Raw genomic sequence first — 72,089 nt, 5'->3', positions numbered from 1 at the left:
CCACTGCTGAGTTTTCCAAATTTGCTAGCATATTCAGTGCAGCACTTTCACAGTATCATCTTTTAGGATTTGAAATAGCTCAACTGGAATTGCATCACCTCTGCTAGCTTTGTTTGTAGTGATGCTTCCTAAGGCCCACTTGACTCCACATTCCAGGATGTCTGGCTCTAGGTGAGTGATCACACTATTGTGGTTATTTGGGCCATGAAGATCTTTTTTGTACAGTTCTTCTGTGTACTCTTGCCACCTCTTCTTAAAGTCCTCTGCTTCTGTTAGATCCATACCATTTCTGTCCTTTATTGAGCTCATCTATGCATGAAATGTTCCCTTTGTATGTCTAATTTTCTTGAAGAGATCTCTAGTCTTTCCCATTCTATTGTTTTCCTCTATTTCTTTGCACTGATCACTAAGGAAGGTTTTCTTTTTTTTTTTTCCATTTATTTTTATTAGTTGGAGGCTAATTACTTTACAATATTGTACTGGGTTTTGCCATACATAGACGTGAATCAGCCATGGATTTACATGTATTCCCCATCCCGATCCCCCCTCCCACCTCCCTCCCCACCCCATTGCTCTGGGTCTTCCCAGTGCACCAGGCCCGAGCACTTGTCTCATGCATCCACCCTGGGCTGGTGATCTGTTTCACCCTTGATAATATACATGTTTCGATGCTGTTCTCTCAAAACATCCCACCCTTGCCTTCTCCCACAGAGTCCAAAAGTCTGTTCTGTACATCTGTGTCTCTTTTTCTGTTTTGCATATAGGGTTATCATTACCGTCTTTCTAAATTCCATATATATGCGTTAGTATGCTGTATTGGTCTGTATCTTTCTGGCTTACTTCACTCTGTATAATGGGCTCCAGTTTCATCCATCTCATTAGAACTGATTCAAATGAATTCTTTTTAATGGCTGAGTAATATTCCATGGTGTATATGTACCACAGCTTCCTTATCCATTCGTCTGCTGATGGGCATCTAGGTTGCTTCCATGTCCTGGCTATTATAAACAGTGCTGCGATGAACATTGGGGTACACGTGTCTCTTTCAGATCTGGTTTTGAGGAAGGCTTTCTTATCTGTCCTTGCTATTCTTTGGAACTCTGCATTCAAATGGATATATCTTTCCTTTTCTCCTTTGCTTTTCACTTCCCTTCTTCTCACAGCTATTTGTAAGGCCTCCTCAGACAGCCATTTTGCCTTTTTGCATTTCTTGTTCTGGGGGATGATTTTAATCCCTGTCTCCTGTATAATGTCATGAACCTCCGTCCATAGTTCATCAGGCACTCTGTCTATCAGATCTAGTCCCTTAAATCTATTTCTCACTTCCACTGTATAGTCATAAGGGATTTGATTTAGGTCATACCTGAATGGTCTAGTGGTTTTCCCCACTCTCTTCAATTTAAGTCTGAATTTGGCAATAAGGAGTTCATGACCTGAGCCACAGTCAGCTCCCAATCTTGTTTTTGCTGACTGTATAAAACTTCTCCATCTTTGGCTGCAAAGAATATAATCAATCTGATTTCAGTGTTGGTCATCTGGTGATGTACATGTGTAGAGTCTTCTCTTGTGTTCTTGGAAGAGGGTGTTTGCTATGACCAGTGCGTTCTCTTGGCAGAACTCTATTAGCCTTTGCCCTGCTTCATTATGTACTCCAAGGCCTAATTTGCCTGTTACCCTGGGTGTTTTATTTTCTTCCTACTTTTGCGTTCAAGTCCCCTATAATGAAAAGGACATCTTTTTTGGGTGTTAGTTCTAAACGATCTTGTAGGTCTTCATAGAACCATTCACCTTCAGCTTCTTCAGCATTATAGTCAGGACGTAGACTTGGATTACCGTGATATTGAATGGTTTGCCTTGGAAACGAACAGAGATCATTCTGTCTTTTTTGAGATTGCATCCAAGAACTGCATTTCAGACTCTTTTGCTGACAATGATGGCTACTCCATTTCTTCTAAGGGATTCTTGCCCACAGTAGTAGATATAATGGTCATTTGAGTTAAATTCACCCATTCCAGTCCATTTTAGTTCACTGATTCCTAAACTGTCAATGTTCACTCTTGCCATCTCCTGTTTGACCACTTCCAATTCATGGACCTAACATTCCAGGTTCCTATGCAATACTGCTCTTTACAGCATTGGACCTTGCTTCTATCACCAGTCACATCCACAACAAGGTGTTATTTTTGCTTTGGCTCCATCCCTTCATTCTTTCTGGAGTTATTTCTCCACTGATCTGCAGTAGCATACTGGACACCTACCAACCTGGGCAGCTCATCTTTCAGTGTCCTATCTTTTTGCCTTTTCATACTGTTCATGGGATTCTCAAGGCAAGAATACTGAAGTGGTTTGTCATTCCCTTCTCCAGTGAACCACATTTTGTCAGAACTCTCCACCATGACCCGTCTGTCTTGGGTGGCCCAACACGGCATGGCTTAGTTTCATTGAGTTAGACAAGGCTGTGGTCCATGTGATTAGATTGGTTAGTTTTCTGTGATTGTGGTTTCAGTCTGTCTGCCCTCTGATCCCCTCTCTTAGCGCCTACCATCTTCCTGGGGTTTCTCTTACCTTGGACATGGGGTGTCTCCTCTCGGCCGCTCACTGCTCCAGCACTATCGCCACTTGCTGCTCATAGATACCTTATATAATAAGGCATGGTATTCAGATCCTGCCTTCCTCACTGGCCTTGCCTTCCATTCTCCAGTCTTTGCTCAGTGCCCAAGCTCCTGGGATCTAGCTCTCCATCATAGAATGTACCAGGCTTCTCTCCCTGCTTTGTGCTTGCTGCATGCATTCCCTGATGCATGCACTTGGGATGCTCTTTGCAAGCTATTTAGCCTGAACAAGTATTACACGTCCATTAGGTCTCAGCCTAGATCCTCTCTCCCCTGTGATGCTTACCTAATTCCTTCATGGATATCGTACAGCCTCTTCCCTTGGGCAACCACCAAACTTTCTCCATATGCTATGACTAGTGCATATGAAGTATGAGTTACAGAGCTAAAAGAATGTGTTATGGGGTCAGACTGCCTGAGCTTGGCTCTCAGCTCCATATCTAACTGGAAAAGTCACTAAAATAATGGGAGCCTCAGTTTGTTGTTGTTAAGTTGCTAAGTCATATCTGACTCTTTGTGACCCCATGGACTGGAGCATGTGAGGCTCTTCTGTCCTACACTATGTACTGGAGTTTGCTCAAAGTCATATCGCGATACCTTACCATCTCATCCTCTGCTGCCCCCTTCTCCTTTTGCCTTCAATTTTCCCCAGCATTGGAGTCTTTCCCAGTGAGGTGGCTCTTTGCAAAAGGTGGCCAAAGAATTGGAGCTATAGCTTTAGCATCAGTCCTTCCAATGAATATTCAGGGTTGATTTCCTTTAGGATTGATTGGTTGGATCTCCTTGCAGTCCAAGGGACTCTCAAGAGTCTTCTCCAACACCAGAGTTCAAAAGCATCAGTTCTTTGATGCTTAGTGTTTTTAATGGACCAACTCTCACATCCATACCTGACTACTGGAAAAACTATAGCTTTGACTAGATGGACCTTTGCCAGCAAAGTGATGTCTCTTTTTAATACCTGTCTAGGTTTGTCATAGCTTTTCTTCCAAGTGGCAAGAATCTTTTAATTTCATGGCTGCGGTCACCATCCACAGTGATTTTGGAGCCCAAGAAAATAAAGTCTGTCACTGCTTCTACTTTTTCCCTTCTCAGGGCTCAGTTTACTCATCTGTAAAATGGTATTATTAATAATATCTACCTCATTGGCTGTGGGAAAGATTACAAACTACAGAGAAGGCACTTGGCACAGTGCCTGGACTATGTTGTAATGATTGACTTGCATGGCTAGCCACTGAATTAAGGGACTATAACTTTTCATCTTTACATACTCTGCACCACTGTAGAACTTGGCATCGCATCCTTGAAAGTTTATTGACTAAATGAATGGATAAATGAATGCTTTAGAGAGTAAATTCTGTTACCTTTTTATAATTATCATTTTTCAGGATAGTAGTTCCAAGAATGGGCCTCAAAGTCATGCAAAAAGCCAATAAGCATTATTAATTCAAGGAGCCAATATTTTTCTTATTAAAATAAAGAGTCACTTCCTGACTATATTAATTGTATTATCAGCCCTGAGAAAGATTAATCTAAAAGCTATGAGGTCTCTCAGCAATGCAGGACCTTGTCTGTTTCCTATAAGATTTCTCACCATCATAGAGATGACAGTACTTCTGATCTACAGAGATTGAGGACTAATGGGATAATGCATTTCATGAAGGATTCCTAACCACAATATGAGTGGGAGCAACATTAAAGCACGTTTTTATTATCTTGTGAAATATTATCTTGTGAATTCATGTTTTCTATTTGACTGCTTTTCTCCCCCTCGACAGAATTGTGGTTCCACTCAAGCCCAGGCACATGCGATGCCTTTGGAGTTGTGTGGTGCTGACTCGTGTCCTCGGGGACTGTAAGTACTAAGGGTGATGCTGTTCTGTGCATCACCCCGGAACCAAGACTCCACCATCAGAATGAGACGATGCCTTACTCCACCTGCAAGAGAATGGGATTCTATTGGCATTTTGCAAGTCTGAGTCCAAGCCAGACACTCTGGCAGTTATTTGGGAGAATAATATTTGTCCTGCTTATCTGCAAAGGCTGCTGGAAGACTCTAGTGAGCGATTTTATAGAGTACAAAGTGATCTACAAATACAAGCATTTTTATTATGATTGAAAACACATCTCATCTTCTACTGGAACCTCTAGATAAAGGAATGTTGGTATGATAAAGAGCTAGAGCTAAAGGGGGAAAAGTGCTAAAAACCTAATTACCAAATATGGCATTAAGAGAGTAATTACTTGATTAATTAATGATAGGGGCCCTATGTTTAAAGTCTTTCAGTTATACTGACATCAACCATCTTTGCCTATCAGGATTGGCTTATTTCTGCTGACGAAAAACTACCAAACCACTGAGGCCTAACTGACATGTGATTAATATGGACTCTGTAATTGTATGGTTGAGTTTTATGCATGAAGCTGTATCCCTGATTTTTCTCCCTTAATTTCCTTCTGTTTAACTGTTGGTTGTAAAACAGTTTTAAATATATCTGCTGAGCATGAGTGCAAGTTTTGCAACTTGAAAAGTGCCTGAGTCAGTTTGGGCATTTCATGTAGTAAAATAGACTTGGGGGAACTCATAGTCTGAGAGATGGATTGCCACTTGGCTTCTACTCCCAACCCTCCTGGCTCTTTCCTGCAGCTGCTCACTGGCACTGAATCTCATCTGTTATCATTAAGCACATGCATAGCATCAGTAGTGGCAAAAGGCTTAATCACTTTCTTTTTGCCAGCCCATCTGATGGCCCTCTTCAACCTCTTTCTGGACAGATGAAGATGATGACAGCTGCCAGTCTGGTCTTCTCAGCAATCATTTACCCTTTCTGTTAGTGGCACCTGATTTCCTTTTGGGACCCTACCCTTCCTCCTACACTTTGCCTGCTCATATTCTCTGTGGTTCAAGTAGAGCTGATCTCATTTCCCTTGCTCCAGGGCAGGTCTTACACAAATAGAATCTCAATGATTGGTTTAAGGATGGGCATGTGACCCAAGCTGAGCCAGTGAGAGGCACCCCTGGGACCCAGGTGGCACTAGTGGTGAAGAACCCCCCTGCCAAAGCAGGAGATGCGAGACACAGGCCGCAGGTTCTGTCCGTGGGTTGGACAGATCCCCTGGAGGAGGGAATGGCAGCCCACTCCAGTGTTCTTGCCTGGAAGATCCCACAGACAGAGGAGCCTGGCGGGCCATAGTCCACTGGGTCACAAAAAGTCGGGCACGACTGAGGCGGCTTAACACACACACACGTGGGGAAAGAACAGCTCTCTCTTTCCATTAAGCCTAGAGTTTCTGGTCTCTTTGTCACAAACAAAGGAGAGTTCAGCCAAGAATGCAGACAGAGGAAAGGAGAGCGAAGAGATGGAGAGAGATAAACTCTGTGGGCCTTGTTTGAATATGTGGGTTTGGTCATACCTGAAGACAAACCTGATCCTGTGCTTTGCCATTATATGAACCAGTTTGAATAGATTTTTGTCACTTGTAACATAGAGTCTTGACTCAAATGATGCTGCAGATCACCATACCTTCTGCCTCAGCATTTATGTTCAGATCCTTAAGAAAAATGAGAACGAGACAGAAAGAAGTCAGTCTGCAGGAAATAAGATTCAGTGTTTTAGAAATACTTATACTTTTTTTTTTTTTTTGTCAAGCTGCGAGGCATGTGAGATCTTAGTTCTCCATCCAGAGATTGAAACTGTGCCCCCCTGCAGTGGGGGGCAGAGTCCTGACCACTGCACCACCACAACAGTCCCAGAGATACATATACATTAAAAAATATATATTTCCTCCCCTAGAAAAAGTGATTGGGTCCATCAGACACTTTCCCTTATTTTATTGGAGTGATCTGATTAAAGTGATTCTGTGACATCTTGCTGGTTGGAGAATGGCTTCATTCACTGGAGGAGACCCTGCAGTTCATTCATTCATTCAATGATGGGTGTCTACTTGTGTGAGGCGATAAAGATGTGTCAGGTAAACAAGATCTCTGTTTACCTAGCAGAGATTACAATCTAATAGATTTTAGTGAATCAAGAATCCAGGATACATAGACATAGAGAAAAATTAACAGATTTTCATAATACCCTTTATTGATGGGTAGGACCACCTGAGGATAGATCCTATGACTTTGAAGGTATGTTCATAATATTATTACAGAAATATTCATGCTTCGATATTTGTTTTACTCTATAATGACCCTCAGGTCTTTTAGTTTTTATTCTTAAAAAGGAAAAATTTTATTTAAAAGGAAATTGAGGCAGCTCAACAATAAGAAGATTAGAAGGACTGAAAAATATGCCCCCCACCCCCCAAGCCCCACTAATCCTATTACTATAAAACAACTGACTTTCTTTGGGGCTACTAAGATTTTTGCAGATTTTGGGCACCTTTACTCCAGTGAGCTACAAACACTTTATATGGTTGAGTGCATTTTATTTTCCCCAGCTCTGCTGATTGTATCAGAGGCCAGAGTTATATTTCCCAATTCACAGAGGGGATAACCAATGGAGAGAAGGCTAGAGTTGTCTGAGGTATCACAGTTGGAGGTTGAGACAGATACTGATCTACTCTGGTCCTTATGAGGTCTTTCAGTGACCCTCTCTCCACTCTCAATCTTGATTCACCATTCCCCAAATATGGAATCCCCAAAGGCATTCCATGCCTTTATCACCACTGTTCTTTATCCTGGACTGTTTGTACCTCTGTGTCCCTTCCTCTCCTGAATTTTCACCTCTAGTTGTCCTTCCAGACCTCAAGAAAAAGCCTTCTCTTTTCATAAAGCTCTCTGAGATCTTTCCTAGATAGAAGCAATTTCCTTATATTCTCTTCTCATTATATTTGATTTATTCCTGCAGCTTTTTTTCAAACTTAGTCTAATATTTATTTACATACCTCTCTCTCCTGATGGCATGTAAACTCATTTAGACAAGGAAAGCTGCCTGGCTCCTCCTTGTGACTCTGATTGGGTGTGCTGTTTTGAAAGAGAATTAAATAAGTATTTGCTGAATGAATGATGTGTGGGTTCTTTCACAGATTAAAAACGAGGCTAAATACCTCCTGCTCTCTCTCCACTGAGTCTTGCAGTGGCTGTTCCCTCTCTGGGATGTGTGCTTCCATCCCCTCACTTCTGCCACTGGCTAGTTTACAGCCCGCACTAAGAAACACATCTTATAGTTAACTCATTATAAACATATCATGAAATATTAACCTTTGCTACCTGAAATATGTTCTGATCAATACTCTATTACTCTATTCTGTTTCCTTCTATCCTTTTCTCTTCTACTGTGCTATTGTCCAGTCTATTATTTCATTTCAAAAGACATTGGTTGTGGCACACTATTTAATTTCCTTAACCTAATTAGAGTTTACAAGAAGCATTGGCCTAGTTGATTCCTACTTATCTTTCAGATCTCTGTTCACAAGTTGCTTCTTCAGGAAAGTCTCCTGACCTCCAAGGCTAGATTGAGCCTCTGCTAGAGCCCCCTCTTCTTCAGAGAATTTAACCATGTCTTCTTGTGTAATTGTTTGGCTATCTTTTTTCCCCATTAAACTCCAAGCTTCATGAGGGTGGGGCTTCTTTATTTTTTAATCATCATATTCTCAGTGCCTAGTACAGTGCCTGGGACCCACCTATGCACATTAAAACTTTGTTGAATAAATTACCTGGGTATTTTTAAATTGATGGATGAGAGGCTGTCATAGTCACATTTGCGCTTTAAGTAGATCTCCTAGGCTACATGCATTTCATTGTTCAAAGGACAGATGAAGTTGGGGAGGTGCTGAAGGGTGGAAGGCCTCAATGCCAAGAGGCAGGGAGATCAGTTTGGGAGCCAATATAGAGGGGATCTGGACTAAGGGACCATCAGTGGTGTTGAAGAACTAAGGACAGGTCCCTGAGATTGTTTGAAGGGAAAACTGAGGGAACATAATGATCTGTTTTGGGGGTGAATCCAGTTCTTGTGAATTCTTTTCCATCATGGTCAGACAGCAGGAAGTCACCCTTCTGGCTCTGGGTGCCTCCCAAGCTGAAGGTCTTCCTCATCCTGGGGTTTTGCCCCTGGAGGGATGCAATAAAGGTATCACAGCCTGTGTTGGGTCTACTGCCTCATAGCACCATTCCAGGGGCTAATTATACCCTGGCTCTCTTTGTTTTCTCCATTGATGTTAGTTTTAAACCAATTAAGATGGGGAGGGATTTCAAGTAAGATTGTGTCTTTATTGATCAGTTTTACACTAACGTCTTAGTTCTTAATTAAGGGAGTCCAATGCTCTTGTCTACAGACACAAAGCCTCCTGAGCTGACCTAACCCACAGCAGAGGAAAGGCAGGCTCCCATGGCACTCAGTTTAGAGATGCAATGGCAGCACGATCCCTCAGCTCCCAGCACCAGCTCTGGACTGGACTGTGTTTTCTGGCAATAGCTCTGGAACCCAGGGCTGTGTCTATGCAGTGTGACTGAGACTTCTCTCGGTACTAGATTTGGTATCTGTGCTCGTCATGAGGGCACATTGCCCAGCTATGGTTCAGACTGTCTGTGATTATTCTAATTTGGTTATTCAAACAGCCAAAATAATGACTAATGCAACTGACAAAAATATTTTTGGTGCACAGTGACATCAACCACTTGACCACTGACCTCTGTTAGAGTTGGAAATCTTAAATCAAGCACAAAAGGAGCAGTCCATAGGATGAGGAGATATTTATCAGAGGCCATCCCATCTCCTTTTCCTAGGGTCATGCTATATAGAACAGGGGCCCTCTGGCTGTATTTCTGCCAGTGCCCTTTCCTCTGTTCATTATCTCTACCTCTCTGAGATACACCCTTTCCCCCTTCTGGGTTGACTATGCATTGAACTGTTTCTTCTTAGATAAACTATTTTTCTCCCAAGATAAATCTCATTTTATTATGTGCTGTCCATATTTCTAATCCACTAAGTCCATTTATATTATCACTTGGCCTTGCCCGATGCTTGGCCTACTTCTCATTTCAGTGTTGCCATGACTCCAGAGTTGCCACAGAACAAGCAAGGAGCACACTTCCTTCCACTACAGAAAAAGGAGGGGAGAAGAGGAAGAAAAACCAATGAGGAGAAAAATGGTCCTCTGTTTACTTTCTGTACAGGACCAGCTGTGGTTTCATACAAAATGTGTGGAAAGAACCAGCCATATAGAGAGTAATGATAACAAGTACCATTTGACTGTTTTATATATATTAACTTTCTCAGTTCTTACAGCCACTCTCTGGAGAATGTGCTGTGATCATCTCCTTTCAGCTGAGGAAACTGAGGCACAGAGAGTTTACACATAATATGCCCCAAATAAGTGTGCTAATGTAACTACTAAGTGATTGAGTGAAGCTAACATATAAATTATACAGATTCTAAATTTTAGTAGCTTTCAAATTTTCCCTTTTTAAAAAATATTTATTATTTATTTATTTGGGTTTCCCAGGTGTCTCACTCATAAAAAATCTGCCTGCCAAAGCAGGACAGATCCCATGGACAGAGAAGCGTGGCAGGCTACAGCCCGTGGAGTCACAAAGAGCCGGACGTGACTGAGCATGCGCTCACACTCACGCTGTATTTTGTTTATTTGGCTGTGCCGGCTGTTAGTGGCAACAGGCAAACTCTTAGTTGCAGCATGTGGGATCTAGTTCCCTGACCAGGTATCAAACCTGCCCCCATGCCGCACCCCCACCCCCTGCAATGGGGGCACAGTCTTAATTCCTGGACCATGGGAAAAGTCCCTAAAATTCTCAGTTTTTAAGCTCAGGTGTCAGACATAAGTGATCTCAACTGTTACACAGTCATTATTTAAAAATGGGCGAGAGAGCGTGACCACACCATCTTGGCTCATTTGCTCTCTCCCCACAAATAGACTCACAGATATAGAGAACAAACTTGTGGTTACCAATAGGGAGGGAGGTGGGATGGATTGGAAGTTTGGATGCAAGCTATTATATACGGAATGGGTAAGCAACAAGATCCTACTATGTAGCACAGGGAACTATATTCAATATCCTATGCTAAACCATAATGGAAAAGAAATTTTAAAAGAATATATATATACATATATATGTATAACTGAATCATTTTTCTGTAAAGCAGAAATTCACACAACATGGTAAATCAGTTATCCTTCAATAAAATAAATCTTTTAAAAGCAAAATAATTATGATGCACATGAATTTGAGTCCCTGTTTTCAATTCTGCTTCTCTAGAGAAAAACCTGACTAATATATATCATATATATATATACTATATTAATCAAGAAGGTATTTCTAATTTCTAAAAGTTAAGATTTTCTTTTGATTACTTTTAAATTATTCATTTCTTTTTCATTGGCTGAAAAACTTTCTTTTTTTAATTGACTATTAATTTAACCCTTAATTTTTTCCAAATAATATATTCTTTGTGGACAAATGCATAGCTGGTTTTCATAAATATTCCAGGGACATAAGAAAAAAACAAGTAGTTCTTGTTTGGTGGATTTAGGATTGAAATATACCTATAATTTTATTATTCACTTCCTCAATCTCCAATGAGACAGTTAATTTAGGTAGGTTGATAAGGAGTCCAGAGTCCTCAAGGAGGAAGTAGTCCAGGCCCTCGAGAAGGAGAAAAGTGTCCTGGGCTCTCAAGGAGGAGAAAGGGACAAACATTTTTTTCCTACATTTTTTTCCTACATTCCTTGTCTTAGTCACATAAAACGCTTTTTCTTTAAGACCAGAACTAATGTCTCAAGGCTATGTTTTCCCTTAAACTCTGTACCAATGACAATATAAAAACAATGTATCCTGCTTGAGGACTTGTTTCTCCTTCTTAAGAACCTTCTGACTAATCCTGTCATCTTAAAATGTATGATGTGGGAGTGGGTCTGGTAAGACCTTTCTATTGTCAGTTCTCAGTTCAGTTCAGTTCAGTCTCTCAGTCATGTCCAACTCTTTGTGACCCCAGGGACTGCAACACACCAGGCTTCCCTGTCCTTTACCAACTCCCGGAGTTTGCTCAAACTCATGTCCATCGAGTCAGTGATGCCATCTAACCATCTAATCCTTTGTGGTCCCCTTCTCCTGCCTTCAATCTTTCCCAGTATCAGGGTCTTTTCAAATGAGTCACTTCTTCGCATCAGGTGGCCAAAGTTTTGGAGTTTCAGCTTCAACATCAGTCCTTCCAATGAATATGCAGGACTGATTCCTTTAGGATGGACTGGTTGGATCTGCTTGCAGTCCAAGCAAGGGACTCTCAAGAGTCTCCTCCAACACCACAGTTCAAAAACATCAGTTCTTTGGTGCTCAGCTTTCTTTATGGTCCAACTCTCACATCCATACCTGATTACTGGAAAAACCATAGCTTTGACTAGATGGAACTTTGTTGGCAATGTCTCTGCTTTTTAATATGCTGTCTAGGTTGGTCATAGCTTTTCTTCCAAGGAGCAAGTGTCTTTTAATTTCGTGGCTGCAGTCACCATCTGCAGCGATTTTGGAGCTCCCCAAAATAAAATCTACCTTTAAAATAATGAATTGAAAAGTGTTCTTTTTGTATTCTGGATACATGTCATTTATCATGAATTGTGGATACTTTCTTCCTTTTTATGGGTTTTCTTTTTATTTTCTTGATGGTGTCATTTTAACCACAAACATTTTAAATTTCAAAGAGTCCAATATTTCTAATATTTTTATCTGTTGCTTGTGATTTCAGTGACATTGCTTAGAAATCATTGCTTTACCCAAAGTCATGCAGCTCTACTCCTATGTTTTCTTCTAGGAGTTTTAGGTATTATATTTATGTCTATGTTCCACTTTTCTTAAGTAGGAATCCCACTTTGTTGTTTTGCATATGAATATCCTCCCTAGATTCTTTTCCTAAGGTGTTGATACACTCTCCGACTTCCAGCATGTTCCTATGCATTTTCCATTCATTCTAATAAGGGAATAATCTTGGCTGGGAGTAGAATCTTGGTTGCAATCTCACAGTGTCTGTGGCTGCTATTTTACTGTTTTTCAGCTTCTATGGTGGCAGTAAAGAAATCTGATGCCATTCTGATTATTTTTCCCTTACAGAGCTTGTGTTCTTTTATTTTAGTTTTTTTAATTTATTTTTAATTGAAGGATAATTGCTTTACAATATTGTGTTAGTTCCTGCCATATAGCAGCATGGATCAGCCATAGGTATAAGCATGTCCCCTTCCTCTTGAACCTCTCTCCCACCTCACACCCCACCCCTCTAGGTTGTCAGAGCACATGATTTGAGTCCCCTGCACCATACAGGAAACTCCCACTGGCTATTTAATTCTACATATGGTAATGTTTCAATGCTATTCTCTCAATTTGTCCCACCCTCTCCTTCCTGCATTGTCTCTGCAAGTCTGAGCTTACATTCTTTTTATTTGAATGCTTTTCTTTTCACCCAAAGTTTGGAATATTACCAAGATGTTTCTTCATGTATCTCTTTACTCTATAGTCCTGACAAAACTCAAAGAGTCTTATGTGTTACAACTCTTCTTTGCTTCTCCTGGAGCACCCATGTTTCACATACTGGGCCTTCTGGATATATTCTCCACGGCTCTTAAGTTTTCCTTCATGATTTCCATCTCCTCACATTTTTCCTTTGTGTTTTGAAATATTTCTTATAATTTGATCTTCCAGGCCATTAATTTGGATCTCAACAAAGACCACGCTCTATTTTGATTTCTTTCCTGAATCTCTTAGTTGAGATTTTTTGACTCCAGTAAGGCTATCTTGCTGTTGTGTGTTTTGTACGTGAGTCTCCATAAGTACTTGTTATTTTTTATTTTATTTTATTTTTAATTTATCTTTTCAGATCATGCTTTGCAGCATGTGGGATCTTATTTCCCCAACCAGGGATCAAGCTCATGTCCCCTGCTTTGGGAGAATGGAGTGTTAACCAGTGGACCACCAGGGAAGTCCCCAAGTACTCATTATTTTTATTTAAAAAAATTATTAATTTAATTTAATTTAATAAATTAAATTAGAAATTTATTTTAAAAGTGTTGACATTCTTCTTCAGCAGCTCTATTTCACTGTACATGCATTCTGTGTCTTCTTATGGATATTTCCATATCAGCAGAAACTCACATTACCCACATCTTCACTAGAGCCTGCTGTCCAAAGACCCCAGAAGCCCTTAGAAGTGGGAGAGGTAGAGAGATTGAATGCATGCCTGAGAGAGTGAGGGAGTTTGGATCATTATCTTCCAAGGATGCTTGCAACAGGTTACACCACTTCAGTTTCAGTTTCTGATCTAATTCTCTGCCTCTTCAAGCAGAATGTGTTCTCTTAGGCCTGGGCCTGAATCCTATTTGTTTTTGCACATTAACACTTGGTCTAGGGCGTGGGACATAAAGGACTTTCACCAGCTATACTTGGAACGCATGAATGCAAATGTGAAACTCCAATGAATAATTTGATCAGGACTCAGGAAATTCATCTAGAATCTTGCATTGCCCACAGAGTCTTTGACTCTGGTAATTTAAACAAAGGAGATTTTATTGGAATGATTTTGAGATAGTCCAAGGATTGAGAAAGTAGAGAACTAGGCCTGGAAATGGGCAGGAGGCAAGGCAGCCCTTGAGGGCCAGGAAACTAGAAGTCAGGACTAACCAAGCAGTAGAAACACTATGATCAGTGTTACATTACTGAGGGAATGTCCCCCAGTCTTTTTAAAAAAATTGCTCACTCAATATTTAAAGCCCTGGAGAGACTCTATCAGCTATACAACAACCATGGCAGGAAGGATTTGATCTATTGGCTTCTGGAGTGGGAGTCAGGCATCTGGATTTCCCACCTCAAAAAGACAAACCCACAAAGAAAGGTAACTCCTCCTAAGGGCAGGGTGTGTTAGGGAGGGGGGCATGGTGCCGGGCGACCACAAAACAGCATGTTTCCAAAAAAGGAGGCTTTTAGAAAAGAGGTGTCTGATTTCCAAAGTAGTGCAAATGTTCCCTCTCTGAAGCCTACCTTTTCTCCCTGCTGTTGGAGCCCCTAAGAGTACTGCCAATGCTGGAGTGAGGGAGGGGAGAGGAAAGGGTAAATGAAATGCTATCAGACTCATACCGGCCCCCTCCATCTTCCAAGCCCTGCTCTTCTGAAGTGGGACCTGTTCTCTTGGGAGCCAGGGGAATTCTCAAAACTGGTTTTATGGAGAGGCAGGTGGGCTCCTGGGGTCCTACAATCAACCCATCTCTCATAAAAGCAGTGTAGGTATGACATTTAGGTTCTTAGATTAAACAGACTTTTGTGGGTTGGATTGAGATGTTAGTCACTGAACAGTGTTACTAATTTCCAAACAACCTTCCTTTCCCCCTCTCTTCTTTTCTCTGCAAATGTTTATTGAATGTCAGTCATTGAAAACCAAAACAGCCCCTTTTTAAGCTCCAGTACTTTGACCACCTGATGCGAAGAATCATTGGAAAAGACCTTAATGCTGGGAAAGATTGAAGGCAAAAGGAGAAGGTGGTGGCAGAGGATGAGATGGTTAGATAGCATCACTGATTCAATAGACATGAATTTGAGCAAATCTTGGAAGATAGTGGAGGACAGGGGAGCCTGGCATGCTGCAGTACATGGGGTCAAAAAGAGTCAGACGTGGCTTAACGACTGAACAGCAACAACATGGAACTTCCAGTCTAGTGGGAGAAAACAGATATGAAACAAAAAAACCACACAACTGAGCACGTATTTGTAAACTGGTTCTGTACTATATGCAATAAGTAGTGTCATGACAGAGACCTACTTCAGATGGGGGAGATATGAAAAGGTCTCTGAGGAAATGACACATTGACTGAAGACTTGAATGCCTTAGGCAAATTGCTTCATTCCTCGATTTCCATCTCATCACAAAAAGTTCTGTCTTGCAGTTCTCAACCCTGGGTAGTGTTCAGGCGTGTCATTTTGCTGCTGTTGTTGTCATCACAATGATTCAGGGGGTATAACTGAAAGTCTGTGTACAGAAGTGTGAATACTAAAGGCTAACAAGGGTTCTGCATAATAAAGAAGAATCCTGCTTGAAATGCTAACAACATCATCTGAGAAGCCCTATAGGCAGCCAGCCTCATCAGGAGAGCTGCTCCTCAGCGTTTGTTGCTCTGGAAGTGATGGGATGGAATCAGATTGGCACAGCTTGAGTCCCCTGTCCACTCCTGAGCCAAGCACAGTGACTCAGAGTGGGAAGGGGTGAAACTGCCAAGGCAGATAGTGGTGCTGAATTTCTGCTGGGCTGGTGGAGAAGCTGATGGCCATTACGTGGGTGAGAAGGGCAGTTGTGCAAGATGAGGCTGGATAGGGAGGCAGGGCTGATCACTCGGGGCCTTGTCAAAGATTCTGGATTCCTCCTGAGTGCCCTGGGAGACCACAGACAGGTTTCAAGCAGGGGAAGAGGATGGCATAATTTGTGCCAAGCTTCAGAGAGTGTACACTAAATTTTAGTGGGGACATGACTGAGTGACTGAGCACATATGGGCTTCTTGCCTAGACCTTCCTCCGTGGAAGAAAGACTGTATCTCCTCTGCTTCTTTTACCTTCTCCTTTCTTCTGTCTTTTTAATGAATAGATTCCATTGTCTTCTACCTAGAGATAAAGGACAAAGGCAGAATTGTGCTCTGGGAAAGCACTATTCTTTCATAGGCCTTTATCAAGTGTGGTTTTCTGATCTGCATCACATGACAAAATCTGCTTTCTGCTCTGGAGATGAGAGTTGGAAATGAGCAAGTGTTCTTATCCTAGGAAGTCATTCTTTTAATCCAATTAATTACCTAGTGGAAAATATCTCCATCCCAGCAATGCTTATGCTGTGATGGCCAAGTCCAGGGCATCGCCAACATATCTTTGCAAATTTCATTAGCAGTGGCTATTTCCGTTTTCTTCTAGGTCATTAATGAGTTTGTTAAATGAGGTCAGTTCCAGCACCAGCCTCTGACATGCCCTAGTGGACCTTTTGCTTCCAACCAGATGTACTTCCCATTTATCCCTGATTACATAGTATTTTCACCCTGCCAGCAATCCATTTAGATGAGAGCATTCAAAAACAGGCCGATTTAATTTGAAGCACAACTTTTACGGAAGTAGTTGTCAAATGCGTTTCTGATGCCCACATAACGTTACTGTACTCTTGTCACCTGCTCACTCTTCTGTTCTCTTTTATACTTCTTCCTATTGCTTTTTGCCAAACAAGTTTTTTTCAATTGTAATAGAATGCACATAACATAAAATTTACTACCTTAGCCATTTTAAGTGTACAGTTCAGTAATGTTAAGTATATCCATACTGTGGTGCAAGTAATCCCCAGGACAATTTTATCTTGCAAAATTAAACTCTATACCCATTGAACAACCATTCTCATTTTCTCTTCCTCTAAGCCCCTGGAACCTACCACTCTACTTTCTGCTTTTACAAATTTGGTTACTCTAGATACCCTGTGTGAGTAGAATCATAGAGTATTTATCTTTTTGTGACTTACTTATTTCACTTAGCATAATGCCCTCAAGGTTCATTCACATCGAAGCATGTGCCAGAATTTCTTTCCCTTTAAGACTAAATGATATTCCATTATATATATATATATATATATATATATATATATATATATATATTCCATCATATATATATTCCATCATATATATATATTCCATCATATACATATATTCCATTATATGTATCTACATATGTCTACACTAAATTTTGATTGTCCATACATCTGTTAATGGACACTTGGGTTGCTTCTCCCTTTCAGTTAATGTGGATATTGCTGCTACGAACATGGGTGTACATTTCTTTCAATTCTTTTATTTATAGACCCAGAAGTGAAATTGCAGAATCATATGGAAATTCTATTTCTAATAGAATTTTTTAGAGACTGTTATACTATTTTCCACAGGGGGTCACCATTTAACATTCCTACTAACAGTGCGCCAAATTTTCAGTTTCTCTATACCTTTCCCAGCATTTGTTATTCCTGTCTTTTTGACTGTACCCAACCTAATGGGTATAAAGTGACATTTCATGGTGGTTTTGGTCTTCCCAGTGGCTCAGATGGTGAAGAATCTGCCTGCAGTGCAGGAGACCTGGGCTCGATGCTAGGTTGGGCAGGTCTCCTGCAGGACGGCGTGGCAGCCCACTCCAGTATTCTTGCCTGGAGAGTCCCCATGGACAGGGGAGCCTGGTGGGATGCAGTCCTTGGGGTCGCAGTCAGACGCGACTGAGTGACTAAGCACACAGCATGGTCCCTGGTGGTGCATCTCTACAATGACTAGTGATGCTGAGCACCTCTTCATAGCTTGTTAACCACTTGAATATCTTGTTTGGGGAAATATCTAAGTTCTTTGCTCATTTTTTAGTTAGGTTTTTTGTGTTGTCATAGGAGTTCTTTATATATTCTAGATATTAATCTTTTTATCAGATATATGACTTGCATTTCCCTTATTCCATAAGCCACTTTTTCATTCTGTTGATTGTGTTTTTTGATGTATAGAAGTTTTAAATTCTGGCTTAATCTCCTAATGAGTTTTATGATTTTAGAAATTATCATTTTTCTTGTAGAAATTACCATTCTGTGTATTTGCCACACTTTTTTTCTCTATTATCCAATTCTGATACTTCACCTTCTTTAGGGTTAGCATTTCTGAATCATAACTGTTGGCATCAATTTCCACAATATGAAAGGAATCTTAGTAATGGCTTGAAATTAGAAAAATAAGAAGGTGGGATAGGTAGTTTGTTGCTTCATTTGGAAAAATTAAGAAGTGACTGGGGTGAGTGAACATTAACTCTAATAATGATCTTTAACACTGCATAACATTCTATGGCCAATCTTGTCTTTTCTCCAATGATCCTGCATAGAAGAAATTGTAATTCCCACTTACAGGTGAGAAAACTGAGATTAAAGAGAGGTATCTTGTTCAGTTTCACAAACATTACAAACATTCTTCTGTTCTGTGCAACACCTCCAAAGAGATGTTTGGAAACCCTTCTGAAAACAAGTGAATAACCTCTTACCTCATTCCTCTCGTTTGAGCCCGCCCTGTGCTACAAAATTGAGACTTGCTTACCTGTCAGAGCAGGCATTGCGCTGTGAACTTCACATGCCTTAGTTCATTGATCCACCTCACTGTGCAAGGCAGTCTGAGGCTCAGAGAAGTTAAAGAATTTTGCCCAAGATCACACTTCCAAAAAGTGGTAGAGCAAGAATTTGTACCCAAGCCAGCCTGATTCCAAAGCTGCTTCATCCCAAGTTTAGATCACAAAAGAGACCTTGAGTCAGAACATACTCTGCTTGCTGCTGCTGCTAAGTCTCTTCAGTCGTGTCCGACTCTGTGCAACCCCATAGACGGAAGCCCACCAGGCTCCCCAGTCCCCGGGATTCTCCAGGCAAGAACAGTGGAGTGGGTTGCCATTTCCTTCTCCAATGCATGAAAGTGAAAATGAGAGAAGCCGCTCAGTCGTGTGCGACTCTTAGCGACCCTATGGACTACAGCCTACCAGGCTCCTCCTTCCATGGGATTTTCCAGGCAAGAGTACTGGAGTGGGGTGCCATTGCCTTCTCCGATACTCTGCTTAAACTATCCTTATTATAAAGTACCTCAAAAGACCCTTTGTTGATCAAATTATTTTGCTTAGACTTTCAGTCCCCTTTCATTTGTTGTTTGTTTTAGAAAGGAGTTATAGTCTCAGATCTCTGCTCTGCAGTGAACTAGCTGTAAAACTGTAGATAAGTAGCAAACTCCTCTTGGCCTTAATTTTTTCATCTGAAAACTATCCATTATATCACGTACTTCATGTGGTTGACTTGAGTAGTAAATGAAATAATATATGCACAAATGCTTAGCAGATAGCCTAGCCCATGGTAAGCACTCATTAAATTTTAGCTATTTTATTAATTTATCAAATTTAAAATACATTTTATAAACAAATTTGACCCATATAGTATATAGCATATACTATATGTCCTTCTCTGAGTCCTTCATGATTTTTCCTTGTTAAACAGAGTACATAAAAGGAGACTCACAGTGAAATCTTTTGCTGGAAAAGTTAACTACAGGTAGGTTCTGCATCAGGACTTGATATTGCTGTAAATTATTAAAAAGCCTAAGCAATGTTATAGACACACAGTACTTATTCTCTCACATAAAAAAATCCAGAGATAGGAAATTCAGAGCTGGTATGGCAACACCATGAAGTCTTTCAGACACAGGTTCTATCTCTTTGGTTTCACTAGCGCTAGAGCATAGTCTTTAACTTCAAAGTGACCTAACGGTTCAGCGTGGTTGCAGAAGCTCAGCCATCATGCCCATATTTGAGAAAGCAGAAAGGAGCTCTACAGAAAGACCAAAGAGGGTAGGAGGGACAAAGCTTTGAATCACTGCTTTCTAACACCAAATGGGGCCAACAGGACAGAGAACATCACAAATCTAGGCAGGTGTGAGGTACAGTGGCTGAGAATTGCCTGCTCCCTCTGCGTGCCCTTTCTTGCCTCCAAAGTCCAATCAAGTGATCCTGGGAAAGAAATCTGCCTGGGTTGAGGAGGGTGGTTCTGAAAGAAAAAGCTACCAGGACATGAAAGCAGGGTGAAGGGTAGGCAGGATGAAAGTAACTAAGTAACCAGACTCAGAACTCTCAAAAGCTTCTAGCAGCTTGATGACAATTACAGGATTTATTTCAGCCAGGATAATGTCTGTGGTACATCATTTGAAGACAATATTACTTCATGTTCTTAAAAACTGTATGCATAGTATGTATGTGTTGTGGGTGTATATAAATAATTTATATATATGGGAGATTTAGTGACTTTTGATACGGGCTTGGTGCAGGTGAATTTATTACTGAGCCAAATGAGGCACATACCAAGTCAGTAGTTTGAGCCCAAGGCATTCACTACTTTTTCTGATTTCCACATATGTGTATTGCCTGTCCCATGAGGTATTGTCGATGTCATGTCAAATCCAGAACTCATAAAGCAATGCCAGTGGTATTTTATTTGTAGACAATCAACTCAAATCTATAAATTATTACTGGTAGACGATTATAATATTGAATCTCTTAACACTAACAAAAGGAAATCCAGAGCATCTTGATAAAAAGTTTTTTGTTTTGTTCCTGGAAGTCAGTAGAACAGCAGTTGTATGTGGTTATGTTAGTTTCAAGGTACTTAATTTGCTGACACTATTTCAGATAAAAAATCTGTATGTATTATATTTGTGGGAGGCTAAAATAATGGTTTGAGATTTTTATCAAATATGGAGAGTAACTATTTATGAAAAACAAAGAAATGCCTGTTTTTGTTTCTTTGTTCCCAATTAATATAGATAAATTTTAAAGTGCATTAAAGCAATGGTAAAGTAAGTAAAAAGATGCTACACAAGTATTTTTCTCCTCATGCTTTTTACAAAGAGACACACTGCTTTCTAAGTGATTCCCTGGAGTAGGAAATGGCAAATCACTCCAGTATTCTTGCCTGAAAAATTCCAAGGACAGAGGAGCCTGGTGGGCTACAGTTCACGGCATCTCACAGAGTTGGACATGAATGAGCATGCGTTGGCTGAAGGCGCTATGTGGATTCTAACTTAATTATCAGATTTTTCAGATATGAGTGGCAACCTTTTTATTGATAATGAAATTAAGCAAACTCCAATCACAGAAGCAGAACTAATGAAAACATGTTTTACTTGAATATACTTCTTAGGTTTCTCCTGCCAATCCTGTGATTGTTTTATGATTCACTGGAAGAAGGGAAATACACAAGAACAGAGGCACTGCCTGACATTGTATTGTTTCGTCAGCTCTGTCTAGACTGCTGAAGCAATTTGGATGGAAGCGGTGCTGTTCTGTGTGTCTGCTTGGCAGTCATGAACTCCCCAAACTTGATCATTCAATTTACAACTTGGTATGAAGGCCTCCCAGGTGGCTGAGACGGTAAATTATGTTCCTGCAATGCTGGAGACCTGGGTTCAATCCCTGGGTCTGGAAGATCCCCTGGAGAAGGAAATGGCAACCTAGAGAATTCCATGGGCAGAGGAGCCTGGCGGGCTATAGTCCATGGGGTCACAAAGAGTTGGACATGACTGAGCAACTAACACCTTCACTTTCATTAAGGTCTAAACACCAGTCAGGAGCCCAGATAAGGAGATATATATTCTCCCTCTATATTTGCGGAGAACTGGTTCCAGGAACTTTCCCTCCTGCAAATACCAAAATCCACAGATGCTCAAGTCCTTTATGTAAAATGGTGCAATATTTCCATATAACCTACACACAGTCCTTCCGTCTTCCCCCTGCATCCTCCCATATACTTTAAATCATGTCTAGATTACTTCTAATGTCTAATACAAATCCCCAGTAAGGAGTTGTTTTAAGTATAATGCAAATGGTTGGTGGTATGCAGCAAATTAAAGTTTTGTTTTTCGGAACTTTCTTAAATTTTTTCCCCAAGTATTTCCAACCCATGGTGATTGAATCCACTGATCAGAACCTGTGGATACAGAGGACCTATTGTAAGTTGATTTAAAGTTGCCGCTTCCCTGACAATATGGACAGATGCTTAGCAAACCTGAGAGAATGTAGTGTCAAAGTAAGATGAGCATTGTTAGATTGGTACACATTAGGGCATTTGAGAGAATAGAAAACACAGCAGCTGAGCTGGATCCTGGTAGAAGAGCCACTGTGCCTTCCCCATACAGGTCTCCATCGTTGACACATCTTCCTGATGCTTTCTCATTGCTTATTCCCCACCAGTAGAAAAGGGGCCTGTTAGACTTGGGTGGCTAGAGAAGTAGGTCATAATGCATTTTTAGTGGTTTAGTTGCACAGCTCTTTAATTGGTCACATCCGACAGAAGGAGAGGCAGTCTAATTGTTCTATGCATAGATCTGGGAGCTAGACTGACTAGGGACTCAAATTCCAGCTCCATCAATCATGGGCTGCTTGATCCTAGACAGATTGTTTAACCTTTTAGTACTCTCATCTTAGTACTTTCTCATCTGTGAAAGGGCGATAATGATAGTATTTATATTTTAGAGTTGAGAGGACCTGAAGGATTAAACCAGGTTAAGGTAAGTATCAATAAAATGAGGAGGAAGCAGCCATTCAGGCATGGGATGGGAGAGAATTGAAAGACTAGTTTTCAAGTTTGTGTCTGTTTAAGAATCATTGGGGGTTCCTATTAGAAATGTCGATTTCCTGGCTTCGCTCCAGGAACTGAGATTCCTTTAGTCTAGGGTCCAGGAAGTGGTTCTTTTTGTTTTGTTTGCTTGTTTAAACTTTTAGAATTATTTTAGGTTTACACAGAAGTTGCAAAAATATATACATCTTGCCCTAATATTAACATATTATCATAGCACTTTTGTTAAACTGAAGTCAAGATTATCATATTACTATTAACTCCAGACTTCATTTGGATCTCACCAGATTTTCTACTAATGTTTCTTTATCTGTTCCAGGATTCCACTCATTTCTTACAGGTTTTCAGCCCATGAGAGGCAAGATGGTCTACGGGCCACATCTTGTGAAATACTGGGACACGTAAAGGACCAAGCAAGGTCAAACTGCCCTATCCTCATGTTGGGAAGATGAATGCAATTTTGAAGCAGAAGGGAATAAACTGGTGAGGCTCTGGAGGGGATGGGGGTGGATATAGCAGTTTGATTTTAAGCCTTGGGATGGAATTGCCTCCGTTGGATGAGAGGGGTTACCTTAAGAGTGAGGCATCTGTTCCTAACGCCAGGTGAAACAAGTTGTGGAGTCTGGAACGTGGGGTTGCTGCTTAGCCTGAGGTGATATGTCTAGAATTGTGGGCAGGTCAGGGGACTGAGTGCAGCAGATGGGGAACAAGCACCTTGAGGAGGGCCCAAGTAGTTGATTAAAGGGGATCACAGGGACCAGTTAGCCTGTGAGCCATATAAATCCTGTACTTCCTGGAACCTGCTAAGGCTTTGGAAGTGGATCACAGTAGTAACCAGCATCAAGCACTGCCACATTTGGCACTAGCAGAAAGTCAGAGGGTGAAGCTGAGATGATCCTCTTGAGAGAGGCCAGTGGGAGGTGACCAAACACTGAACCTTTGCCCTTGGAAGGGTCAGTTCCCACAGGGAGGAAATACAGGGCCACCGTCTGGGGAGCCAGAAGTAAAGGTTGGAAATGAGAATGCCAGGATGAAGGAATAGATGTTTTAAGAAAAAGTTAGGAGAACAATCTGAGTAGATATGGACACATTCTTGAGTACCTTAGGTTCTGAGGCTGTCGCTGAATTTTTCTAATATTCAAATTACTAGCTCCCTTCACATTTACCTGGGCCTTTTTTAAAGAATGTTAACCACTTTTCATTTGACTCTGGATTTCTCTTAATTTCTATTTCACTTTCCTAGTTCTTTCTGCATCCTAGAGTTCCCTAAACCACAAACTGGCATTCTTAAAATTTGTTTCACATTAAGTAAATTGTTCTCTCATCTGCCAAACCCATTTAAAATAGACTAAATTGCCTCTGAAACCAGACTGCACCTGTGTACAAGGGACCAGACTTTGCTGAAGGGCTCCTGGATTTTATTTTTGCTGGCAGTGTCAGGCTGGCCAGGGTGGTAAGTGGCCAACAGTTGAGATCTTAGGTGATCTAATCCTTGGTAGATGCTAGGGATAATCGACAGATTCTGCACAGAAACTAGCGCTTGCCTGAGAGAGGCTCTGCCAGCCATCAGGTGCTTTACCTAGTAGCTTTGAACTCACAGACCACAGCTTCTGGGCGAGGAACAGTCCTAGTCACTCTACACGTGGTAAGAAGGCTTGTGTGATCAAAGACTTCAGGTAACCTACATGCTGTATGGAAACACTTCCCAAAACATTGCATAACCTGAAATATAGAGTGAATGATTTTCCAGTAAATACTGACTTCATCAGCACTTTTAAAAAATCAAGTAATGGTATATCTTATAAAATGGGAAAACTAACAAATGAAACATGAGTTGTTATAAAACCAGGATTTAGTAATGTTGAATTTCAATAATGGGCATACAGGGTACTTTAGATGTGATAGAATAGGGTCATGATAGAATCTGATACAGAATGGAAAAAAACTTCAGAAACACTGGGCCCTAAGTTGTCTTAGGGTGAACCACGTGAATTTAATGTAGAAAAATGACAATTTCATTTGGTTCAAACATAGATTTGAAACCTTTGTCTTGTCCTTATAAAGTTCAGTTCACAGTATTCCAGTTAAAATTGCACCGTCAGTATATTCCAAAAACTAAAAATGAAAATAAATTTGAGTTGAGGTATTCTTTTATAGTCTTAGTACTTTAGGGAATAAACTCTTCCTAGGTATAAAATCTCAACACTACCCTATTGCCCCTACTAGGAACTAGTTTTCATGCCCTATAGTACTTATGAGAACCTTTGTTTTCCATTTATCAAAATGGCTGTAATTGTCTCTAGAATTAACACTGAAAGAGCAATTTTCAGTGATTCTAACTTGTCTTCAAACTACAGCCGTGTCCAAGCAGTGTTCCTACCCCCACTTTTTTTTCACCTTTGACCACTCAAGATGTGACAGCATTTCTGCTTAGTAACTGGCATATTATTACATGGTACAAACTATCTTAGTAACAATGATTTGTCATAGTTTTTCTCTCCTTCTGCACTAATTCAGATTATTTCTACTAATCAACAACTTACCAAGAACAAAGTTAAAAGACCTGACCTTAGGTAGTGAATGAAGGTGGATGAAGACACAACAGCACTACCAGGAGTGATGGAATATTGCGTGAGTGCAGTGACCAGGGTCCTAGAGAAACCTGATGGTGGTCTGGTTCATCACATGCTTGTTTAACATCACCCTCTTTATAACACCGCAGTTCTACCTCCTCTTATTCCATCTTCTTTCCTGTTCAGTGGCTTGAAATCCTCAAGTAACTCATGTTCTGATTCAACAGCATTTCTGTAACTCCTTTCTGTGTTTTATCTTTTATCTTCCAATGTGCTTTTTTCCCCGGTTGGTACAATAACACACAATTCCAAAGTGCCATCTAATGCACCATGCCACTGAGCACCACAGCCAGTGATTTTAAGTGTACTAAATTATCTTCTGGTTGAAAAGAACATAAGCCGAAGAAATAAATGCCTCTTAACTAAAGGCAACGGTCAAAGAAACTTTTGAATGGGTAGTCGGAAAATGCTTTCAGGCCTGCCTATCAGAGCGGATTGAGAACATTTGCGCTAAGCAAGCCGTGATGTTATGTGAGCAGTGACAAGATGCACAACAGCCACGTATTTTAATTAAAATAGAGTTTATTAGCTTTTCTTTTAATATAAACATGAGGAAGAAAAACCACACAAGTTGTAGCATTCTTTTCAAAATAAAACTGCAATCGATACTTGAATCTCCAAGCTGCATAAACAATATTTTTTGAGGTGGTAGACTGTAATATTTTATATCCATTATTTATCATTTATGTCTCTGTCCTTTAAAAATGATGGAACCTGTGGCACTCAATATAATGTGAAGCCTTGCTATAAAGAGAGAAAGTATTTCTAGCCCAGAAATGCTTTGTTTACAGGCAAAATTCCTAGGATTATGTTTGAGAAGGTAGGAGAAAGATTTTACATAGTTGAGAACACTTTTTTTTTTTTTAATGTTTCAAGTTTAGGTGACATCATTACCAATTTCCTAAAAGACTGATTACTGGACCTCCCTGTCTTTTAATGGGCTTCCTGGTGGCTAAGTGGTACCCTGTGTTTTAAAAAGCCTGAGGTAAGGGTTCCTAAGATTTATCTTTCCTCAAGTAACAACTTGAAGTGACACACCTACAGCCAGGTTAACACTCAGAACAGAAAAGCTGTTTCATGTCGCTTACTTTCCTGTCACTACTACTAGGGTCCAGTTCCTTTCAGTTTATTATGGAGAACTAATGCTATTGTTCATTATTCCTTTACCAAACCTACAAAAAAGAAACTTCCGTGTTCAAGCAGATCAACAGCCCAGCTAGGCAAAGGACTATTTTAAAAAGACGAGGCCAGGTCTATAAAGATACAAGATATCCTCCTGAAGTCTTTGTGCAATTTGAAGCTTTGATACTTGTAGAAATATAAATGCTACAAACTTACAAAACATCACCTGAGAGTTTACTTGAATTTCTTCTAAACTCATTTAGTTTTGTAAATTTTAAACATTAAGCTCTTAATTTTAATCTTTTGTTTCAGCCTATTGTTTGCCATCTTCAAGAGGGACTGAAACAAAAAATTCAAATTAAAAGCTTAACATCTAAGATTTACAAAACCAAATGAGTTTAGAAGAAATTCAAGTAAACTTTCAAGTGACATTTTGCGTCTGTAGCATTTATACTTCTGCGGCAGTGTCCTGGAGTGTCCAAGCACACTGTATTAAAGCTTAAAATTGCACCAAGACTTTTGGGACACCTTCTATTTCACTATCTGCTTATTCCTGGACTAACAGGTTGGCTAGAATTATGAAAATATCCTTTAATACAAGTATTTAACAAAGAGGAAAATCATCAGAAAATGAGAAGCACCATTAGAGTTAACAAGAAACGCAGCAGGGACCCAATAGAAGCAGGTAACAACATACTTTCTCTGCTTATGATCCCAAACATGCTAATATGCTAATAAGTAGTGCTTGCAAAAAAACTGAATGACAAGTGTTATTCAGCAGCTTTTTGGTTTAAACTGATTGCCAAAAATGACTAGCAGCTTCAATGAAATAGGGAGGAAGAATCCTTCAAACAGTCTGTTCCTAAGTGGCTTTATGAGTCGTCAGGAGTCCCGTGTTTGAACGGCAATACTGCACTGATTCTAAAGGAATATGCAGCAATATGGGCGAGAAAAATAGGAAAAAGTAGAAGTTATATAGTTAGTGTCTTTAAAGTCTAAAAATTTAAACTATTAAAAAAACCTCACATAGTTCACAGTTATCGGCCTACACAGTAAGCAAATATCTGTGGGTGGGTTGGGAGCTTTTAGCTTTGGAGTGGTTTTTGTAACTCTGTTTCCATTAAAAAGGACAGAAGAGTGTGTTGCCTTGACAAGGTCCAGTTTTTTCCTATGACCATAACCTTTGCTGTCTGCAAGTCTCTTGAATTCAGTGTCTTTCTTCTAGGTGAAAATACTAACTTTGCTGGTTTCTGAGCAGGAGAGGTGGGTATTTCTCCAGTCCTTGTTACGAGAGGTTCATGATGTTACAACCCCTCACCTCTCTCTGTTCATGAGAGGATGGCATTGGAGTGCTGAATACCAATGAAATTATCAGCGCTGAAAGACCTTCTCACAGCAACTCTGCCCAAGTCTTTGTATTTGTCTTCACACAGTCTGGAGATGGCCTAAGAAAGTCAATCAGATAGAACATAAGTATAATTGGGGGAAAAAAGTTCCAACCTTAAAGAAAGCAGCATTGATAAGCCACACATCTGCATTCATTTAGGTTGACAGTTGCTGCTACTTTGGATAGCTCATATCTACACTGCTGATTCCCTAAGATAATATTCTTCAAGGGCTATGATGAGATTGCTGGGGCAGGGAGGAACATATTTAAAAACTGGGTTCCCAAAATAGGCCCCATCTAACAGCAATATGATGTTACCTACATACTAGGTCCTTAAGCATAATGAACACACCTGAGCAAAATCAGTGTTTACCCAGCTATTCAACTTCTATTCAGTCTTCATTATTTACTACACACTAAGAAGATTTTAATGAGGTAGGTGTGTGTTGAAGGCAAGAAAGGTCTAGTGATGAAGGACTACAAGGTGCTATTTCACATGCATGTAAATTGTAGAAAAATGTCTTATTTCTAAAGTACCAAGGTACCAGAAAAAGTGTCAACTTTATATGTATTCATTTCAGTTGTAAATTTTGCTGTATACCCACCAGAAATCACAAACTACTTCAAATTACTCTTCAAATCACTACTACAAATTACTTCATCCCATGTATGTTACCACTTCCATTAAAAACCCACCTACTTTCTACATCCAGTTTCTGAACCCACATTATAATTTCCAAGTATAGGTCTCACAGGTTAGCCCCTGATGCTTCTGGTCTAATAAACTCATGGGGCTGAACTGTGATACACACAAACACACACTACAAGCTCAGGCAGTTAAGAGTGGTAAGTAATTATCAATGTACATATGATTAGGGATACAATTATAAGAAATTATTCCTGTATGGTTATATGTAAGTGTGGAGGTTCAAATGGAAAACCATGAAGAACAATTAAATCTGATTTAAAGTATTCTGAATTATGGTTACATAAGAGATATCTGTAATTTTTTTTAAAAAAAATAATGTGATATCTCTGTCTAACCCATAAAAGACACAGGGAATAAGATGCCAATGGGTTAATAAGCTCTTCAAACTGTTAGTCACTGCGTAGTGTAAGTCAGCCACAGATGCTGGCTTTGGTGGCTGACAGAAAACCCAGTTAGTGAATCCCCAGTCTTACCTCTAGGCTCTGTGCTCTTTCTTTGCTAAGAGGAGCAATTAGAAAACTCAGGTTGTTGTCATCTGCTAAGGAGCAAAGGTCAAAGTAGTATTTGGCATAAACACTGGCGGAAACATTAATATTAAACTGAAGGAGCTCCAGAAAGTGCCTTTCCATCTCATTCCTGGGGGAGGAGAAGACAAAACCAACATAGGACAATTTTAGTCAACTGGGCTATCTTCAGAAACCCCATTCTGTGCCACAACAGCTCTAAATACAGCTTGGAAACAAACAACGGCTCCCCAGCCGGATTAATACACTCATGTTCAAACAAGGGACAGCTCTTGGTGGTTCTTCCTGCGTCCTGGCACTTGGAGTTTGGGACAAGGAGGGGAGGTCACGGCCCTCTTATGCACCCATGCCGCTGACTCGGGGGCTCATTCTTCAGAGCTCCATCAGTGCAGCCGTGCATTCATGCTCCACGCTCACTCACACGGCCCCGCTATAGTCATCAGATGAAAGGAATGATGTATGCTGTTTATTAGCTCTGGAGAACTTGCAGACATTTTCACCGATAACAGGAAGGGGCTTATTGAAGTAGAGACACGCCAACAAAAGCAGTAGGCACATCACCACGGCAACAAATGGGGCCATGGAGAGCCACTGCTATTATCTCTGAGGGGAGAAGACTCTTGAGGCAACAAGGATTCATCTCAGATAAATAAATAAATAAGCTACACTCGATGCGAAAGGGAATCCCCTCCCCCCGCTCCAGTGCAGGGGACTGTGGCAAAGGGCAGAATGCAAGTTTCTGTTCCTCTTAATCCCAGTAGGACCAAAAGGTGTTCCTGGGACAGGATGGGATACACTTTTTAAGCTATGGGAGGCAGCAGGATTAAGGGGAGACGTCTTGGCTAGACTAAATGCACCTGAGCAATGACCCCGATGGAGCAGTTCCCCCTGTGCTCCGTCCGCCAGCCCTGACTAGGACAGAAGGTGCATAGGCACGCAGGGGGCAAATTCAATGAAGTGGGAAAGTAGGGTCGTGGGAGCAGGTCTTTCCTGTGGGACCATACACAGTCATTAGCTTGTCTAATGTTTAAGTAAATAAAATCAGAGTAAGTCTTACCACTTTCACAGCAATCACTTTAAAGAGTTAATTATATAAAAATGATAAATACCCAGACAAATGAAAGTGACTTATTTTTCAAAATATTTGTTTCCTGGTTTTAAAGTGTTAATATTTTATCCATTGGTAAGTCATCAAATGTTTGATGTTCTCCTGCGTGGAGAGCAGAGTGTGAGCAGAAATGAGGTTTCTCATTTGCTGAACTTTAAACCTAACTGAACCTACCTCCAAAATTAATTTCCTGTTCATATGGCCATAAGTCTATAGAAATGTAAATCAGATAATGTTTTGATAATCAGCTAATCAGGACTTAATTTACTACGGGAATAAATGCACTTCACTATCCCTTTTATATTCTCTTCCACTAATTGTGTGGAAATACAGTACTTCATAGGATTAACATGTCTATTAACAGAGCTTTACTTACTGAAAAAAAAGGCATTAGGACTACAGAATACGCTTCTGCGTTTTTTTTTTTAAATGACTAGATGACTGAAGAGCATGCCATTTATAGGTGCAGCAAATTTTCTGAACAGCAGCTGCTCAATATATTCAAACAAGATACATGGATGTTAGAAAACTTTTAAGGAAAAGCTGATAGATGCCAATTTTTCAATTTAGACTCAAAATGAGACCATTACAAATAGCAGCCAACAGCAGGGGGATGAGACAAATGTGACTTGAACACTTGGCTGTAATGCTTTCCAGTTTCCAAAGATCATAAACAAAAGCAACCTATTACGAACATAGCTCCTGGTGATTCTGTTGTACACAGAAAAGGGCTGTTTACAATTAGCTTCTTCCTGTAGCTAGACACTGCCATCAGTGCTATTGGGCTCACATCTGTGAACATCCACACACTTCCCTGCATGTTCTCTGATGCTGTAACTGGACCCAGAGCCCCCGTCAGCTTAGCTGCAGGTTCTGAGAAAATTTCAGCTGCCATCATGGCAGACCTCGTGTTTATGATTACACATTTTCCTTCCTTCAAGGAACCAGTTTAAAGATGGATGATAGTGGTGCTCAACGTCACCTTAGTTTCTACAAATTCCAAAAGTACTTCTACTTATCTCGAATTATCTGCCGTAACACTAAGGTGGCTACCAGCAATATCACCATGACACTTTTTATCATCAAAGTGGACATTTTCACCAAAAGCCACTTTGACAGCTACCAACAATCACTGGTCCCTTCTCTTAGTCACAAGCTTCTTTGCTTCAGTTGTAAATATGCACTTTGGTAAATCTGAATTAAGAGTCAGGGGCAAAGGGAACAAAAACAAACTCTTGCCACTGCCCGCCATGACCCTGATCGTCCTCTGCTCTTCACTGTAATAAAGAGGAGCCCCTTTACGTTTTCCTATGCCACCCACAAGGACATTTTTGCTGTCAAGTGAGCACTTCTAGAGTCTGCTGCAAATACCTCTCTGGTTCCTGCTGCCTCCCACCCTCGGGGCCCTTCCCTGCAGCCAGACAGCAAGCCTGATGTTTCACGCCCATGGGAGCATGCCATCTGTGAGGAACCCCCCAAGTTAACTCGAGGCCCCACCAAGTACCACTGTGATTGCTGAGTGCCCCGGGTGAGGCCCCACTGACACTTCCTGGGCTACCTGAGACAAAGGAGTTTCCTAACTCAGCAGACCTACTTCTAAACATGGGGAACACTCCTGACAGTGGAGGAGACAGAACACAGAGATCTGAAACCTTTCTATTTGGTCATCTGTACATCACGGTTTCCGTAACAACAGAACCTTAGAGACAACCTCAGATTACAAAAGAAGAAAAGACCTGCAAAAACAAACATACAATGTGTGACTCAAGTTGAAGTTATAACCTCAGTAGTCTGGAGGTGCTAAGACCTCAGCAGTGACCACTTAACTTCCAAGGCCAGACATGTGTCTCTTAAAAACAGACTGGACCTGGTAGACAGCTTTAAGAAAGACGTGAAGTTATTTACTGCATCATGTTGTTCTGGTAGTGAGCTTGTAAAATGGCAAAAACCACCAGAAAAGTAATTTCAATTTATCAAGCAGAATATTACAACAGTAACACACCAAGATTTAACTAATTAATGATGGAAAATACAAATGGTTATACTACAGCTAGACAGAAAGAAGTCTAATTTTATATTTATACCTAATTCAGCTCTCTGCGCAATGTAACCTTTCTTAAAATGTAACATTTCTTAAGCTGTAAACTTTATGGGAGCAAATAAGGTATTGGAAAATGGTTAGACAGTTCACCGTAACCTTACAAACTCACATGTCCTCAACTGTAATGTCCTTTAGGATCTGGCAGTAGTCCACATTCCAAACAGCCTGATCGTCCCAAACCTTGGAGGCAAGAAAAATGGCTCCCAAAACAATTCTTTTCCAGTTAGTGGGGCAAATGTCGATCTCAGCATAAGTTAAAAGCCTTTCTAAGTAAACCTGCAAAAGTAGAGGACTGACCTTTGATTTTAGTTCAGTTTAAGGGCCGTGATAGAACTGTTAGGAATGATAGGTTTCATCTGTATTTAACATGTCTTTTATTTTTTGGTTCTACAGAGACTTTTGCTCGGCCAGCCAAGGCCAAAGGCCGGGTCACAGTTGTAAGGCAAATATTTCTCAGTCTGGTATTTCTACTCTGCCCATGTGAATTTCCAACCCAATTTTGGTCGCAGGAATGAAAGGACATCTCAGCATTCTAAAGACAGGCATTGTGTTATTACCTTCCCACTTGTAAAAGGCAGCACGTATAGCCCAGCATCGATGCAACCGTTCAGTAAATGCTTGAGTGCCTACCGTGTGCAATGTACCTACCATACTGGTGGTGGGTACGTGGCAATTTTACATAAAGCTTGAGTATGTGAAACTCTGGTAAGACTGAGCAGTTCTTTATCTTCTCTTCAGAGGGTGAACGTGAAGATAATAACTGGTGGTTAAGGAGCCTCCCAGGTCCAGGAGCCTCCCTGCTGCGCCACGCACGACAGGCAGCACGGAGCAGCTGTGCTCTACACTCAGTGCCTCTTCAGGGGAGAGTCACGCACAAGAGCTCTTTGTTCACACCCCGATTTTTCACATCTCCATTATTTCATAACTCATGGGTCTTACATATTCTGCAACTTAGTCAATTTGTTTGGTTCTAAGGTGGTTAAGAGCTGCCGGTGTCTGAATCCCTGGGGCTCCTCTAAATCTGCCAGGTAGTTTGTGGGATGACTTCATGGCTTCTTTTATATGTGTCAAATGGCTATTCTATAAAGAACCAGACCAAGTTAACAGCTGAGTAAAGATTAAAGACATAAGTTGTGATGGTGTTACCGCTGCAGAAGAAAATATATGCCATTTGACAAAAAGAAAAATGTCCCGTTATCAGACTGACAGCTCCGATCTGCCCAAGCTCTCCAAACTCAACTGTGTTTCAAACACGATTACTGAGATTATATACCCTTAGTGAACTTCTGCCCCCCACTCCCCAGAGAACTCCGCATGCGCCAGTCCTAAGAACGAGTCTCCCGCAGGGTCCGCCCCTCTGCTGTATTATGGCACTGACAGAGGCAGTTCAACCTCAGGGGCAGTCCCTCAGCTTCCTCTCAGCTTCACTAAAGGCAAACCTGGTCTCATTTACACCACTTGCCCTCCTGTCTCAGTGGAAGTGACATCTCTTTCTTTTCCCTGAAGCTAACTCTTCTATGAACGAAGTCAGTCCCACCTCTCATTTCTGCAGAACACTGTTCCCACAATTCATCTCTTCTTGAACAACCCCCCCTTCTCTGTCAGAGATTTTCTCCAATGTTCTCTTACATGTTCTCAGCCCATCCGTCACCACCCCTTAGAACACTTCCTTCAGGAAATGTTCTGACACTGGCTCCTCATGACCCATCCTCTCCTTAGCCCATTTAGTCTGCCCCTGGCCGCCACTGCCCCGCTGAAACTACTGAGGCATGGTCACTGCTGCCTTCATGACAAACAGCCAGCACTCTTCATCACAGCGCCCCACTCCCCAGGCCTGCCCTCAGAGCTGAGAGACACTGCCACACGCCTGGCTGCCGGGACCAAAGACCTCCACTTGAGTTATCTCACTACCATCTGTCGGGAATTCTTATCTCCACTTTCACTGGTCACCTGCCGGCTCTGCTCTTCTGTCCGTCACTTCTGGCTTCTACCACTGCCATTGCCTCCTAACTTCTCTGCTTCCACTGACCGCCAACCACAGTCTGTTCTCCCCAGAGCAGCCAGGAGAGCCTCTCAGATTAAGTGTGCTTCACGGGCCTGCTCAACATCTGCCAGGGCTCTCCCATCAAACAGGTCACTTCTGTGGCCTGCTAGTTACGAGGCCCTGTGTGAGATGCCATCGTCCTTCTGTGCCCTCATCGCCTGTGCCTTCCCTCATTCCCTCTCTGATCACAGGGGCGCCCTGCTGACCCCTCAGCACAGAACCCGCTCCTGTCTGTGCCTCGTGCTCTGCCCCCTGCCTGTGCTATCAGGCCCCTTGTCTTCCTCAGTCCAGCCAGGTCCTGGTTCAGATCTCACCTCTGTAAAGAGGCTCTTCCTGGTCTTTCTAGCGTGCATGCGTTAAGTCGCTCAGTCGTGTCTGACTCTGTGACCCCGTGGACCCGTCTGGCTCCTCTGTCCATGGGGAATTCTCCAGGCAAGAATACTGCAGTGGGTTGCCACTCCCTTCTCCAGGGGATCTTCCCAAACCAGGGATGGAACCCAGGTCTCCTGCACTGCAGGCAGACTGCTTCCTGTCTCAGCCACCGGGGAAGCCCCTCTAATCTCTCCATCCCTTTAACCTTGCTTTCTCTTTCTAGCTTTCACTACTACTTCAAACAGTCATCTTTTTTAAAATACTCATTTTAAAAAGTCTTACACTCTGTGGTACACCCGATACTTACACACACTGTAAATGAACCATACTCCATAAAAACTAGAGAAAAACAAAAGCCTTATGTCTGCTATACTTACCTCAGAAAGGCAAGAACTCTCCTCTATGCCCAGCACTTAGAACCGTGACACGGGCAGGCATTTGGTGCCTATGTATGCCCTAAGGAACTCCTTGGCAGCACTCAGCACGTGCACCATGCTCTCCTTCTTCAAGCTCTCCTGGCAGCTCTTCTGATTCTCTCCTGGGTTTCCTACCACTCCGAGTGGCCACTCCTCTGGGGATGTGTCCTGTAAGTGCTGACAGTCCCCACAGATCTATCTTCTCCTCAACTTTTATTTAACGTACTCTCTCTGCATTTGAACAGCTACACGTAATTCCCTGCCTCTTGCTCAGCTTCAGGCTCCAATCCCATACAGTCAAATGACTGCTAGACACTGTCACTCTGCTGTCTCACAGGTCCATCGGGCTTAACTTGTCTACAAAGAAATGCCCCTCTTCCAACCCACATACCCTCTCCTGCCTGCATTTCCCAGCTCTCCACGTGCCAGCGCCACTCCCGCCTCTCTCAAGCACATGCTAACTGAGCACTGTAACTGGCTTGCAGCTCCAAGAAAAGGCCTGCGTCTGACCCGGGGCCCACTGAGGGGAAGCCTCCTCTCCTACACTCTGCCTGCAGGGGCGTAGGCAGCAGTGACGCAGGCCCTCCCTTCAGACCATGCAGCTGACCTTCCCCTATAGGTTTGCTATAGGGAGGAGTTAGGCAATCCCAACTACCTCTCAGCTGAATATGATGTATTATTCAAATGATAAAATCTTACCATAGGAATTCAGTATGGATGACAGAAAGGTCCTCACATAGCTGGAGCTCGGCAGGCTAACTTGAGTAAAGCCTTTACACCACTGCTGACACCCCAGTCCTGGGTACCTTCACACGCAGGCACCAGGGGACAGTAGAGATGGTTAACACTGTCGTCCAAGGTCAGGGAGGTGAAGGCAGTCGGTCTCAATCAAGACACACATCACAACTGCCTAGGCAACACAGCCTGAGACTCAGAAACACACTGAATCTACACCTGCCGTGGGCCAGGAAGCTCAGTGATCGCCTCCATCCTACCACCCAGCACACTTTGCCGGTGTGCACCTGTGTGCCCTGTGTGTGCATGCATCCTGAGGTGTGGAAGGAGAAACCAGAAGTCTCTCCTGCTGCCTTTAACATCAACTGTTTTGTGATGAGAAAAGCAATGGCAACATTTTAAATCATGATGATTACTAAAGCTCAAATCTGTATGTTTTAATTCTTTTTGATACATTTCTCTTTAATAAAGTTCTGATGATCATTTCAGGAACCTACTTTCATTTGAAAAACAGGCCCATACCTTCTGTACAAGAAACAAATTTCTAGAGATGCTTCTATTAAGAGAAAAATATATTACCAAAGTCACTATTGCACATTCAGCAGTCAGCTGGGCGGCACTGAAAAGAGTATGAACAAATCTGTAAATGAATTTGTGTTCAGGATCATGCTTAAAGTACTCCTCCGGAACCCTTTCTCGCTGAAAGAAGAAAAAACACAATGTTAAGTATCCACTGAAGAAAAATACTTAAAAGTACCCTCAAGATAGCAATCTTCACACGTGGGCCCACGTGCTACTTAAAATAATTTTGACTAGGTGACATATCTTGTAGTCTTTTAAATATAAACAATTGGATCCTAAAGTACCATAGTGATTCAATACTCACTACCATTCATTAAAGAAAAATGCAAGCACAACCTCAGAAAATGTATTTTCACCTTCTTCCCCAAAGAATTCTAACCAAATGCAAACTATTTTTCGGCTCAAAGTCTTGCTGATCATTGTACGTCATCAGACTTTTCTGCAGTCAACTATGAAAACACCTTTCCAGTGTCCTGTAACCAGAGGCTCTAAGAGTGTGCTCTCTTACACAGCGGTCACCAGTCACATGTGTCTACTGAGCACCTGAAGAAGTGAGTTTTTAAACCCTGTCATTTTAATTAGTTTACAATTTAAACAGTTTTTAAATTTTCTCCTTAGAGGTCTTACATGTGTTAGGAAATGTTTATATTGTGTGATGCTATGGAAAATCATCCTGTAAAAAGCTACATTTTCTGTTACTTGGGTATGTTTACTTACCTGCTCTTTCGTCATACAAAGCGTAACTTGGTTCTTATCAGTCACACCCCTGACACAACATGCTTTTGGTAAAATTACTTGACATAATATGGGGTGGGGGAAGAAGACTTAAAGGAAGACAATCTTGGCTTTGAGCTGGAGAAAATAATTTTCTTCTAGTAATTAATTTCAAAGCAAATCAGCATGAAATAAACACAACTGTAATAAAAGAAAAATACACCTTCAATAAAAGTGACACTTACTGTGAGTGGATGTGATCTCTCATCAAAAATGTCCAAGGACCTATTGGCATCTCTATAGAATAAGAATGTATATTTTAAAAATTAATTCAGGAGTTACTAGCTTAGTAAAATATCTGCTAAAAGTAGAGAGAGGAGTAGAGGAAGCTTAACCTTAATAAAGCAAACAGTTTTACATATTCTCCTGGATTCTGCCCTTAGAAAGGTTTTCTGACCTATTTTATACTCAGCACACCAAGTTGCATGAAATCTCTTCTACAACCAGCCAGAGCTGCCTTTACCCACACAGACCCCTTCTAACAGGCAATGTTTGTAGACCAATACATTTCCATTTCACTAACCTCACAATGGAATATACAAGAACATTTTATAAAGTGGTAGTAGTGGGCAATAAAGTCTTCTAACTTCAATGAATGTAAATATGAGATTCATGATTTTTTCTTGTTTCCACCCTCTTTTGTTCTTCATATTATATTCTTATTGTTTATTTCTTCTTGTCTCTTTTAAATAGTTTGAGTTAAAAATTTTAATTGTCTTTTAAGAGAGACCAGGCTTTTTCTTTTAAATTCCACCACACTACTACACTGTGCCCATTTAAACAGCAGTTCTGCAAATGTGGTCTATAGGCCTCTGGGAATCTCCCCTGGCCCCTCTTCAGAAATCCTGTAAGTCCAAGAGGTCAAAACTTTTTTTTATAAGAATACCAAGACATCACCTGCCTCTACACTGTTTGACACTTAACTATGATTGTATAAAAGCAAAAGTGGGTAAAAATTGCTCATTTCTGAGTGTGAATCAAGGCAGTGGTATGAAACTAAATTAGAAGTCATTCACTTATTCCTGGCCAAATGAATGTAAAAAATCTGCTTCACTTAAGAACATCCATGATGAAAGAGTAAAAATTAAGTGTTCTTAAACCTTTACTCTTCTTCTTCATATTCTGAGTAAGCGGAAAGTATGCATTAAGCACTTGTATGTACTGAAATATGGCTGTGCTAAGGAAGAGCACTTGTAACTTACTGGTAACCAAGTCACTTTTTTCCCCCTAGAACATCATATTTAAACCACTTTTTTCATGAAACACCAATTGACAGTCATTTTTTCAAAAATGAACAAAGTGAGCCTGTCACTTCAAAGAAAACTCTAAACTATTTGTTGCCAATGATAAAATTCAAACCATCAAGCTAAAAATATTAGGATTTTTGGAAAATTTGTACCTTCCAGTGTGTTATTTATGGTGAGCTTGATTTATCAATACTTAAAGACTTTTCCGATAAGACTGGTAGTGATACTAACAAGAGTGAGTTTTTGACACTGTCTGAAGACATGTGAACCAATACTTTGCAAATGACAATGTATAATATTATAAAATCATGTACAGATAAAAAGATCCACTCAGTATGCATGACAGATCAATGGGCATTAATTTAACATAGTATCTACCTCAAGTTCACTGATAATGACTTGGAACTCCATCTTAACTAATTTAATAAACTGGCACATGTGGATTTTGGGGACAGTATCAAAGAATATGTCAAATTATCTCAAGGCTTTAAAAATTCACCTCTTCCCAACTATATGTCTGCATGTAGCTGGATCTTCATATTGCTTCTTCAAAGCAAATGACTGAAGACAATGTTGACATGAGAATCAACTGTCTCCTATTAATGAGATACTATACTCTCCACTATTTTGTTGTGGAAAATGGTTATTTTTCATTAAAAAAATGACTTATGTTCAACACTGGGGTCCCCAGTCAGATGGTGATCTCATCCCTCAGGAGACAGTTTTCCTGTCCTAATGTGGAGAGAAGCACAACACCTTACTTGCACCTACAGAGCAGAGGCTGGGGTGCTGCTAAATACTCTGCGACACACAGGGTGGCACCCCACATCAAAGCCTCATCCAGCTCAAAACTTCAGCAGTGCTAAGGAAAGCCTGTTTTAACATACAGTGGATTTAATTTTTTAAATTTTTAAATTTCAATTTCTAATACAGTAAATATCCATATAAACCACATAAAACTTAAAAGAATTAAGAGTCCCAAAATAAAACTAAATGATTCACTTCAATACTGTAATGAAAGCACTCTAACAGTAAAAGCTTACTCTAATACTGTCTATTATTATTAACACTAAACTTGATACTGTGTAAATTAATTAGCTGGAATAACAAGACAGGTTTTAAAAGAGCTCACCTGTCCTTTATGTGGTAATATATTGCTAAGATCACACTGTGGAGGAAAAAAAAATATTGTAATAATTGGTTTTTATCACATTAGGCCTGAAGACATTTTAAAGGGTTGGCAGAGAGGTAAGACCATCCAGATGCCCAATGGCCCCCACACCCCCTAATTCAGAGCAGTACCCATAGGTGGTATCCCCCATGTTTTAGGTTCTTTGGCTTTTAGCAAAATTAGGAGACCCAAAATATAGATGTGCTCTTAGAAGACATGTCTGGGTTGATTATTATAATATATAAATTATTATATATTTCCCCGGTCATTTGTCCTTCTATGCACAGAATCTTTCATCCCATACAAGTTACATCATCTATCCACATGGTTAAATTTAAGCCATACAGATTTTGTGTGTGTGGCGTTTTGTTAGGCACTGCATTTCAGTTGATTCAGTTCGGTATTCCCCCTAACACATCTATTTTCCATTATTTCTCTAAAAGTAAGTAATACAAGTGCTCCATATCAAATAAAATGGATTTAAAATCACTTTCACACATAATTATTAGAAAATTTAATAGCAAAATTTTATAGTCACAAAATTGATGATAGGCCTAGTTATCCTGAAATAAGCACTGCTAATAAGGCAGCACAATACAACACAGTACACTATTAATGACAGGTATTTCCACATTATTTTAAATAAAGTATTAACTAGCCAACAGGTACAAGTCCTCAGATAGTTTTTACATTACTATAGCCCTAAGTTATTAACAGATGCTGTGTATTAGGCAATTAAGGGGTTCTCTGGTTAAGTTATTTGCTTCCCTTTGTTCTCAGTATCTAAAATGAAACTCAAAATAATAGAGAGAAGGCAAATCTGAATTTTGTAACTCGTCTATAGAATCTTAGCATTTGCAGAAAGGCCTGTAACACTGTTAGCATCAAAGATGGATACTTCTATAGTGCTTCAAAGTTTCTTCAAATTGATTTTAAAGTCACAGAATTAAAAGTTACATGATAAAAAGGGCAACTGAACCTAATATGATACTTAACCCATTTTACAAATAAGAGAATCAAGGCTTAAAATTGACTTACTCAAGGTCCCACCAATTATCAGAAGTAGTTCTCTTTCTCCTACCCTCAAAGCAGAGAGTGGTTCCCAAGGTCAGCTGCACACTGGATTACCCGGGACGCTTTAAGCACTGCCTGGCTTCTGCTTCAAAATGTTCTGATTTAACTGCATTAGGTACGACCTGGGCAACAGGATTGTATTTAAAGCTCCCCGGGTGACTGCAACGTGCAGCCAAGTCTAGGAATGAATGAGTCAGCGTTAAGATCAGAATCTCTCAGGATGCTTTTGTCTATGAAATCATGCCTCACACATCATTCCTCAGCTTGTCAAAAGGGGTGTGTGTGTGAGAGAAAGAGACACAGAGACAGAGAGACGGAAAGACCCACAGACTGTGTCTTGAGGGCAGGGAGGAAAGGTGGAATTCATGTATGTGTTCAGAGACATACATCTTGAAAAAGTTGCATAAGTGATTCTAATAAGGCTCACCTACCCCAAATGAAAACTAATCCCATCGTATTTTTCAAAATCATTCCTAAAAGCCAATACGCCCTATTAATTTTCTCAGTAAACCTTTATTTCATCAATAATGAATGTGGTCATTTTTAAAACTTAATGAGAAAAAAATTTACTGTATTTCCAAACACTAAGACTAGGTTGAGAATAAAAAGCATGAAACCTACTTGTCTGAGCAAGGTTAATCTTTAAAACTACTTCTGAATTATATACTGAAACATCAGGTTCTTTTGAATTCAAAAGAAGCTGTGAGTCTAGCCACAGTGAGAGTAGTTTTTAACCCACAGATTTAGAGTCTTGGCTGAATAAAAACATTCAGTGATTACGAGAGAAGTGCCAAAACTCAGGACTTTAAAGAGCAATGGGGCTCAGTTTTTGTTGAAATACGATATGACCGAAACGAATATTATATGAAAGTTACATTATTATGATTGTGAACTGGTTGTTTTTAATTAAAGTTAGAAGTTACTGATCATTTAAATAGCTAAAAAATAAAAAGCCTTGCACATTAAAAATTAAATTTATAAGCTAATTATATTTTTAAGACAGAAAAGTAAAATTAATGATAAGGATACTAATATTTTCAAGTAGCCTTTCCCAAACTGTTCTGGAAAGCCAACATTCATATGCTAAGAAGACATTAGTTAATGTTCCATGGACAACCCCAAGGGAGGTAGGAAGGTCTGCATCCTGTTTGGTTTTTAATTCTCTCTCTTAAATAAACTTGAACATTCCCATGATTAGGGCATTTTGAACTGTGCATCTCCAATTGTGGACTAGGGGCGTCCAGAAGTTGAGGAATAGTTTTCGTCATCATAACACTGTTCGTGTCTTCTTAAGTATAAGCCTGGCCACAGCCTTGTTTCTGAAACTTCATCTCTTTTTTTGTTCTCTGCTTTGATTGATACAGTGTGTTAGAGATACACATATACAAACAAAAATTAAAAAAAAACAAAAACAAAAATTAAATGTGTCTATTAAGTTAAAATCTCAGTTGAACAAATTTCATCTATGGAGAAATTAAGCTTGAGAGTATGCCCCTTAAAACGGTTTTGATATATTTTCCCCCTTTGGGGGAGAGGAAGGAGAAGTAAAATTTCCTACAGAAATATTGCAGGAAAAAAATGCACGGTGGGATAAATCTGACCAAGTCCAGTTAAATTTAACTGCAGATTCACTTCGGTGCCAGTAGGAGACAAGCTGTTCCTTCTTCTAATGGTAGCTTCCAAACTAGTATACATAGTCGTAGGACTCTCCCAACTCATAAAGAAATAATTTTTTTCTAGAAACATACAATAAACAGGTACCTCTGTTTCTCATTATGTTCAACATTGTCTTAACAATAGAAATGAATCAAATGAGGTTTACATTTTTCCTGGGATTTCTCACTTGCTAACTGACTTTCCCTTCTATCATGTACTCTATGATTAACATGGAAACTCAAGACTCATATTGAGAGGTCCTTGAAACCAACATAGAGTTGACACCACTTTCTTAACCTGATCACTGAAAAGGACAAACCAAACGAATGAAATTATGTATGGCGAGGATGCTTTCAGCATGAAGGGGGTCTGCCACTCAGCCTTGGCAACCTAGTTGTACTCACCATTTTATTGTGGTTCTAAGATTAGGCTGGCTGACTGTGCTGTCATCTAGAAATATGGTTGGGCATGAGCTATACTTTTTAGTAAGCTGCCCTGGAGATACCTGAAGGGGAAGGGAGATAGAAGAAAATGTCACAGTAAGTTAAACATATAAAAGTGTGTTTTTTCCTTGGTTAAAATGTCAAACGATAAAGCATTAAGATTTTCCTTATACTCCATGAACTGCTGAGTGTTGCATCACGTGCAGCTCCATGGGAAACCTCTGTACTCTAACTTCCACAGGCAAGATCTGAGAAATGTGGTATAAACTGCTGCTCTTGAAAAAGGACCCACAAATGAACCTGGCAAGCACCTATTATAAATTGCCTTTATAGTAATGAGAAAGCTTTTAGTAAGACTTCAGTGTTTCTTCCTTAAGCAATGAAATGCAGCAGAGATTTCTATTTCTATTCATTTACTACAATAAAATGCAATGCTTTATATAATATCGATGTGAGAGCATTTCACTGCAGTAAATGAACGCCAATCATAAATGTATTAGTTTGGGAGACAGTGTGAGGAACAAGCGTTTTTGAATCAGAGGCTGGGCATGCCAGGGCTGCTCTATCACTAGTGACCTGAAGGCCATAGATCTCTTTGAGCCTCAGTTTCCTTATCTAGAGGATGAAAGGGTATAGCTTTAAGATTCTCTCACAGCCAAGAAACAGACAAAGCAGCTCTGAGAATTTCACGGTTAAGTAAGACTGCCATTATATTACACAAGGGAGAGCCTCAGAGAATACTTTCCACTCATCTCACAGTTTTATTAATTCTACTCTACATGTTATCTGCCACTTATCATGGCACTCTGCTGCCTTGCGCATGCTGCTCTCTGCCTGCAGTGGCTTCTTCCTCCTCCTTGTCCCAGCAAGCTTGACCCCATCGACCTCCAGCAAACCTCAGCCAGCAGCCACACCACCAAACTTCTACCTTTCTGCACACTTACACCTGTTTCACCACCTGTTACATGGTCTCAACTGCTTGCCTGGTATCCCCCTCCTAAGTAAGCAAGCAAGCTCCTCCAGGTGACAGATTCTTACTGCTCCTCCTCCAGCTGCTGAGAACAGAATCTGGGACAAATTAGGAATCAAGAAGCATTTGACCAATTATTTAAGATCGATTACAACTGGAAGGTAAATCATGCTAATGATACACATTCAAACTATCTGCAGTGGTGCTGGGTAGGTGAAAAAGAGCTTTGTCAGACCCTCAGGAGAATAAGCTATCTTTAAAGCACTTTAGAAGTATCCATTTATTTGTGAAGAGCCCAAAACACAGCCATAGTCAAATACTAAAACAGCCTGAACTATGTGAGGACAATTCTCTTCCTTTAAGTAAAGGCCAATAATCAAATCCCAGTCACTGTCAGTAGCTCTGAGTAATAGCATTCTTTAATACCACAGAACACAAACAGTTTTAACACTTGGTTTTCTTGGGTTTTGTTTACTAATTCAGATGAGCCTTCCTTCCTTCTATTAAAATAGTTTTCACCACGCTGTCACACTCTATCCGTGTCCTCCACAAACGCATCAAAGGTGAAACAAGGAGAAAGTCTAGTCAATGTTTTTTTAAAATACAGAGCATTTAAATAAACATTGCCAGTAGCCAATAATAAGAACTATCCAAGTGGGTGTATAAGCCACCGTTTTGCTTGTTTCAGGTATTTTATGGCAAGGCCACTTACTCCTTATTAACAAAAAGTTCTACACATAACATACCTGAAAAGTACCACTATTGGGAAGAATTTCTCCTTCAAGCTAGAAATGATTTAAACTGAAACTCATATATTTCTTAAGCCATCTGGTTAATGTGTAATTTTAGAATCTCGAAAGAGACACAGCATGAAAACTGTTCATTCTAATAGTTATATTCTAAATGAAGTTATCTTTTAAAAGGCCACCACTATTAAGAGTATGACACATTACACACAGTAAAAGTCAGTTCTGACTATAAAATCTATCTATGAGGGGAATAAAAATAGTAAGAAAATGCACCAAAATATAGACTAGTTTGTAGAGCTTTGGCTTTGGGTAACATTTATCCCATTTTTCTCTATTAAAACTTTTTCTTCATTATGAATAATATCTGTTTATCTTTGGAAATATTAGTGCTGAAACGTTTAAGAAGTTTAATCAGACGTAGCCCTACAGACTATGGGTGCTCATTTAGTCTATCAGTAACCTACAGACTACTGGCTAGATCCTACCAAAGAAATAGTGAACACTTCTCCAGGCCTACTCCTGAAGCAATTCAAACTTTTGACATCTACTATTCACTAAAGGATGGCAGAATTAAAGCCTCTGAGCAAAGCCTGGATGTATTAGCTGTCAACAGGTTACTTTCCCCTCATCTCACTTTAAAATTTAAGGTAACTGTCCTTTATGATTAAAGCCTTATCATCATTGGCTCAAAACCTCAATAAACTACACTGACAAAGATTAATAATATAAAATGCAAATACAAAAATCAAACAGCAAAACCCACTCACTGATAGTTTAATGTTCAATGAAGAAGAGTATTTACCTTCATTCAGAGCTAAGGACAGAACAGATGGACTTCTACAATCTTTACAAGAAGGGAAAAGGCTTACTTAGTAGACTTCAGGTTTAATGGCAAAGACTAGAAAATCACCATACTGGAAGACTAATAAGTAACAATCCCCCCCAAAACTTATCATTAAAAGTCAAGCACCTGTTGAAATTCTGCCTCCACCCAAGTGAATCTTCCCATCCTGCCTACTGCCTCTGAGTTTAACCCATCAAAAAAATTAAGCTGAAATTCACTTTGTTCTTCCCCTTTCCATAAGCTTTAGATGTGTTTATTAATAATTATTAAGACTTTAACTTAAAATTTTGTAATATTCTATGCATTAGCGTGGGGCTTCCCTGGTGGCTCAGTGGGTGAAGAATCCACCTGCCAATGCAGGAGACACAGGTTTGATTCCTCAATCAGGAAGATCCCCTGAAGAAGGAAATAGCAACCCACTCCAGTATTCTTGCCTGGAAAAGTCCATGAACAGGGGAGCCTGGCGGGATACAGTCCCTGGGGTTGCAAAAGAGTCATGTCTGACTTAGCAACAAAACAACAAGAAGTGCATTAGTGTAAACTACTCCATCCACATTACTGCACGTTAATGGCCAATGTGGCAGGATGAGTAGTCTGAACAGGATTCTTAATCAAGGCCTTAGTAGAAATGTACAGTATTTTAATTGTAGTTATAATAGAAAGTATTGTCTGAATCAGTATCATTAACTATTCTGAATTAAAACTTTTAAACTTAGAATTTACATTCAAAGTATAAATCCAACTTTGAGTGGACCAACCACAAATCTACTTCTTTTCCCACCTTCTTTCAGAGATATCATCTCATTAGAATTAAAAGTATTTTTTTAAAAAAGTGTAAACCATAGTAAAATGATTATGGATAGTTTTTGCTAAATTGTTTTTTAAATAGTTTACTGAATGTATATTTGATTTAAGTTTTACATATTTAGAATGTACATTGAGACATACTTGTGTACATCCTTCAAACCAGTTTCCTTCTGCCATTTAAAATTTATCTTCAACATTGGGGGGTGGGGGAAAAAAAATAAAATAAAATTTATCTTCAACATTGTAAAAAAAAAAAAAAAAATGCTGTACCCAAGATAGGATAAACTGCAGATGATTTTTGATGTTTGAAAGATGAAAAAATGAGATAAAGGAGTAGTAACTGACATGGCATAACAGAGGAAGCACAACCTTGGAACTATAGAGTGACTGGGCCAATCTGTCTTACAGAACCCAAGGCAGGTTCAAAATTCAGAGACGTGGTCGCCAAATCCGTGCAGTGAGGTCTATCAGTTAGCAAAGTGATGCTTCCAATTAGATCTTAACAGACAGCGAGGGACCATCACATGTTTGAGGGAAACCTCCAAGAAGTCACAGATCAAAGCAGGGAGAAGGAACTGATGGGAATGATAAAAATCCAGGAGCAAATAAAAACTTAAAAAAAAATCTTCAGCATCTACAGAAAGATGAGAAATTGCATCAGTGAAAAAAAGAATGAAAGGATGGAAGAGAACTCTAAAAAATAAGGTAGACAAAACAATATATTCAACAGAAGGATTAGAGCAGAGTCAAGGAAACCTCCATGAAGTAGGACAAGAAGACAAAATGGAAAACAGAAGGGGAAAAAAATCTGTGCAGAAATATTGCTCTAAAATTTTCAACATCTAACAGGAATCCAAAAGAAAAAAATAGAAAATACCAAAGCAGCACACAAAAAAATTCACTAGAAGAAAAGATGTTCTGCATGTTTAAATGCCCCAATAGCGTGACAAGGTCTATACCAAACCATGTTATGAAATTTCAAAACCCCACAAAGACAGAGGGTACTACAAAGTTCCACAGGAGGAAGGAATGGAGAAAAGACTAACTTGGTAATATACAATGTATCAAATTCAATAGATTTAAGAGCAACACTGTAAATGAGAAGACAAGAGGGAAATGTCTCTAAAACTGCAAAAATTAGTTTCGACCTAGAATTCTACACTTTATCAAACAGAAGGAGTTTCACAGAGGCTAGGTCTTTGTAAAATTTTTGCTCATGTGCCTTTTTCCAGGAAAATGTGCTGCAGTAAAACAGGACAGAGGGAAACAGAATCTAGGACATAGGCGATCCAACACGAGAGAGCAGTGATGTGAGATCCCAGGTGACTTCACAGAGATATCCCAGGAAAACAGGCACAGAGCTAGTCCAGGAATCATTAGTATGTAGGGGGTAGGAAGACAAAAGGTTGGCGAAGAGTGTCTCCAAGAAGAAATGGAACAGATGTGGTTTTGTGGATGGTAAATATTTTTGATAGGCATGTGACAAATGTTACAACATTTGGGGGAAAGAATAGCTGTTAGAGTGAATATAGTCAGGAAATTAATTCCACAGAACAAAAATGAAGAATGTGAAAACAGGGAGACTGGCCAGGGAGCTACTCAACTATGTTGGGCTGTGTGAGATCATGTTTGCTAGAAAAAGCAGAACTGGATTATCCTGAGAAGTGTAGAAGTGCTCAGATTTCATTAATATTGAAGAAAAAGAATGAAAGGTGTATAAGGAGGTGGCACAGAGAACTATATGGCTCAGCAATGAACAATACTTGCTTAGTCATAATAAAGTAAACAGTGATTCTGATTTAACAAAAACTGATGCATGTAAAGGGACCAGAAGGAGGGAAATAAAATCACGGTGGACGAGGAAGTTAAGCTTTCACCTGTTGTGCCAAGAAGTCAATGGACGGCGCTAAAAATTAAATTACCTATTACACTTTTATTACTTTGGTTAAAAACTAAGATAAAAAATTTAAGGCAAAAGAATTTAAGGTAGATCTTTATGCTATAACCATATTATTGAAATTTAACTTAAATGTCAGGACCCTTAAAAAAAAAAGGGTACTACTAAGTCAAAAACCTTTCTGAATATACTTGATAATTAGGAACTAGAGATTCAGAAATTTTATAAATAAGAGGTTAATGCTAACAGTATTGGATCCATCATACTTTTTAGGAATCATGGCAGACATACTTTTAATTAATCAAACTATTGATTTCTTAACTTTTCAACTATTTACTTACATGGTTTAAATGGTTGCTCTTCCTCTTTCTCGCACTAAGAATAAAAAAAAAATTAACTGATGAATTCTGATAAAACTACCATAGAAAAATAAGTCACTAATTATCTGATGGATTACCAATATACACAATGAGTTAAAATTTCATTCTGTTTTTTAAAATAATTTCCAACAAAATATATAATTTAAACCACCCAGCAAAATGAATCCTATAAATAATATCTAAAAACTTAGTTTTACTATTTGACTAATACTAACAGATACTCTGTATTAGGTACAAATCAAAGACTCTCCATTTACAAAAGAAAAGGACAAAGCAAATTAGGCCAGGTGAGATATTTAGCTGATAAAAAAATTTACCAGCTGCACAGTATGTAGTATTTTCTAGTTCTACATGTACTTTAGTCACCAGGATTAACAGATGACAACTCCAAGTTCCAGTTTCTGGTCAAGCACCCGTGTCTCTGGAAGCATCCTGAACCACTTATTGGTCACCTACTCAAACACCCAACTTAAAAAATACAGGTTCTTTACACACTGGAAAGTAATCTATAAATTTTAACATACGTGCTGACCTCACTGAACATACATCGACAGCACATAGAACTGTTTTGCTCCAACAAAGGCCAGAAGAATATAAGCTCAAAGAGGGTCTTAGGCCACACACTTTCCCACGGCATCACAAGCACGAAGTCCTTTAGACTGAGGAGAGACAGGGGCATGGGAGAGCGTTTCTTTTACTCTCTCCACCGTCTCTCTACAGTGTGAGCAGCTCAGGAGTCTGGAAAAGACTGAGAAATACAGTAATCCTAACTAAAAATAATTGCCTCAAGGCAAAGTACACACACTTTAAGAAAATGCAAACTAGAAACCCCAGGAGCTCCCAGGTTGGAGAACATGTGGTACACTCTGGGCCCTGCCCCCATGCCTGGCCCTCTTCCGTCTGGCTGTTCCTGAGACAGACCCTTTGATAAAAACCAGTAATCTAATGAAAATAAAAGAGGAAAAGAACCCTCTATTTTTTACTGTGCTGCATTACTTCAAATATTATAGAACGTTCACTTCTGGTATTCCTGCTCTCATAAACCACCGAAAAACCTGATCATATATGGCTTTTTAGCAAATAAACTAGGATTTAACATATATTAAGGGAGACAAGCAGGCAAGACAAGCAGGAGTGCAAAAACTGCTGATTCTCATCTTAAAACAAGCAGGACACTGGAAATTCACACAAGGTTTCCCATACTGAGGATAACCTTCTGGAAAATCCCATATGGCAGGCACATTGGTCTGATTACCCTGACCCAGCACTACATCAGGATGAAAGAACTTTGAAGAGCTAAAAGTTCTTATAAGAACTTTTAAAAGAACTTAAAAATTCACATGAATCTGGATGTGAGAGAGGTTCACCCGGTTGAGCACTGTGCAAAATGGTGCCGAAATCACAAGCCTCGACTCCCATACATAACAACTGATTATGAAAACCTAACTGTGACCTAAACCGTGTCATTCATCTTTACCTCATGTGCTCTTGGAGCGAAAGGAAAAGGACAAAGTAGCATGGAAAAACAGACCACAACTAAATCATGTGGCAAGCTGACTGCTGATAAAGAAATAGCAAAGTGTATAAACAGATGGTCTGGGTGTTTTTCCTCATTAAAACAGTGACACCTAAATGAAAAATGTATCATCACATATTAAAATAAAACATCACATATTAAAATATTATCACATATGAAAAAAAAATATTTAAACCATTCTCAGTGCTTTTCTGTATCTTCCTATAATACACAAAACAAAAACAGTTTTCAATCTTTTTCTCAGCGGGGGGGAAATACTGTCTTACCGTCAGTTTGAGATTTGCTCAGGAAAATTGTGCTTGCCCTTGGGTGGTCAGAAGGGTTTGATTCCAAAGCTAAGTCTGCACAGGAAAAAGAGAGAAAAAGGTGTGACAATTTAGTTGAGTAGAAAAAGACATGACTTTTAAAACAGCTACATGCTGATTTTAATCAAGTTTAATAGTCTTAAGAAGAGCGTTTAGTAATGACAAGAAGGAAACTGTAGTAAAGGCAACAATACAAAAATTCTATTGGGAAACAGAAAAATTGTAGAAAGTCTCCATATATGTGGAATAAAACCAGGGCTATGTCTTAGGCTTTTTTTTTTTTTAACTTGCACCTAATCTATGCCACTTTTAGGCGAATCATGTATGTGATTCCCCTCCTACGTATTGATTAAAAATTCAGTCACCTCTCTTTAAGCTGATATTACTAGCACATTTCAGGAAGTCTCAAGAAGCAAGTTATGCTGTAGTCAATTACTATCAGATAACAGCTCAATCAAATATGCTATAACCAAATGAGCTGCTTTTGGCAAACGTTCTTCAGACAATCTAATGGCTAATTCCAACTACACTCAACAAACGAACTCATTTAGTTGGCTGCCATTTATCTAGGTGCTATTCATCATGGCAGATTTAAGAGGATTACAGAAGAGTTCAATGTTCTGATCCATAGGAACACTTCCAGGATAGTGAGTTTTAACTTTGCCCTCTATTTCCAAAGCTAAACTCTCACTTCTTCCTTTCATGCTGCATGATTAATAGACGGCTTCAGTAAGAGTACTTCCTGGAGCACATCAAAGGGCTGCTGGAAAAAAATTTTGCCCATACCTACATAAAAAAGGTGGGTCTGCTGGCAGTTCACCTTGCACCAAGGTGGGACAGTCTTCTATTTAGGCAGAAATATCAAGCAAGCACAAGCTGCCATGCTGGACAGTAAGGCTGTTGTTTAAAACAAACGTAAAAGCCCTATGGGCAGTTACTTAGTAAGTCCACCTCAAACCAATTAAACAATGTTTTAAGAAACTGGACCAAGATTTTTAAAGAGCAACAGTTAAGGCAGTATTTCCCAAATCACATAATAATTGGCCAATTTTTAAAGGGGACTTTGGTGGTCAATGTGATTTACACATTATCGCTGAGAATCAAAAGAATATATACATTGATATATTAAAAACTAACCATGTGTTCCCCATCCCGTATGGCAAAAACTACTACAATATTGTAAAGTAATTAGCTTCCAACTAATAAAAATAAATGAAAAAATAAATAAATAAAAACTAACCAGTCTCATAGTGAATTCTGTCTCACCCAGCATTTCACAAATGTTATCTACCTAGAATCCTTTTCTTCCCCAAAGAATTTTGCATGAACAGTAATTTGGGACTTCCTGGTTTAATGGGAATTTAATTGTTACTGCCAGCACTAGAAATTTACATAGCTAAACCGACTGCTTTGTTCTTCGTGAAAATTCCTTCACTGCATTTGGAGTTTATTAAGCTGTTTTTGGAGAAAATATTCTACTCAACAGTTTTATGTAAAAGACCCATAAAATTATTTTAAAGCTTTTTCCCCCCTACATATTTGAAAAGTGGGACACTGGGAAAATAAATTATTTCAGCTATACACAAAGTTGACAGGCACAGACTTTCGACCTAAGGCTTCTGAAAGGACTCATGACTACTTACCTGTACCAGAAAGTAAACAGACTACACTGGAATCTAAAAAATAAGCAGAAATGCTTGCAAAGTAGCCATATGGAATGGTAAAATTTAACAAGAGTCAATGGAAGTCCAGGAAAAATAAGTGTCGGGATCAAAGAGAAGCAAGCTTTAACATACATACACACACACACACACACACCCCCCCACACACACCCACACACCCCTGCCAAACCAGGGTGTGTTACAGGTATGCTATGATGTGCTACTACGGATCTATATACAGAAAGCAAGAAGGCTGGGATAAAAGAAATGACAACATGCAGGAAAACAGTAAACTTGCCCAAGTGATCAGAAAAGAGCTGGCACTCCCCCTACCCTACCCTAGAGGTTTCAAGGGTGGGCACATGACCCAGAACTGACTGACAGATCACAGCTTTCCTGGAACTTTCCAAGAAGCAGAAGAAGGCAGAGCGGTACCCTAGGACCCTTAGCTAGTCTGGGGCTGCTGGACACTCCTCTTGCCATCATGAGGGGAAAGGCTTTTCAGGAGAGATCAATAGAGGACAGCAGAACTGAGATAGGCTGTGAGGTCATTGAACTCCTGGGTCAAGTACTGCTTAATTTACTCATTCAACTCCAGGTATATAAAAGTCAATATATATATTTTTTAATTTAAGCTATTCTGAGACATTTTCTCAAACTTGCAACTGAAAGAGACCTGGTTAACCAGCAGTACTGATGATCGCAATGAAGGTGGGGAAAGGTAAAAGTCACTTGCTCATTCCTTTAACAAATGTCATGAACAAAAATTTGCATGAGCCAAAATGACCCTATTTAAAAATTAACCCACAGACTTACAACCCTTACTTTTAGTTGTTTTCCTTATACGTTAGAAAAAGCTCTAATTAGTGTATAATTTATGTCTTCTTGTTACTAACAACCCTTCTACATCTCACTGTTGCATATTTACTGTTTAATGAATACACAACAGCCCATCAAACGTTATTCCTGTGCTAGACTTAGCCAATCCCCTATTGCTGGGGTTTAGGTACTTACAACGTTCTATTCTTTGATGAGGAAACTTTTCATCTATTGTTATACAGCTTTTTAAATAAATAATGGATTTATCTCCTTGGCAAAGATCTTCAAAAGTGGGATGTCTAAGCCAAAAGGTTAGATCATTTTCATGGCTCAAGGTACAGTGCTAAACTGCTTCCTGAAGAAGGTGGGGCCACATTAATGTATAATATTACCAATCATGACAGTTTTAGTTCCGACCCCTGCTCTGTACAGTTGAGAGGCGTGGGGGAAGTCCTACTAATATAAATAAGGAACAGCACTGTAGATCTAATCTGTATTTCTTTCGATTACAGAGTTTTTACTACTTTCCCATAACTATCAGCATCATTTCCACTTTGGTGAGCTGCCTATCATTCATACATACTAAACATACAAGGGCCTTACTGCTGTCAATTTGCATGAGGTTTTCAGAAAATATTAATCTTCTGTTTACAGCCTATATAACAATTTTCTATACAACTTGCATTTTTTGCCAGTGAAAACTACATCACTACTTTATAAGAGACTTGACAGGTAAGCCATTAGACAGTAAACTCATACATACACACAATATTTCTGCACACTCCATTAACTGTTTCGCCAAGAGTCTAAGGAGACGATGAAAAAAATCTACCGTACTCTTCACTGTCACAAAGGTAAGACTGTCAACTCTGAAGCAAAGCATTACCACCCACACTTCCCCTCATCCCCTCTCCCACAAGCACACACAGTAATGTTAGAGGTATTTTGAGAAATTACTGTGCATTTTATATGTGAATTCTTCCTAAAATTACTTATCTAGCAATCTTTAAGAATGTTTTAACCCAGGAGAAATATTCTTGAGCTTATGATTAGGGGTTATCATTAAAGTTATATTTTAAGACCCATCACTTTTATATTACCAATTTAAATTGCAACTTATTTGACAGCATGATAGACTTATGTGGAAAAAGTATGACTAAAAAAATTTAAGTTCGGGTCTTAATATAAACACTCCCAGGAGGAAACCTGTAAAATACCAGGTCACTGAACATTCCTTTTCCTCCAACCTAACATTCTATCAATCATGAGATCCATCTCAATTGCAGATGTTAAAAATATGAAAATAAAGGCAACTTAGGACAAACAAGATGCATTACTGAAGCCTCAAAGTGTTAAAATTATGCTGTCAAACTGTCAATAAATGATTTTTCCCTGTCAAAATATCAGAGAGAGGGTAGTGACCAAGAAATCATCTGACAGGAGGAGACTAATGCCAACATACTGACTTCAGTTCAGTTCAGTTCAGCCGAGTCCAACTCTTTGCGACCCCATGAATCGCAGCATGCCAGGCCTCCCTGTCCATCACCAACTCCCGGAGTCCACCCAAACCCATGTCCATTGTGCTGGTGATTCCATCCAACCATCTCATCCTCTGTCGTCCCCTTCTCTGCCTGCCCTCAATCTTTCCCAGCATCAGGGTCTTTTCAAATGAGTCAGCTCTCTGCATCAGGTGGCCAGAGTATTGGAGTTTCACCTTCAACATCAGTCCTTCCAATGAACACCCAGGACTCATCTCCTTTAGGATGGACTGGTTGGATCTCCTTGCAGTTCAAGGGACTCTCAGGAGTCTTCTCCAACACCACAGTTCAAAAGCATCAATTCTTTGGTGCTCAGCTTTCTGTATAGTCCAACTCTCACATCCATACATGACCACTGAAAAACCATGGCCTTGACTAGATGGACCTTTGTTGGCAAAGTAATGTCTCTGCTTTTCAGTATGCTGTCTAGGTTGGTCATAACTTTTCTTCTAAGGAGCAAGCATCGTTTAATTTCATGGCTGCAATCACCATCCGCAGTGATTTTGGAGCCCAGAAAAATAAAGTCAGCCACTGTTTCCACATCTATTTGCCATGAAGTGATGGGACTGTATGCAATGATCTTAGTTTTCTGAATGTTGAGCTTTAAGCCAACTTTTTCACTCTCCTCTTTCACTTTCACCTTCATCAAGAGGCTCTTTAGTTCTTCTTCACTTAATATATTGCAATTAAACAGGACTGTCAGCATTTTCTGGGCCAACTTCTGGGCTCCAGTTTACTTAAAGGTTTACTCCATTTACTGAACTTCCCTATCACCCCTAGTAGTACAGTATATTAGTTTCATGGCTAATAATACATTTCATGTCTTACAGTCATCCGGTGATTTCATCTGAGTCCACACTTTACACCCTAGCCAAGCGGTTCTTGCCAGCAGATGCTGACCTGGGCTGTCTCACCGGAGGGCACACAGCATGCTCCTGCAACCCCCTCAACTGACCTGCTTCCCCAGTTTCTAACCAACATGGCTACCAAACTGCTTCTCAACTTGCCTCTAACTTGGTTCTCAGTCCTGCCTTACCTTAATCCTCAATCAAATGCTGTAATGATGATGACCAAGAGATGATATACAGGTAAGTATACCTGGCTTTATGTATTTCTAAAGAGTACTTAGCTCAGGCTTCTTGGACTTTTAAGAACCTTTCTGGGTTGCAAGCTACGGTGATTTCATTTCACATCATACAATGTTACTGTTTTAACTCTTCAAGTTTTATTACTTTAATACCCTAAAAATAAACAATTTTTCTAAAAGGGGCAAGAAAAAAGGTAGTATTTCAAAGCAGAGCACAAAATGACATCAGTAAATTTTATCCCTATATGTCATGTATATGAATTTACAGTCCTGATCTATCAAAGTTTTAAAAATGAGTAAAACCTTGGACAATTCTATACCTCAGAGAAGAATCCCTACACTGCCTAACTCAGAACATGATAAGAATCAAATGAAATTCAAGAGCGATCCATACACTATAGCTTCACTGAGTTACACAAGCCCCTTCACCATGACAAGGCTGCAATCCATGAGGGGATATACTATATAAAGCATAATAAATGACACATCACAGCTTTCACAAATTAACTCAAAAGCCAAAAGTGAACATTTAGCATTTCATAGGAAAATTGATGTCCACTTATCACCCTCAGCCAAATAACATCTTAAATAAATAGTGCTTTGTTGTTGTTCAGTCACTAAGTTGTGTCTGACTTTGCAACTCCCTGGACTGCAGCACGCCAGGCTTCCCAGTCCTACATGATTCTGTTTGTGCAAACTCATGTCATTGAGTCAGGCCACCCACTAAAGGAAAGAGGATAAGAGTACCCAAGGGCAAGCATTTCTCCTAGTGTTCTTCCTTTTTCTTCTTTAATAAGCAAATACATATCATTTCTCCTGCTTCTGTCATGGAGATTAGTGTATATTTTCTCCCCATTTTTTTTCAGGTTAACATCCCCTGGAGATGAAGTCATTAACAGTGGAGAGAGCTCCTTCACAGCTCCCTAATTCTTCAGTGTCTGGATGTGCTAGTTTACCAGTCCCTTACTGGACATCTGAATTATTTCCAGTATTTTGCTACTGAAGATAATGCAACATATGCAGCCTATACCTTCAGAATAAATTCCTTTAGTAGAATCTCTGGATTAAGTGAGACTGTGCAAACTTCCCCTTCAAGGGTTGACCAATTTCCCATTTTTACCAGCAATATATGAATGTAACTTTCTTCAGTATCACCAAAGAATGCACTGCTGAGTTTCTGAATTTTCTCCCAACACAAGCTACAGTAGTTGTATTTTCATTTCTCTTATGTGTGAGGATATGCTTAAAAGCCATCTGCATTTCTTTTTCTGTGACTTATCCCATTCATATTGTTGTTAGCCTATTTTTAGATTCACCCAGTTTCTTCAAGTCAGCCTATTTTAGGCCCTTATTAATGTTGCTTTTTTGTTCAAACCACTGTTGGCTCTCAGCTGAGTGACTACACCAGCCTCCTAGCTTGTCTCCCTGCTTCATTCTACCCCTGCCCACATTAGAGTAGCTCATCTGATCTCCCTCCCCTCTCCCCACGTCTCCTTCCCCTTCTTTAAGAATTATCACCATTCCCTTGCATATAACCTTTCAATGGTTTCCCATTACAATTAGACTAAAATCCGTATTTTTTCTTGTCAAGGTCTACTAGACACAAGGCCTTAACCCCCTGATATTCCTCCTGGCATTCTTTCACTCAGCTGCAGCCACCCTCTTTCTGTCCTCTGCCTACACCAAGCATATTTCCTTCTGAGGACCTCACACGGCTCCCCCTCACTCCTAGGATGCTCACTGTCACTTAAGGAGACCACCCCCAGTAACACTGCCCACCTCCCCAGTCCATGACCATCATTTTCTTTCTTCTCAGTGTCTCGCTACTTGACATTATTCCTGTGTCAACAGGCCCCAGGTACCTCTAGGAAGTAAAGACCAGAGTTAGGGTTTGGGTTTTGTCAGTATAACCTCTGTTTGTCCTGCCCCTAAATCGTGCCCAATAATCATCCATTTCAGTGTACCCCAAATCATTTATGCTTCTCCCAATTTTCCTTCATCATCTAAGATTTCTTCTAATGCTGTCCTTTGATGTGTCTGTCACCCAAGACCAGCATTAATTTCAGATCTCTTCGAGTGGTAGTTTAGTTACTCAGACTCAAAGACACCGACAGGTTACCAAGACCCACAAAAACCTAAGAGAGGAAATCTACTGTTCAGTGAAAAATCAATGGTAACTTTAATTTGGGGAAAGAACACTTAATGTTAAAATACCTTAACTACAAAATGACTCACCCTATGAATTTAATTAAGTCATAAGACAAAGCCATAAGACCAGAATTCTACAGGGAAGTACGATACATCACTTTTTATGTCTGTGCCCAGATTAAAGCAATATGATGAGATTATAAAAGACAACCATAAAGGGTGGGTAAATGAATGATGCTCCAACCATTAAACAGGTGGTAAAAAGCAGACTGCACAGCTACATGCAGCTGCATGGAAATACATCCTGGAGCACGCTTCAGGTGTCAGCACGGTTCCAGGAGCTTCCCGCCTTCACTTTACAAGAGAAAGTTACAACGTGGCACACAAAGAACAATCTCATACAATAAACACAACATTCTGTTTATTCGTATACAAAAGGTTCAGGAAGAACCAACACCAAAATATTAATGAAAATTCTGGATATTCTGAGTATGAGTGAATGACTTTAGTATTTTGCAAATCTTTTACCTCAAATGTTTACTGTTATCAAAAAAGTAAAAAAAAAAAGTGTTTACAATAGCTACTGAAAGGAGGAAAAACCTGTTGCTCAGAGGTTTTCCCCCATTACGTTGTCAATTCCTTCCCTACCCACTCCTTGGAGGATGGAAGGAAGGAATCACTTGAGAGAGCAGCTTGCACCAGAGAATGAGCAAAGTTCCTAAGAGGAGAATATAAAGGCTGTTTGAAAAGCTGATGCATAATAATAAAATCAAATAATAGGACCTTAGCATCTTATTCTCTATTATTGACACTAACATCAGTTACATTAGATACACTGTTAAAGGCAAGATAGCGACAAAATTCTTTTGAGTCTATCTGATATTTATACTAGGTTCTTAGGAGTTAACTGAAACAGCTTGAAGAAATCATGTTCTTAAAGGTTTCTGAAGAAAAAAACACAGCATCATTTATGTTTGGTTTTGTCTAAGTAACCAAATAATTCTTCATTGCAGAAAAGCCAAAATGTTTTATATCAATGCAGGTATTTCTCAGTTTCCAGGGAAATTGATATAAAATTGTCTGAAATAAAAACATTAAGAGCAAACTTCCAATGTGCTTGCACTTTACATTCGTGTTCTGACCTCGTATCTATGGAAACTTAATAATAGGCAAATGCTGAAATTGAGGTTTCTCTCATCACTTTATGGAATGCCAAAAAAGAGAGACAAATTTAAGTAAAATTTTAACAGTCATGTCAAACACAAAAAGGTAAATTCTGTGCTCATGAACTCTCTTTTTCTAGTTCCCGACTCAGCACTCCCCCTCACTAAATGCTTCGTACCTTACCTGCCTGCTTACCGGTTTCTCCTAATGTCCCTCTGTCCAGGGCATTCTCAGCTTCAATTCATGTCAGCAGAACAAACTCTTTAAAATAAACCAACATGTTTACCTGACTGGTAAATTGAGGCTATGTCACGACTTCTTTTATTCCTATCCATTGTAATAAATGTACAGACACAGAATGGAGAGGTATGTGTTGCTTCTGAGTTGTGAACAATAAACTCAAATGGAAATAACCAAACTGAAGTTGAGTTAGGCCTATCTTACAGATAAATTATAAAATAAAAAGTGCATTCCAAACTTTTTTTTAAGCACCCAACAACTGAATTTGGTGTATCTACCACTCTCAAGTCTGTCTCTTCTGTTCAGTAGCTATGTTACACAGTTATTTCAGAGCTCTAAGTCTTGGCTTCTTCATTGGCATCACAGGGAGAATATTCACAGGCCTTATTTATAGATGGAAGGGTCAGGTGAAATACACCCGAAAATACGTTGTAAATCGTAAAAGAATCATACAGAAGTCCAACTTTGGTCTCCCTACACTAGCCTACTACTGTTTTTTAAAATCACTTAGAGGCTTACCTTATAGCAACAAGCTGAGCAGTTTTCACAGGTGTGCACAAGCTTTGTTGTTAAAGCTACAATTAATTTACATAATTTGTTCTTTCACAGTATCTGACTATTCTGAAAAGGGAGTACTTTCCACTTACAAAGCCATGTCCATCATATGGGTGAGTTCACAGGCTTACCTATTCTAACTTTGAAAGAAATTAAGTAAACCCAAATAAAATTTAAATAGAAGAGCTATAAGACATTTCCTCTATGAAATAAAGAAATACTCTCTGGCATTTAAATGAAACAAGTGGGCCAGTGGGGCTTTAACATCTTCAGGGCACAATGTTTTCTACTTTAAAGAACACAGTCTTTATTAATGAGCCACAGTGTCATCCAGAATCTTTTTTTTTAAAAACCTAGAGCCGTCCAGTTTCAAAATTCTAGAGGAAAAAAAAATCAAACATTTCCTCTCCTCTCTCTCCTCTTCTCCATGACAACCCACCCCCACCCCCAGCCACTTCGTCTTCAGAATTTTACCTGAACATTATAAAGTTGAATAGGATTCCACTGGCAGGAGGGGGTTGGAAGGAGAGGTAGCCATGGAGACAACTTTCCTGCAGGATCTGCCATCTTAACTGCCAAATCTTTGTATTACAAATTAAAGTCTGAATTTCTTTTTTCTCCTTTGAAACTTTTGACCAACAGTCTCAGGAACCACCCCCAATCCTCCCTTAGAAGAGGCAACATGCAAGTGAAGTTGGTTAAACTAAAGCTGGGGAGCTGAAGACATTTTTGTGTCAAAGTGGGAATCTTAATCAGAGCTCCGTGGGATCGTCTTTGGGTAAAAACAACAACAACAACAAAAGTATTCCCTGCAGCCGTTGCAGTAACGTTTCACACCGTTCAGTTATTTTAAGACCCCCTCTAACCTTTTACTTTCTTATCGTTTTCAGATTATAGTTAGAATAAGGTCGCTTCAATCAGGACAACTCTAGACAGAATATTACTTAACGCCACACTAACTCTGTCGATATCAGTTTTGATTTTAAATAACAAACCCTAAAATCTGTCTTAATTGTCCCGAGTATCAACTATCCTAACGAGTGGAAGTGTATCTAGATCCTTACCTCGTTCCTTCTCTTAGGTACCATCTGAATAGGTAAGGATAGGAAGATGGGATGGATATCGCGGAAGTTGGGAGTATTTAAGTTTTCATTGAGAAAAGAGAGAATACATCAGAAAGTCTTTACAAAGTCCCACAAGATGTTAAATAGAATCACGAACAGGAGCCACAGACTTGAGGGTCTTGGGTCGGGTTGCGAAAAGGGAATGGGGAAGAATTGGGTAGAGAAGAGGGAGAAAGACTGGCCGGACGCGATGGAGAAAGAATAAGGGGTGGGGACGCCAGGCAGGGCCAGCCTCCGTCCTTGGTGCCCAGCCCCGAGAGAGCCAACTCCAGGCAGGAAGGAGCCCTAGGCGGCGGCTTCCTCCCGGGGGACCTGGGGGTCGGCGGAGGCCAGAGGTAAGCCCGAGAGCAGACGGGGCCGGCCCCGCGAGGGGCGAGGCGCGCCGGCCGCTTCCTTACCTTCGGGCATCTCCCGGTCGTGATGTGCTGCAGGTGGTGGCCTTCACCCGCTCGGAAATCCAACTCGGTGGGTTCCACGGCAGCCGGCGCCGGTGCTACGGCCACCGCGTCTCCGGCCGCCGCCTCGTAGACCTCAGACTCGGAGTCTGTCTCCGCCGGCCCCGCGCGCCGGCCCAACTTGGGGCTGGCATTGGGGGACACGCAACAGGTCAGCGTGTTCCCCTTGGGGCGCCTCCGCTCGGCCCCGGACTCCGCCAAGCTCAGAGACCGCCCCCTCCCCCAACAATGGCGCGGCGGGCACCGGCAGACCCGGGCTATGCCGGGGCTGCGCCGCACATGTAGACGCGGCCTCGCCTGCCTCTCTCCTGTCCGCCCCGCCGCCGGGCCCGGGGCAGGGCTCCGGGCCCGGCCGCACCCCCGCTGTCCCGCCGCCACCGCCTCCCTGGAGTCAACTAGTCAGTGAAGGCGGCGACCAGCCCAGCTTAAATAAAAGGGGTGGGGACCCGACAAGCGCTGAGACGCACAGCCACTGCCGGGAGAGAAAGCGGTCGGAGCTCCTCCTCCTTCCGCCGCCGCCTCCCGACTGAAAGCCGCTCGCCTGGCTGGCCCTTGCCAACCGGAACGCGTCCTTCGGTCACCTGGTTACGACGGACCAATCACACACAGAGTTTCCTCCCAGCGCCCGCCTCAGAGAGCAGGCACGTGACTCACAATGCCCCGCCCCCACCCCGCGACTGCTCCGCCCCTCGAGTGGCGCGCCCGGGACTCCTGTTTCCATTCCTCCTGAGGCACTCGGAGCTTTCCGTGTCCTTCGGGAAGCATTGCGGGAGTTTGTGAATTGAAGCTAGAGAGTCAGTGGACCCTATAGAAGGCTTGTTAGTAAAGAGTCAGTTCCGTTAAGCAACTCGGTTTCACCGGGTCTGACAGCTGACTCATTTGATGCATTCCTCAACGACCTTAGTTACACCCGAATTGTTGACAGTTTTTTGTAACTAAATGCTCCTCTCAAATTGACTTCGAAAGAGTGTTAGTTTCCGCCTTCAGTTTAACCATAGCAATCCCCCGGGTCCTCAATAAAGAGCTGTGTCCGTGTCTTGAATGAGACTCGAGGACACGTCACCCCTCCGCTTCCTCGTCGGTAAATTAGGGACCGAACTCCTCCCTCCCAACTCTGAAACGCTGGGATTCAGCCACTCGATTTTCTCGCTGTTTCTCTCTTCCACGGCACGAGTCTCCAGGTTTCCCTACTTTCACCGGTAACTTAAAGCATAAAGCACGATTTTCTCATACAAAACTGAAGAGTCGCAAAGTGAAGTACCACGGTTTTGATTTAATGAAGGTGATTGTAAAGATATGTTCCCAAGGTCACATGATTGCTCAGGGGTATGGCCAGGATTTGGTCTCCGATTGTTTGGATCCGCAAAGGCACCTTATTGTGATTATCAGAAAATAAAGGTAGAAGTCAAATTTGATTAGAAGTGGCATAGGATTTTCTCTAAGGGAGAACAACTTTTTGAAGTGGATTTTAAAATTCTTTCCCTTCGTTCAACATTGGTTAGTCTCTCCTACTTTCCAGGCACTGTGTTCCTGCAATAGCCCCGCCTTCGATGAGCTCGGTCAGGCACATGAGAAAACAAAGGCTTAGAAAGTCCAGTTGTCTGAGGTCACTCACACTGCTGCCAAGTACTTGAACCTGAAATTCAAACCTAGATCTGTCTAACCCCAAAGTAGGTTCTGGGGTAAAGAGCTTGATTTTTTTTCCCCCCAGAAACATGAAAGCCTTTGAATGTTGTGACGTTAAGGAGTCACAATCAGGTGGTTTCTAGCGAGGTCACTCTGGACAATAAGGAGGATTGATGGAAGAAACAAGAGCAATGAAGAGACTTTATATTCATCTAAGAGCGGAGTGAGAGTTTAAACTGAAGGCAGTGGCAGAGACTGGTGTGGTGGGAAAGGATTTGAGGTCATTTGGTGACTAGATACGGAGCAAGAGGGGGAAAAGAGAGGCAAAAATGGCTGCTAGGGTTCTGACGTAGGGAACTAGGGAGAGCACAGTGACTTTTTCCTAGACAGTGCAGAAAGAGGAAGAGGTTTGAGGAGGAAGATCATTTGGGGCTCTGTTAATGAGAGCATGGAAGTAGAGCTCTCAGGTTGAAAGTTAGATGTAAACTTCTGTAGGCTAAGTCCATTTTGTGATATCCCATCTTATGTTTTTGAAAATAACACATACTAAATCAATTTTAAAATGTAGTTGGGGAAATCCCCTAACGCTGTGCTGACAGTTAAGACTATAATATTTTTCATGGAGCAAATTGGAATCTATGGTTTTAGTAAATGACATGTCCTATGTAAACTAAAACTGTTAAATGAGAACAATATTAAAATTGTCATTGGAGTACATACAAAGTAGTTGAAGCCATGGGTGTAGAAGTAATTGCCTCGAGAAGATATGTATAATAAGGAAAGGAAGGGAGGGAAGGAGAGAGGGAACTTCAAAAATAGGGAAATTTAAATGGCATTTAAGTAAACCTGCCAAAGAGAGAAGTGGAAATCAAGGGACCTGTGTATTAATCAGAAATGGCTGATCAGCTGAGTTCCATGAGGGTAGAAATCACATCTGCTCTTTTCTGGAACAGAGCACCTAGCACAGTACCTGGCCAGTAGAAGCTCTAATTTGTAATTCCCTAAACAGAGTCCAGTGTTGTCCAGAGGGCAGGAAAGTTACAAATACCACTGACCGTGGTACATGGGTAACTGAGGATGGGTGCAAACTGGAAGGCAAGCAGTGAGTAAAAGAAATAAATAGAAGGTGATAAAGTGGAGACAAGGATTTTCTTCCCAAACATTTGACTGAGAAGAGAGATGTGCCAGTCATTAGAAGGAAATGTGCAGTTAATAATTTTTTAAGATGGAAAAAAAAAATGTGAATATATTTATATGTTAAAGGGTATGAGCCGATGGAGAAAAAAGGAGTTTGAGGTTAGAGGAGATGGGAAAATTGACAGAGCAAGGTCTTCAAGAAGGCAGAAGTGGATGTCCTCCAGGGAGGACATAGATTAGCTTTGGATTGAGAGAAAAGCAAGGAAGGAAACAGGACCTGGGTGACAGATGCCTGTTCTGGGTCTGTCAGAATAGAGACATTTCTGATAGAGAAGATGTTTAAGAAGAGCTCATCTGATGACCTCTATTTTTCTCTGTTATAATAGGCTTCTGTTTGGAAAGCTACTCCAGGAAAGTGAGGATAATGTGTAAAGAAGTTTAAACATTAGAAAAGCTTGATATACCTAATAAAAAGAAAATGATAGCTTCCCTCAAAATCAGAAAAGTTGAAAATAAATTTGAGCAAAAAACCAAGGAGCTAGGGTATAAAACAGGTATGTCACAAAAGTGAATGATGGGAACATTTGTTCCTCCAAATAGTAAAAAGAAATAGCAACAACTTTCAAGGGGGAAGAGCTTTTAAAAAATTAAGGAATTACATGTAATTGCCAAAAATGTGAACTTTTACAAACCCTTTCATCACACATAAGACCAAAAGGAAAGGAAAAAAACCCAGAGGGAGTATTCTCCTTTGTTAAAAGGATACCAGGATGGAAAGGTCATCTCAAAAATCAAGGAAGCAAAGATGATTAATATTTAGTTGTTTAAAAGATATAAGTAAGGTTTGGATACAAAAACAGGCAATATATTGAAATGTGGGAAACCATGGTAGAATGGGAAAGGATTCAAGGAAGTTCAGTTTCAGTGAACAACTTCTCGTTAAATCCTTAGGAGCTAGTGACTACATTCCATGACAATAATAATACTGTCTGAAGTCCTAGGAATGTCATTAGCTACCATTTTGGATGATTCTTATAGACTTGGGACAATGCCTAAGATTAAGTTTCAAAACACTGCCTGCATTTAACATCAGGCACATACAAAAATAGATAGGCATGACCTTGAAAATTAAAGAATTTTAAACTTGCTAAGCAGAAAAAATATTCAGAAGCACCATTATGAAAGTATTAATAGATTTGAAAATATTTTGTTTTAGAAGAACATTGCAGGGCAGTGAGAAAAAACCTTATCCTGTTACGACTGTGGCAAATCTGGGAGAGAAAAGGGAAGCAGAGCAGTAATGACATTTGAATTAAGCTAGAGTCTGATTCTGTGATAGAACCTGATATTTGCATATGCCAACAGATGTATGAACATTCCCTGTTTTACACGGATCTGGAGTAAACGCATTCATTAATTCAACTTATTCATGTAATGGCTGTTCAATACCCTGATGACTCAGAAGGTAAAGAATCTGCCTGCAATGTGGGAGACCTAGGCTTGATCCCTGGGGTGGGGCAAAGAACCCATTCCAGTATTCTTGCCTGGAGAATCCTCATGGACAGAAGAGCCTGGCAAGCTATAGTCCATGGAGTGGCAGAGTCAGGCATGACTGAGCAATTAAGCACAGCATCTGAACTCTTGGGCTTCCCAGGTGACGCTAGAGGTGAAAACCTGCCTGCCAATGCAGGAGATGCAGGTTCAATCCCTGGGTCAGGAAGATCCCGTGGAGGAGGGCATGACAACCCGCTCCAGTATTCTTGCCTGGAGAATCCCATGGACAGAGGAGCCTGGCAGGCTACAGTCCATATGGTCCCACAGAGTGGGATACAACTGAAGAGATAGCATGCACGCTCCCGAGCTCTTACTATAAGCCACACTCTTTAGGTTCAGGTTTAGGTTGCTTTGACCAAGAAAAACAAGGTCCCTGTTCTCATGAAATTTATCTTCTGATAAGGGAGTCCACAAACCAGTCTTATCCATCACCCCTCAAGCTCATGGCCCAGGATGTCTATTTATCTCCAGCTATTGTGTCTTCATTCTAGACGGTAGGGTGGAGGAGTAGAAGGGAGATTTTTTCAGAAATCCACATAGCACAGTGCTTACATATCATTGGCTTAAAGCTTAGTCCCATGGGCATACATAGCTGCAAGGGAGGCTCAGAAAATGTAATTATATAGCTGAGTAACTAATGCAGAAGGGAGAACTAGACCTTGAAACTAGATATTGAAAGCACGCTTTGTAAGGAACAATCTGTAAGGAAAGATTAGAGAAATTTCAACTTAAAGCAAGAATGATCATGATAAAATTTCATAGCCTTTTGCTAGCATATTTGAAAAAGTTATACAAGGAGTTCTATAATGATCTTTTCTTAAGTTAAAAGGACAAAAAAATGGAGAAAGACAAACTGTAGAATGAAACTAGGTCAGATGCAAGAAAGAGTCCACAATGGTCAAGTAAACAGGATTATATATTATACGTGTGTGTTGTGAGTAATTGGATTCTATCCTGAGTATTACAACTTGTTGGTCTTATAAAAGAGGATTTTGTGTGTAATAGGTACATTTTTTTCTGGATGTAGAGTCTACCCTTATCATCATATTCTCAGTGGCATGTGTGAACAAAAAAGTTGAGAATTACTATTATACCTGATTTCATGTGGAACAACTTGACTTCTCTCATTCCCGACTTCAGAACATTATAATCCAGATTTTGGAGTAAGTGGGGGCATTAGACAATACTGGGAGTCATATTGTAATAAACTACCCCATGTCTGTTCCAGCTTTCTTCCTTCCCTACTCCTTCTGAACCGTTCTCCCACCTTCTTTCTCTTCTCACACCATCTAGGTTTCCTTCTGCCAAGTGAGTCTGTTGAGATGAGAATGCAAATTTAGCTGAAATGATGCTCTTAAAAAATGAAAAAGTCGTTAGTTTACCATACCATCAGGGCAATGAATGCTCACTGGACAAGTCACTGTCCCAAATATTGAAGCATTTTCTCAGAAAAGTTCTAGGAAAAGTCTGCAGTTCTAGAAGAGTCAAGGGGTTTCCTTTTGGCTTCTTGGGGCCATTACTTTCCTCTGCCATTTGCCATTTAATGGTTTATTTACTTCTAGTTCCATTTGTCTAAGTATGATAGGAAATCTCAAATCTTCCTCAGCCCACCAGTGCTTCCTCTGATCACCTCCAAGCGAAGGTAGAGGAGCCGTTCTCTTCTGGAAGTGCCTTGTTCAGGCTGCTGGTTTCCTAAAGCAGATGCCAGCTGCTCCTAGCTCCAAAGACTGTAACAGTATGTGGTCTATACTTAACTGGTCTCATAAGAGAGCTCCTCTCCTCTATACTTACCCAGGAAATAATTCACTGCCAAATCCACTAGAACAAGGCAGAGAGATTTTTAAAAACACTCACAGTAGATGCTTTCAGTTGTTTGTTCTTAATCATGCCAAAGCTCTTTTCCCCCAGCATTTCCAAATTTCACTATTTCCACTTGTTTCCCTTGTGTGTTATCTTGGGATGTTTAAGATGTTTATTCTCTGCACTTCCATTTAATTTTATACACTTAAAACAGAATCCTTGGCCAAGTTGCCTTATTGAAGTTAGAACCATTTTCTTGCAGTGGTTCACCATGTTCCCCTCAGTTTCTCCTAGCCTTTTTGACAACGGCCTCCTGAAACAAAGTTGATGTTAGAAACACTGCAGAAAAAGGAGTTTCATTAAACTTGGCAGTAGGGAAAAGTTTGAAGATGTCTTTTTCACCAAGTTTGTCTCCTAGAAACAAAGCTCATGCATTTTTAGGACATGAAATGTTTCTCATATGAATCTATTGCCCTTTTCTGGAGACAAATCAATTTTTTTTCCTCATAGCATGGCATTCACCCTGAAATACTTCTAGAACTTTTCTATCAAAAGGGATTAAGACAGCAAACTGGAAGGAGGTAGGGGCCAGGGAACTTGTCTGAAGAGTCAGATTTGAATAGACAGCACACTTGGAAAAAAAACAAACAAACCAATAACACAGGTTACATTGGGGGTGGGGGTGTAGGGGGTAGGGAGGGCTAAGGCCTTGTTCCCTGTGTTGAGTAAGTTTAGCTTATGTAGGGCACTTGTTTGACAAGCCTAGGTTGAGTAAGGCCATACATCCCATGACCTGTGTTTTTCCAGTCATACTTATCATGCAGATAAAACCAAATACTCATCTGAAAGTAATACTCTGGTTATGCAATCAATGCTTTGCCCAGGAGACACAAGGAAAAATCGAGACCACAGGAGCAGCTGAAGCTACTGTCCCAAAAATGAATTCACTGTTCTTTGTAGTTATAGAATTTGCCCTGTCCCACCTTGGCCATCTGGTAAACCTCTACTCATTCTTTTGAGGCTTATCTCAAGCAGAACCTTCTCTGCAGTGCTCTCTGACTATTAAAGCTAGGAAACCTCTGCATCTTCAGGGCAATCAGTTCCTTCTCTAAAGCAGCCTTGTATCCCATTGTATGGTAATAGCTTGACATCCTCTTTAAACTAGCCATTCCCCCTGAGGACAGAGCTATTTTATTCAGCTTTTTGGTATCCCCAGCACAAAGTATAATGCCTGGCTTGCAGCAGGCTCAATATGTTTTTTCTTGAATGACTAAATGAATGATAAAAGTTGGAAAAATGAAAAAGTTGGACTAAGTGTACCAGCAATCACAGTTTGAGAACTGCTACAATTATTCTTTACTTTTCAGCCTTCTCTATTTTTTTTTTTTTTTTTTGGTGTGTGTGTGTGTGCCTCTCCTTCTAGTTTCTGTTCCTCTAGAGCATTTTTTAAAAACAATCGTCATTTTCTAATGGTATAGATGACTATATTTACAAGGCAAAAATAGAGACACAGACATAGAGAACAGATGTGGGGACGCCAAGGGGGAAGGGGAGGTGGTGGGATGGGTTGGGAGATTGGGGTTGACATATATACACTACTGTGTATAAAATAGATAGCTAATGAGAACCGACTGTGTAGCACAGGGAAACCTACTCACTGCTCTGTGGAGACCTCAATGGGACAGCAGTCCAAAAGTGAGGGGACATATGTGTGCATATAACTGATTCACTTTGCTGTACAATAGAAACTAACATGACATTGTAAAGCAACTGTACACCAATGAAAATCTATGTAAACAACAGTCGTTTTCTAATGCTCACAATTTTGTGGGTCCTCACGGGCAGGGCATGGTGGGGACCACTCCTCTCTGACCCAGAAGAGTTCGGGCCTCATTTGGAATGGATCTAGCTGCTGGACACGGTTCATGCAGGGCCACGCAGCTGGAGGGTCTGTTCTGGCTGTCAGCTGAGTTCCTCACTCTCCCGTCAGATGCCTAGTCTCTGAAGGCTGGGACATCTGGGACTAGCCAGACAGCCATCAGCGCATGGTGGGTCTCAGGAAAGTCCGACTTCTTACTGGATGCAGGTATGTAATCCCGCTGTATTTTGCTTCCCTAGTAAGTGTATTAATCTAAAAATACAGAGGAGGAAGGGAGAGGTATGGTAAGCAACATTCCTTAAATCAGAAAAAAAAAAAAAAACCCTCAAAGTTAACTTATTCACCGAAGTTCATCAACCTCTGAAGATCATCCAGGCCATCACCTTATAATGTATTATGCTAAACTTATACTATAACCAAATCTAAGTCTTATGCACTATCTGCCATTCAAACAATTCCTTTCCCCACTTGGTCTCTGAGTTTTTTGGTAGCTAGAAAAAAACACAGATTTGTGCAGAAACAAATTTGCCATAGGTTATGTTCATTTTGTGATGTCTCCTCTTATGTGTTTGAAAACAACATGATGATAGTTGTTAGTTGCTCGGTCGTGTCCGACTCTTGCAACCCCCATGGACTGTAGCCCGCCAGGCTCCTCTGTCCATGGGATTCTTCAGGCAAGAATACTGGAGTGGGTACCCATTTCCTTCTCCAGGGGATCTTTCCCTCCCAGGAATCGAATCTGGATCTCCTGCACTGCAGGCAGACTGTGTCTTGAAAACAACATATAATACATTAAATGGAGAAGAGTAGTAGGAGAAATTTCCTAAAGTTTATATGCTAAGAATAGCTTATTTTTCTAGCGATTACCTTGACAGAGCAACTTAGAATCTATGGTTTCAGCAAAAAAAAAAAGTGTCCTGTAAAACGAAACCACTGATGAAAACAAAACTCCAAACATTATTATTGCTGCTACTTTTTTCCCCTTTATTTACTTCTGACTGTGCTGGATATTTATTGCTGCACAGGCCATTCTATAATTGTGGCTAAGAGGGCTACTCTTCATTGTGGTGCATGGGCTTCTCCTTGTGGTGGCTTCTCTTGTCATGGAGCACAGCCTCCAGGCACACGGGCTTCAGTAGTTGCGGCTCCCCTGCTGTAGGGTACAGGCTCAATAGCTGGGGCACGCCGGCCTAGTTGCCCCATGGCATGTGATATCCTCTGGGGCCAGGGATCAAACTCCTGTCTCTTGCTTTGGCAGCTGGATTCTTTACCACTGAGCCACCGGGGAAGCTCTACAGCTGCTACATTTAACTAGCGATTTCCATGTGAATGTATACTGTGAAGTGTTTGATGTGCAGAAGAAATATCCACAAACCACCCCCATAATACAGTAATATGAAAGCCCTTCAGGGAAACTCTCCACTTGGGACCAATGGCCCATCTGATTCCAACTCACGAGGATCTTCCCTTCTCCAGGGAAGTAGGTGGAATGAACACGCTGTTTGCTATTGCCTGTTTCTGAAACAAGGTATATGCCAAGGTCTGTGTGCCCTTCCCCAGAAGCATCAGGGGAGGAGTTTGCAACATCTGCAAGTTCTGTTTAGCCCTCTTTTAGGTAGAAATACTGCTTTGCTGGCATTTTATGTTTCTATAAAAGAATAGGAAGAAACTTGCCCCTCAGGGTCTTCAACAAGATAAGGTTGTGTCTAGGTAGCAACTGTGATGAGGTATCTACTGAGGAGAAAGAAATAAATAGGATCAGAAAAATACACATTCCCTACCTTAGAGTCACAAAGAGTCAGACAAAACTGAGTCACTGAAACACACACACACACACACACACACACACACACACACAGAGGTATCTTTACAGGGCCTTGACTGAGGGCCAAACAATCACAAAAAGAGCAATGCTCGTTCTGAGACTCAGGACAATTTAGATAATTAATTATAATTAAGTAGCAATTAATAATGATTTGAATAATTGAAGCTTCCCCACCCTCAGTCTGTGGACTGGGAGCAGTGCCATGCTGAACCATAATGGAGCCTGAAACAAAGGAGGAATTAGCAATGCTTATCTGTCTCTGTTGAAGTTGTTAACATGTTGTTTATTATAGATTTTTGAACATACATTTACTAAAAATATTCCATCCAAATATTATTTCTCTTGATCAGTGAGTGTTTTGAGGTCCTCTTAAAACTTCGGCACTTGCAGGAAGTGCCTCATTATTTCCGGCTGCCTGTCCTTGCCCAGGCTGAGAAGCAATGCATGGGGTACTCTGGATGTTGCCTGGCCTGTTCTTAACCAGAGACTAAAGAAGAGTCAGATCCTTGGATTGGTCCTTGACCTTTGGTGTCTAATCATTGAGCTCAAAAGAACCAAATTCCAGCCTGGGCCTGCGATGGAAGGCAGCCCCAAGCCCTATGTGTACCGTTGGCCCGTTGTACAGACAAGAAGCTGAGACTCAGTACAATTGGCAAGTACGCCTGAGATGACAAATCTAGAAAGTGACACATGAGGGCTTGAATCCAGGCTGGGCGGATTCCATGGGCTGTGCTCTCAGTCACTGGGCTCCAAGAGACTGCCCATTCACTGTATTTCCTACCATTCCCCAGTGAAAAGGACAAATAATGTGCTTTTTTTCTCTCTTAACATAACAGTCAGTTATAAGTTACAGGAAAATATGTTCTATTAACTTTTGATAAATGTATTGTCTTTTTTCTCTTACAGAGGTAATACATATTCACTAAAGAGAAATTAGAAAATACACATATATGAGAAATCAAAATCTCACCTCCAGAGCCACCCACTATTAGTATTTTGTTGCATATCTTTCCAAGATTTATTTATTTTTGTTCTCTAAGCTTTCTTTTAATAAAGATAAATTACATGTGTATGATTTTAAAATGAAACCATGCTAAGCAGGCAGCTTTCTAAAGTGTGCTTTCTTCATTTAACAACATACCTTGAACATCATTC

At 40.4% G+C, this 72,089-nt stretch overlaps 1 protein-coding gene across 1 annotated transcript; it reads right to left on the bottom strand.

Annotated features, from left to right (window-relative positions):
* Positions 1-27,764: 27,764 nt before the first annotated feature.
* LOC122698212 (cyclin-Y-like protein 1) lies at positions 27,765-61,196 on the bottom strand. Its single transcript, XM_043908887.1, has 11 exons — positions 61,057-61,196; positions 50,284-50,358; positions 49,958-49,967; positions 48,442-48,475; positions 42,795-42,895; positions 39,622-39,657; positions 37,428-37,479; positions 36,466-36,585; positions 32,429-32,595; positions 29,060-29,222; positions 27,765-27,935 (listed from the first exon to the last, which is right to left on the bottom strand). Exons 1-11 carry the CDS (start codon positions 61,064-61,066, stop codon positions 27,819-27,821), a joined length of 885 nt encoding a protein of 294 aa, XP_043764822.1. The 5' UTR covers positions 61,067-61,196; the 3' UTR covers positions 27,765-27,818.
* Between the last annotated feature and the right edge of the window lie 10,893 nt (positions 61,197-72,089).

This window comes from Cervus elaphus, chromosome 8 (genome assembly GCF_910594005.1).
Source record: "Cervus elaphus chromosome 8, mCerEla1.1, whole genome shotgun sequence".
NCBI lineage: Eukaryota > Metazoa > Chordata > Mammalia > Artiodactyla > Cervidae > Cervus > Cervus elaphus.
The sequence above is the reverse complement of the archived record's forward strand: the minus strand, read 5'-3'. Positions and strand labels throughout refer to the sequence as shown.

Bases quoted from the DNA above. Each gene is read 5' to 3' on its own strand.
- LOC122698212 (XM_043908887.1), bottom strand. The intron at 39,658-42,794 runs GTGAGTACAACT...TTTCCTCCACAG, and splicing joins CTTAGAACCACAATAAAATG to TGTGATCTTAGCAATATATT. The intron at 32,596-36,465 runs GTAATATATTTT...CTACTTTTGCAG, and splicing joins AATGTGCAATAGTGACTTTG to GTTTACTTAGAAAGGCTTTT.